This window comes from Capsicum annuum, chromosome 6, assembly GCF_002878395.1.
Source record: "Capsicum annuum cultivar UCD-10X-F1 chromosome 6, UCD10Xv1.1, whole genome shotgun sequence".
NCBI lineage: Eukaryota > Viridiplantae > Streptophyta > Magnoliopsida > Solanales > Solanaceae > Capsicum > Capsicum annuum.
This window is the reverse complement of record NC_061116.1, coordinates 37432019-37504107: the sequence shown is the minus strand read 5'-3', so window position 1 is coordinate 37504107 and position 72089 is coordinate 37432019.

Sequence of the window (72089 nt, the reverse complement as noted above, 5' to 3'; positions counted from 1 at the left end):
TCCTCACCATTTCTCCGCAAGCTCAGAGTCAGACCAAGGTAATAGTTTTCAATTGAATTTACTCAGCCTTAAGTTCTAATATAGCTACCAACTTGGTATCAATTAACATTGCATACTCAGCCATGCATTCACATATCAGTTCATTCATATACTCATGCATCAGACATTCATGTCTAGTATATAAGCCCAACTTATCATTAATCCCAGTCATGCATTAATGAATCATGTTCAGCTATGTACCCATGCATTAGATATGCATGTTCAGTATGATAATTCAGTATATCAATAATTTCAGTCATGAAATCATGCTTCAGTTGTGTATGTTCAATGTCTAAGTCTAGTCTATCAGTATTCTTAATTTAATCAGTCTCATTTGAGGATAAATGTTTCCAAAGGAGAGATATTGTAAGACCCCACAAAATCCTAAGCTCAACTCAGTCTTTTAAGCTTGCTAAGGGGTCCTAGACTTAGAAAATTCTAGCTAAGTATTCAGACTTAGTATTTTTTTGTCCTTCGTAAGTTGGCAACTCTATTTCATGACTCTTACAACCTTGAAGTATCAATCTTTAGATTAATTCATGATCAGGAATGTCAGTAGATGTTTTTGGACAAGTTTTGGATTTTTCAAACCTCATTTAGACCATGTTCGAGTGACCAAAATAGTGAGTCGACGCATCACGTCATCCCTCGCATTGATAGATAATTTTTCCCTTATCTCAGTGCAAATTCCAGTGAACCGATGTGGACTCGATACAGCGCATTGGCTATTGTATTGATGCCAATGATGCAATGCATTCGTTTGCACATCGACAATTCAGTTTTTAGTCATTAAAAAGACGCGTCCATAGGGGTATTTGAATATTTTTCCCCACCCCTATTCATCCCATAAATCATGAGATTCATCCCTCATTAAGCAACATACACTCACTTTCACTCAAATTTCTCAAGAACACGAATCCAAGGTGATTTAATTTCAAAACCAAGGCTCAAGATTTAACCCTTATTCTTCAAGAATTAAACAATCAAGGTATGTGAAATGTTCATCCAAGGGTTCCTTCCACCCTTGGAGTCCAAAAAACTCTTTTAAACTTCAAGTACCTTGATTTTATGTTTTCCATGATTTGAAATCAAAGTATATTCATGATTATTGCTATAATTGGGTTTCTATTTCATAATTTATTACAAGATTGAAGTATAATTAATTGACATGTGTGATTTATATTATGAATTCATGTTGAAACCCATGGAATTGTGATTTTGCAATTGAATCATAATGCTCATATGTTATTTTAGTGTGATGTCCAAAGATTATGCTATCCAATTGTTTGATGAATTGCTCAAGTAAATGTAATAATAAGATTATATTATGATAGTATGTATACTATTTCATGCCATGCAAGTGTTTGATAATATGCCTTTATAGATGCATTATTAACAAGTGTACATTTTTATGCTATGCTATGCAAGATCATGTGAAGATTTACTTTTCATGCTATCATGTCTTGGGGGAATTTATACTTGATAATTTAGCTATTTACCTTGAGCCAATGTCAGTTATAGAGTAATCTCAATCATGTCATGATCAGTAGTACTCTCAATGAGTTATAGGACTCAGGAGAAATCAGTAGATTCAGTATTAGTCCCATCTAGTTCAGTATTCAGTTCAGACCTCAGTAAACTCAGTCAGCTAATAGAATTCAGTAGTATTCCATCAGTTAGTGAAACTCAATAAATTAGTAATAGTTCAGTCAAGCCTAGTATGAACTAGGAAATCAGTTTAGTGTCTATTCAGTTGGGAGTAAGATTCAGCATCGAGCTAACCCAGGGATAGGGGAATTTCTGCTAGCAGAGGGTTTGACCTTAGTAGCAATCCCTGCATTACAAAACTATGTAGCCAGCGTAGGTTGAGATATCTTCCTTCCCGGCTAGGGTTGATACATTTTATATGAATTTTCTTGCCAACAAAGGTTGACAAAAGAGCTTTCTGTCAGAGAGGGTTAACTCATAGTTGTCTTTACCCGTGGCATGGTACTGACACCCTTCTAACTAGGGTTACAGGTTGGACCCCAATCTATTTAGAAAGGGGCATGTCGTTTAGATGATTACCCCCCAAAGTCTTAGTTTTAGTTCTAGTCTCAGAATAGAACTCCATTCAGTTCTACAAATTTAGGACTATTAGATACAATTACTCAATTTAGTACGGAACTCAATATAATTACACAGGATCAAGACTGTCAGATGCAATCACTCAGTTATCAGCTACACAGTATTAATAAACTCAGATATCAATAAATCAGTAATTTAGAACTTAGTATCCAGTGTTATCACAATCTCAGTTACAGTATACGTATTCATGCATGTACTCTCATTCAGTTATATTCATGTCATTCAGTAATTATTGTTCATGCATATGAAACCATGCATTTTAACCTACCTCACTTAGCATACCAGTACATTCAAAGTACTGACGCATACTTTTCTCTTATGCTATGATGTTTTATATTATAGGTTCAGATGTATGGGCTCCTGAGCACCCTTAGCAGTTCAGATTTTCAGCAGTTAGAGTTAGTGGTGAGTTATTATAGTTTGAGAACATGATTATTTTCTTTAGTATTTTAGTTTATCAGTATAGTTTTCAGTAGTTGGAGTTAGTTTGGGGCTTGTCCCATCAACTCCATGTTTCAGATAGTAGAGGCTTTTCAGAATAGAGTATTTTCAGAAAGATTTTTCAATTTTGGTATTGTTATAACATATTCAATTTTCTTTCAGTATTGAATCTTATGGCATGTTTTTGCCTAATTTCTATATATTTGAAGTATTACTATTCAGTTATTGTAGCAGGTACCAATCATGGGTTAGCTTGTGGTCCTTCAGGATTGTGATCACCGTGTAGAATCCAGGGTACAAACTCGAGGCATTACACAGTAACTCCTAAGGGTCATTTCATTTCTTATTTTAAATTAGAAAGCTAATGTCCGAAGGGTGTATCTATCATCTAGTCTGGGTTACAGATTCCAATTTTGAGACTCCATCCCTCCGATCAGTTCAATCAATGAGATTTTTGAAGTCTCTCCAGAGGATCTACCTGGGGTACCTCCCAATAGACAAATTGAATTAGAGATTGATCTTTTTTTCGATACGTGACCCATATTTATTTCTCCCTATAAGATGGCTCCGACTGAAATTGGGAGTTAAAGGAACATTTTAAGGACCTCATGGTTAAGGGATTCATTAGACCAAGTATTTCTCCATAAGGTGCTCAAGTCCTATTTGTGTGCAAAAAAATGGTACATTCAGAATATGTATAGATTACCAATAGCTAAACAAGGTCACCGTCAAGAAAAAGTACCCAATCCCCAAAACTGATAACTTGTTTGACAAACTTTTAGGTGCCTATTGGTTTTTAAATATTGATGTCGGGTCAGGATATCATTAGTGTAAGGTCAGAGAGTAGGACATTCCAAATATCACTTTTAGAACTCGGTATGGACACTTTGAGTTTATGGTTATGTCTTTTGGACTAACAAATGTTCCTATAGCTTTTATAGACTTAATGAATAAGGCTTTCAATCGGTATTTTGGACATATTCGTCATTGTCTTCATAGATGGCATACTTATCTATTCTTTGAGTGAGGAAAAGAATGCAAACCATTTGAGAATAGTGTTGAAACCCTCAAGGATCGCTAGTTGTTTGCAAAATTTAGTAAGTTTGACTTTTTTTAGAGTATGTCACCATTTTGGGATATGTGATTTTGGGTGAAGGTTTTCATGTAGACCCCTAGAAAACAAATGCAGTGAAGCAATAGCCTAGACCCATTACTACATTCAAAATTAGGATCTTTCTAGGTTTAACCGATTATTACATAAGATTCGTTGAGGTTTTTTTTATCAATAGTGGCACCATTGACCAAGTTCACACAAAAGAAGGTGAAGTTCTAATGGTCAGCACTGGTATTAGCTTTTCCTGATGGGTTAGATAGATTTGTTGAGTACTATGATGCCTCTAGAGTTGGGTTAGGTTGTGTTTTGATGTAAAATAAAAGAGTAATAGCTTATGCCTCCAGATAACTTAAAGATCATGAGAAGAATTATCCGACTTACAATTTGGAATTAGCAGTCATTATGCATTGAAAATTTGGAGACATTAGTTATATAGTATATGTGTGGATGTTTTTATCGAGCGTAAGAGTCTCTAATATGTGTTTATATAGAGGAAGTTAAATCTTCATCAAAGAAGGTGATTGAAGTTCCTATATGACATGAATGTGCTTTACCATCCAGGTAAGGAAAATATTGCAGCTGATGTTTTGAGTAGGTTGTCTATGGGTAGTGTAGCCCATGTGGAAAAGAAGAAGTTTTCCAAAGAGGTTCCTAGATTAGCTCAATAGGTAGTTCATTTCCATGATACATATGATGGTGTTTTAGTGGTTCTGAATGGTTTAGAGTCATCCCAAGTTGTTGAAGTAAAATAAAAACAACCTAATGATCTAACACTTAGCCAGTTAATAGATGTAGTTCATCAGCAAAAGGTTAAAGTTTTCTCCTAAGGGGAGATGGTGTCCTTCACTATCAGGGTCATTTATGTGTTCCAAATACCAATGGGTTGAGAGAAAGAATGTTAGAGAAAGCTTATAATTCTAAGTATTTGATTCACCATAGTGCCACAAAGATGTACCACGATCTGCGAAAAGTTTATTAGTAGAACAGTATGAAGAGAGGCATAGCAGAGTTTGTTGCTAAGTGTCCAAATTATCAATAACTGAAAGGTGAGCATGAAAGATCAAGAGGTACGCATTAGGTCATTGGCATCCCTACTTGGAAGTGGGAGGTCATTAATATGGATTTTACTATGAGACTTCCTCGTACCAGATGTTAGTATATTTAATTTAGGTCATAGTGGATCAAATGACCAAATTAGCCCCTTTTTTACTGGTCAAGAGTTCAGATATGAAAGATTATGAAAAGTTATATATCTATGAGTTAGTAAGAATCCACATGATTTATTTATCCATCATCTTAGATCAACGTACCCAATTCACTAATTAGTTTTGGTAGTCTTTCCAGAAAGTTATTGGTATGAAGGTGAAACATAGCACCGCTTTCCACTCATAGACATATGGTCAAGCCGAGCATACTATCTAAACTCGAAAGACACATTGAGAGCGTGTGTGATTAACTTCAAGAGGAATTGGTATGATCATCTACCCTTGATTGAGTTTGCTTATTATAATAGCTACCATGTTAGTATTCAAATGGCTCTATTCAAAGCCTTATATGGCCATAGGTGTAGATCACCCATAGGGTGGTTTGAAGTAATTGAGAAGTGTTTTGTAGTTTTTGGAAATGAGTTTCCGGAGCCAATGGAACTCCAAAATAGTAAGGATCTATATTTAGGTTGTGCTACAAAGTCAAGGCACACCCTGAATATGAAAACCTATGGCCTAGAGCGATAAGTAAATGCCAATCGTACTGATTGCCACATTAACGAAATGCCATACCACTAGCTTAGCATGATAAGGGCATGCCACACTAGTGGTTGTTGCCACTCTAAAATTTCATTTTTTCCTTCAGTTTTTCTAGGGTAATTTGGTCTTTTACATTGGAATTGATCCTAACACTAGTACTAAATGTATTTCCCCATCCCATAACTCAAATACATGTTTTCTCTCCTCCCAAACTCTCAAGAACATTCAAAATAAGGGTTCTTCTTTAAAATTTATACTTTCAAGGCTCCAATTCAAGTTTTTTTCAAGGGGATTCACTAAGTCCAAATATATGGGGTTTGAACAAGGATTATCTTCTATCCTTGTACCCAAAAGTTTAGTTTTTACATGAATTTTATGGACTGGATAATTAGGGTTCATATCCACTTTTCATGCTTTTGAAATTATGATATTTTATCATGATTTAAGCTTCGTTTAGTACAAGAATTCATATTTTCTCATGTTTTTAATCTTGTAATTGATGTTATGAATTGAGTTTTAGCCATGAAATTTCATGAGTTGGTAAATGTAGATGGTTTTTGCATGATTTACTCAGTTTACAAGAAGTTCAAACTTACTATCTTAGATTATAGAATATTACTTCTTGATTATGATTTTAGTTTTGTTCTTATGATCTCAGCTATCATATAAAATTCATATAGTTACTTATAAATATGATTTTGAAAAAGAAACATGATTTCTTTTTTAGACTTATAAACCTATGCTTACTTTAAGGTGAGTTTAATATACTATGAGCACTAGTATATTTTGGGAGTAGTATTTAGCACTGAGTGGATGTGGTTTCAGCCTACCTAAATTCCCAAAAGTTAAATGCCACCATAGGTTACAAGTGTCCTCACCAGAGAGTGTATCTCTTATCTAAATAGGCCCAGTTTAGTGATTACTCCAGTTTAGGTTCTATAAAAATGGTAAGGTATAGGGTAGCCTTTCTCAACATGAGTCAGACATTAGACTCCATCCTATCTCACATGGTTTATGTTGATTGTAATAATCTTCCAACATCAAAACCTATTCCCTAACATTCTCTACCTTTTTACGAAAGATTAAAGAAGAAAGCTGAAAGAGGAAAGTATTAGAAGTTTATTTCTATGTTGAAGGAGTTGGCTGTGAACTTCCCTCTTGTGGAAGCTCTGGAGCAGATTCCTAGTTATGAAAAGTTTATAAAAGAGTCGGTGACTAAGAAGAGGATGGTGAGTTTTAAGCTTATGGATAATTTACACCACTGTAGTGCCATTGCCTTTCGATCATTAGTTAGAAAGAAAAAAGATCCCAGAGAATTCACCATTAATTGTACTATTGGGTCTTTAAATTTTGCATGAGCTTTATGTGATTTGGGAGCTAGCATTAACTTGATGACGCTAGTTGTATACAACCAGTTGGGGTTGGGGTTGCTTAATCTGACCTCTATGAGACTTTTGATGGTGGATCGCAATATGAAGAAGTCAGTCGGTATCTTATGTGATGTATTGGTAAAGGTGGATTCTTTCATATTTCTAGATAATTTAGCAATTCTTGATTATGAGGTTGAAAGGCCTTTCTTAGCCACGGGTAGGGTAGTAGTTGACATAGAGACCAGACAGATAAAGTTTAGACTTAATGATCAAAGGTTACCTTTAATGTATGAGGATATGTGTGAGATTTCCATGATAGATACTATAGATCAAGATACATTTGTCTCACACATTAAGGAGAGGCTTGATGTGGAGGCACTTGCAACCGTGATGATGAATTTTGATAGTGATGGGATGGGTATGATGAGATAGTGAATGCACTTGTGGGTTAAGGTTCATACTCTTATGTGCAAAATAATTTGGACCTTGATCTGAAAAGTAGAGCAACGTTTCCAGCCAAACCATCTATGGTGGAGCCACCAATTTTGGAATTAAAGTCCCTTCCCTCTTATTTGCATTATAAATTCTTAGGGTACAATAATAACTTGTTGATTATTGTTATAACTGATCTATTAGAGTGGTATGTGGAGTCCTTGGTATTAGTTTTTCTAAGGTTTAAAAGAACTATTGGTTGGACTATTGCTGACATAGTTGGAATTCCTCCCAAAATTGGTACTGATAAAATTTTTGTTGAGTTTAAATGTGTACATAGCATTGAGCATCAATGTAGATTGAATCCACCTATACTAGAAGTTAGAAAAAAGAAATCATCAAGCAAATAGATGCTGCCATGGTTTATCCAACTACTGATAGAAAATGGGTGGCCTGGTTTAGTGTGTGCCAAAGAAGGGTGGAATCACTGTGGTTACCAATAAGAAGAATTTGTTAGTTCCAAAGAGATCATTCACTGGATCAAGAGTGTATACGGACTATAGGAGGCTGAACACATTGACCTAGAAATACGACTTTCCTATGTCATTCATGGATCAAATATTAGAATATTTTACAAGTAGAGAATGGTATTGTTTTATTGATGGTTATTCGGGGTACAATCAGATTCTTTTTCTCTCAAGGACTGAGAGAAAACAACTTCCACTTGTTCATATGGGTTGTTTGAATTTAAAATAATGCCCTTCGGTCTTTGTAATGCTCCTACAACTTTTCAGCATTACATGATACCTATTTTATTCTAACATAGTGGAGGACACCATTGAGTTCTTAAAGGATGATTTTTCAATTGTGGGTGATTGATTTGATGATTTTTTGGCTCAATTGTCCAATGCCTTATAAATATGCGAAGATTGAAATTTTTTTCTTAATTGAGAAAAGTGTCACTTCATGGTCAAGAAAGGGATAATTCTTGGATACCAAATTTCTAAAAAGGGGATAGAGGTTGATAAGGATAAGATTGAGGTGATTACAAAATTACCTCCACTAATTTTTGTGAAGGGCATTCAGAGTTTCTCAGGTTATATAGGTATCTATTGGCGGTTCATCAATGATTTCTCTAATATTGAAAATCCATTGGGAAAATTGTTAGAGAAAGAGGTGACTTCATATCCCATTATTGTGTCCCCTGATTGGACATTACCATTTGAAATGATGCGTAATGCTAGTTGTGTGGTGATAGGGGTAGTCCTAGGCCAAAGGAGAGAAAAGATACTTTATCCCATATATTATGTTGCAAAACACTAAATCCAGAAAAACTACACAGTGATGGAACAAGAGTTGCTTGCAGTAATGTTTGATTTTGAAAACTTTTGGTCTTACTTGATTGGACAAAGTCATTGTGCTTACTGATCATGATTCTCTTAGGTACTTTATGTCAAAGAAAGATGCAAAGCTGAGGTTGATTCGATGGGTACTTATGCTATATGAATTTGATTTTAAGGTTAAGTATCGAAAGGGCATTACAAACCACGTTGCAGACCATTTGTCATGCCTAGAAAAGGAAACAATGATAAAATTAGGGGATGAGCTTGAAATTGATGGTTCTTTTCCAGATAAGCAAGTTTTGGCAGAATCACAAGACTTAATCCCTTGGTTTGAAGAATTTTCCAATTATTTATAAAGTGATATCATCCTAGATTATATGTTGCATCAATAACATAAGCGATTCATGCATAAAGTAAGAAAGATCGTGTGGGATAAGTCCTTCTTGTTCTGGGTATATGTTAATGGTGTAATTCAGTTATGTATTCTCGAGGTTGAGATGGTAAATATTTTAGAGGCATGTCATTCTTCCCCAGTTAGGGTTTACCATGGAGGTACTTTATAATTCCTCGAGTCTGTACCCCAGATGCTACATGGTTCTAGCGACCCTGAAGGACCACCAGCTAACCCATGACTAGTATCTGTTGTGACCACTAAATAATAGTAACACTGTAATAATAATATAACAAAAATAAATACGGAAGTAAGGCTGTAATGCCATAAGGTTCATAACAGAAAAAAATAATTCTGAATATTAAAATCTAAATACTAAAACATCTGTTTGAAATACTCTAGTCTGAAAGCCTCTAACTATCTGAATATGGAGTTGATGAGACAGGCCCCCAACTAACTCCAACGACTGCATACTGAAATACTTAAATAATAAAAATAATGTAATAACTTTGTACTTGAACTATGAGGACTCACCACTAAGTTTGCTACTGATAGATTAGGCTGGTAAGTCAGGTCAGGAGCTTGTACATCTAAACCTATGATATAAAACATCATAGAAGAAAAGAAAGGTATGCATCAATACTTTGAATGTATTGGTATGCTAAGTAGGGTAGGATGATATGCTAGGGTTCATATGCATGAACAAATAACTGACTGAGTAGCATAAATATAATTGAACGAGAGTACATGCATTGATACACAGACTGTAACTGAGATCATGTCAATATTGGATACTGAGTTCTGAATACTGATTATCTGATAATTGAGTTTACTGATACTACAATACTGATAATTTAGTGACTGTTTCTTATAGTCCTGATTCTGTGGAACTGTGTGGAGTTTAATCCTGAGTTGAGTGACTGTGTCTAACATTCCTGATTCTATAGAACTAAAATAAGTTTTATACTGAGACTGAAACTGAAACTGTGGGAGATAATCATCTAACCGACATGACCCACTCTGAACTGATTGGGGTCCAACTAGTAACCCTAGCTGGAAGGGTGTCAGTACCGTGCCACAGGTAAAGATAAGCTGAAGAGTCACCTTCAATCTGACAGGTGCTCTGAAGGAGAATGGTGGTACCCTCAACTAGAAGGTAAGACACCTCATCAACCCTTAATTTGGCAGGTTGATGTGTCAACCTACGTTAGTTACGTAGTTTTGTAACACAAGGGCTGCTTCTAAGGATCAGACCCCCTACTAGCAGGTGACTCTCCATCCTAGGGTACACTCAGTGCTAAGTCCTATTCCTAACTGAATAGACACTAAATAGATTTCTAAACTGTACTAGGCTAGACTGAACTATTAATTATCATACTGTCTAACTGAACTGAACTGAGTTCACAGGGTTTTGCTAACTAATGGAGTACTACTAAGTCATGTTAACTGACTGAGTGTACTGAGTTCTGAACTAATTACGGAACTGATACCGTGATTGATTACTAAGAAATACAGTTTGTACTAAGACTATTCTATAACTATCATAGCTCTAGGTAAATAGCTAGATTTTTGGGCATTGAATTCACCCAGGACTTGATAGCATGAAGAGTAAAACACTGCATGACTTTAATAGCTTAATAGTACTTGCTTACCAATAAAGCATTCATCTAGACATTTTTTTCAAACACTTGATATACATGGGCTTTTACATGATTGAAATCTCATAGTAACATGTCATGCTTGCACTAGTCATTTCACATAAGCATTTTGACAAACACTTGGGGAATACAAGCTATACACATAATACTAAATAGCATCTAGGCATCATAATTTAAATCGTAAATTACCAAATCAAGGGTTTTGAAATGAATTCACATGATACTACACACATGTTAAGTAATTTCACATGAAATTGTAATAAACCATAGATTAGAAACTCAATTAACACCATAATCATGAACATACTCAGATCCAACATGAAATTCCTAAAATCTATTAACTTGAAGTTTTTTTAAAAGAGTTTCTTTGAACTCCAAGGGTGGAAGGAAACCCTTGGATAAACACTTCACATACCTTGGTACTTGAATTTGTGAAGAATGATGGGGTGTTCTTGAAGATTGAATTTTGCAATTAGAATCCCTAGGGTGTGTTCTCGAGTAATTTGTAAGAGAATGATGGATTTTCCCCTTTAGAATGATTAATCTCGTGTTTTGGGGATGAAATAATGTGGAAAAATGACCCAAATGACCCTATGGTTGCGGCTTTTAATTATTGAAAAATGGGTCTACTGACGCGCAGCCCGCCGTACTGCATCGATAGTATCGAGGCTATGGACGTCGCGCCATGTCGAGTCCATTTCAATACACTGGAATTTGACATTGGGTGCTGGAAAAAACATTTATCAACATGATAGGCAATACGGTGCATCGAGATCACATTGATATAGTGGTTTGGACTTCCAAACGTGCCTCAAACAATGGTCGAAAAATTCAAAACTCATCCAACAACATCTACCGACATTGTTGATCATGAATCAACCTAAATTTGACATTTAATAACCTTAAGGGTCGCAAAATGAGATCGCTAAATTATGAAGGATAAAATAATTCTAAGTACAAACACTTAGCTGAAATTTTCAAAGTCTAAGACCTCCTTTCATACTCTAAGGGGCTGATTTAAACTTAGAATTTTGTGGGGTCATACAATATCTCCCTCTTGGGAACATTCATACTTTAATGAGTATGACTAAGCTGAGAATACTGATAGATTGAGTCTACACACAGATCATGCACAACTGAGACAAGATTACACGTATGGAATTTCTGATATATTGAGTTTTTTATACTGAACATGTATAAATGAATCATGACTGGATTCTAAGGACATGACATGAGACTAAGCTTTTTCATGATGGTATGTATGTTATGAGAATGCAATGCACTGAACTGATATTAAACATATACAGGAAATCTAAAAATAGAACTGAGTGAATTCAAGGATAGCTGTTACCTTAAGCTAAATTTGAGTTTATGGAGAAGAGGTGAGGATACTTGGTCCACATATCTGCTTCTGCTTCCCAAGTATCTCCCTCAACGGATTGATTCCACCAAAGAACTTTGACCAGAGGGACTTCTTTGTTCCTCAGTCTGCAAATCTGAAAAATCTAGGATTTCAACCGGGATCTCTTTAAAAGAGAGACTGTTCTGAACATCTATACCCTCTATAGGGACTACAACTGCTGGGTCACCTATGCATTTATTTAGTAAGGAGACATGAAACACTAGATGTACTGAATCTAAGTCTAATGGCAACTCATGCTCGTAGGCTACCTTTTTGAAATGGCTGAGAATTCAGTAAGGATCGACATATCGGGGACTGAGCTTCCCCTTTTTGCCAAACCTTTTAACTCCTTTCATAGGAGAGATTTTAAAATACACAAAATCCCTAATCTCAAACTCGAGATCCTTCCTTCGTATATCTGCATACAATTTCTGTTGGATCTGAGCAGTCTTAATCTTTCCTTGATCAACTAAACTTTTTCTAAGGTATCAAATACCAAGTCAGGCCCTACTACTGCAGCCTCACCCACTTTAAACCAACCAATGGGAGATCTATATCTCCTTCCATAGAATGCCTCAAACGGATCCATCTGAATGTTGGAATGGTAACTATTTTTATACGCTAACTAAATCATTAGTAAATGGTCATCCCAACTGCCCTTAAAGTCAATGGCACACGCCGTTGACATATTTTCTAGAGTTTGGATGGTCCTTTCTGCTTGACTATCTTTCTGAGGGTGAAAGGTTGTAATGAGGTGAACTTAGGTACCAAGACCCTTTCAGAAGGCTTTCCAGAAATGAGAGGTTAACTTTGTACCTCTATCTTAAATGATGGATAATGGTACTCTATTCAATATTACCAACTCTCTAACATAGAGCTTGGAATAATCCTCGGCTGAGTAGGAGGTATGAAATGGTAGAAAATGAGCTGATTTTTTCATCCTATCTATAATGACCCAAATCAAATCATGCTGACGATGAGTATGAGGCAAACCCATCACAAAATCTATGTTCACCTCCTCCCACTTCAAAGTGGGAATACTAAACTCCTACATAGACCCACTAGGCTTCTGATGCTCGATCTTAACCTGCTGACACATCGAGCACTTAGCCATAAACTCTGCAATGTCTCTCTTCATCCCACTCTATAAATAGACTTTTCATAAGTCATGGTACATTTTGGTGGCACCTGGATGAATCGAGTGGCGTGCACCATCCATTTCTGCAAGAATTCGCTGCCTCAAGTCATCTAAACCTGGCACAGATAATCGACCCTGGCAATGGAACACATAATCTCCCCATTAGGATAAAACCTCTATCTTCTGATCTCTGATTGATTCTTTCAACGTTACTAGATTGGGGTATCTGTCCTACTTTTTCTTCACCTTGGAAATCAGAGATGATTTTGAACTACTCTACACCCATACACTACCTTCTGCTGAATCGACTAAGCGGACACCTAATCGGGAAAACTGATGAACTTCATGAACTAACTTCTTCTTATCATATTCCATGTGAGCAACACTACCCATAGACATCCTACTGAGAGCATCAACCACTACATTGTCCTTGCCCGAATAATACAGAACACTCATGTCATAATTCTTCAACAACTCAAACTACCTTCTCTGATGAAGGTTTTGGTCTTTCTGAGAAAATACATACTACAGGCTTTTATGGTCAGTGAACATATCAATGTTCACTCTATACAAATAGTGCCTCCAAATCTGTAAGGCAAATACTATAGCTGCTAACTCAAGATCATGAGTGGGATAGTTCTTTTCATGGGGCTTAAGTTGTCTAGAGACATAGGATATGACCTTACCTCTCTGCATTAAAACACACCCTAAACTAACTCTTGAAGAATAACAATATACCACAAATCCGTCTAAACCATCCGGTAAAATCAAAATTGGGGTTGTAGTGAGTTGAGTCTTGAACTCCTGAAACCTCTTCTCACAAGAATATGACCACTCGAACTTGACTTTCTTCTGAGTCAATCTAGAAATATGGGATGCAAAACATGAAAATCCCTTAAAAAACCATCGGTTATAGCCAGCAAAACCCAAGAAACTCCTAATATCTAATGGAGAGACAGGTCAGGGCCAGTTTCTCACTGTTTTGGGCTTTTAGGGATCAAATCTAATCCCATCACCAGAAATGATATGGCTTAGGAAAGCTACTAACCTTAGCCAAGATTTGCACTTATTGAATTTAGAGAACAACTGATGATTTCTAAGAGTCTGTAATATTATTTTGAGATGGTATACATATTCATGATCACTATAGGAATAGAAAAGGATTTCATCAATGAAGACTATGATGAACATGTCCAAGTACTGCTTGAACAGATGGTTCATCAAGTCCATGAAAGCTGCTGGGGCATAGGTAAGACCAAATGACATAACTAAGAATTTGAATTGACCATACCGAGTTCTGATGTTGTCTTTGGAATGTGATAATGCTCAACTTACACTTCAATTTGGTGCAAGGCGATCGTCGTCAATATATTTACCCAACGTTGGAGTCAGGGCCAAATCCACAGGGAACAATGTGAGTGGTGATTAAGATAATTTGAAACTATAGCTACAAGTTCAATTCAAACAAATGGGATAAAAATATAAAAGTGAGATAGGCGTTTTTATGAGTTAAACAAAAGTTAACATCTTAACTTGCTTCAAAACTCAAAACTAAGATTCCAATTGTTCAAATCAATGATATAGATAAACTAGGGTTGTGATCACTATGACTATTAATCTCCATTGAATAATAACTGTTTATGATTCTCATGATAGGTAGGAATAGCAGATTATCCCTGCCGATGATACTATCTGACTTATCTCTCGACCTCACCAGATAATTTATTATCTAATTCTCTCCAACTTAGATAACATATCTATTTCCAATTGGATGTTATCTCAGGTAGATTGATCCAGTTACGGCATCAATCATTAAATAGAAGGTTGGTAGCTTCTGAGTCCCTGTTGAAAATTCATGACCTTTAGTCTATTTCTCCGTTAGTAGCAAATAAAACCTAAGGCATAACCTAATGTTTGCAACCAATAGATTCAAGTTAAAACAACAAAATTTCAAGACATCCAACAATCACTCAACCCTAATCCGACGATTAAATCAATGAAATAATAATCATAGATCCCACAACCCTAGTTGTGGGTTTTAATTGCTCATAAGATAGAAAGAGATAACAAAGATTGAATTCATAACTTAAAGCAAGTGGACTTACAAAAGATGAAATTCAATGTTGTTTCTCCTTCAAGTACAATAAGAATTTCCCACAACTAAATCAAAGGATGGAAAATTTGTATTCTAAGTTAAGAGAGTAAAAAACAATTGAACTCCCCTTTACCATGTTACAAGATGTCAAAAGCTGCTTTCAAATTATAAATGAAACCCTAAAGGCTGCTATTTATAGCCGTAACTTAAGACAAATTCAAAAATAATTAGAAAACCCTAAAATATGCCTTAAATACTTCAACCTAATTATGGAAATAAAATAACAAAGTAAATAAATTCTCGGATTAGGTAATTCCCTGGCTGATGCCACATCAAAGGTCTGATGCATTATTAGGGATGGCGTTAAATTAGTTCCAGTTATCTTTAAGTTCTATCTAAAGCTGACGATGTTGCCAACGCCGCATCACAGATCTGACGGTGTTTCACTATCGTCGTCAGATGTCTTCTTCTTTTGCTAATTCTCTGCTTAAGGCTGACGCCCTTATTGACGCCTTATCACAACTTTGATGCCATATCACCAACGTCATCAGAACTGCTTCTCAAATTGCAACTCCCTGGTTAAGGATAACGCCAATGCTGATAGCTTATCAAAAGGCTGATGACTTATCATGGTTGTCGTTAGCCATGTTTTCACCTCTTTTTGCTCAGATTGCAGCTCTTTTTGATCAGATTTCAGCTCTTTTTCTCCATTGTTATTTATTTCCATGCATCTTGACTTTCCTACAAAATCTTAAGAAATAACATCAAAAACACCCATAATTACTTATGAACTTATAGTTATTTCAAGTTAAAAAGTCTTAAATGTTCTACAAAAATCTAGCACATCAACACCCTCAACTAAAAACAATTGCTTGTCCTCAAGCAACTACATAACACCATACTACGATGCTTAACCAAGAGACACATAAGATACCTATCACTGTTGATTATCAAGTTTAGCTCAAAACTCATGCCACTCTCCACGTTCAATTACTTATTATTCAAATTATGCATATCAATGAAGATTAACAATGTGACCCAAAGGAATCATGATATGGCATAAATTTAGCAACAATAACCATGTATATGTACAAGTTACACTACCTAAACAAGTAAACAACTAGCAATGCAACCGATGTACCCTTACAACAAAGAAGTCCCTCCTCACTCATATATGAACTCAAGCATGTCAATGCGGGGACGGTCAAGAGACACTCACTCTCAGAAAGAAATTTTAATAAATGCATGTCAAATACCATATGCTTGCCCTTATTTTCATTAACAAGGTGTCCAGACAGGTAAGTAAGGATCACTATAGGTCTTTTCTTCAGGTTGTAATGTAGGCTAAGGTCTGGTATGATATTCAATGGCATTTAGAGTGACTAAGCCTCCTTCTCACTACCTTATCTTTTGGGGTTCACTTATTAACCTTTTTCTTCTTTTTCTCCTTTTCTTGATCACACATTATTCAGGATGGATGTAGTTTTTATTTTTCATTTTTTTTTCTTTTCTTATTTTTCTTCCACACCACCCAGTTTTTTATTTTTTCACTTATTCTTTTTCTTTTATTCTACCTTTCTTCATACCCAGTTTACATCATGCACTCCTATGATAGCCACCCTCAACTTACACTTTAATTTGGTGCAAGGCGGTCGTCATTAATATATTTACCCGACATTGGAGTCGGGGTCGAATCCACAGGGAAAAATATGACTGGTGATTAAGCTAATTTGAAACTATAGCTACAAGTTCAATTCAAACAAATGGGATGAAAATATAAAAGTGAGATGTGGGTTTTTATGAGTTAAAAAAAAGGTAACATCTTAACTTGCTTCAGAACTCAAAACTAAGATTTCAATTGTTCAAATCAATGAGATAGAGAAACTAGGATTGTGATCACTCTTACTATTAATCTCCATTGAATAATAACTGTTCATGATTCTTGTGATAGGTGGGAACAACAGATTATCCCTGCCGATGATACTATCTGACTTATCTCTCGACCTCACTAGACAATTTATTATCTAATTCTCTCAAACTTAGATAACATATCTATTTCCAACCGAATGTTATCTCAGGTAGATTGATCTAATTACGACATTAATCATTAAACAGAAGGTTGGTAGCTTTCGAGTCCCTATTGATAATTCATGACCTCTAGTCTATTTCTCCATTAAAAATAAATAAAACCTATGGCATAACCTAATGTTTGCAACTAATAGATTTAAGTTAAAACAATAGAATTTCAAGACGTTCCCATAATCACTCACACCCTAATCCAACTATTAAATCAATGAAATAATAATCATAGATCCTACAACCCTAGTTGTGGGTTTTAGTTGCTCATAAGATAGAAAACGATAACAAAGATTGAATTCATAACTTAAAGCAAGTGAATTTACAAAAGATGAAATTCAATGTTGTTTCTCCTTCAAGTACAATAAGAATTTCCCACAACTAAATCAAAGGATGGAAAATTTAAATTCTAAAAGAAGAGAGTCAAAAACAAGTGAACTCCCCTTTACTATGTTACAAGATGTCAAAAGCTGCTTCCAAAGTTATGAATGAAACCCTAAAGGCCGCTATTTATAGTGGTAACTTAAGACAAATTCTAAAATAATTAGAAAACCCTAAACTATGTCTTAAATACTTAAACCTAATTATGGAAATAAAATAATAAAGTACATAAATTCTCGAATTAGGTGATGCTCTGACTCACGCCATGTCAAGGGTCTGACGCATTATCACGGATGGCATCAGATTAGCTCCAGTTGTCTTCAAGTTCTGTCAAAAGCTGATGATGTTGCTGATGCCACATCATAGATTTGATGATGTTTCACTATCATCATCAGATGTCTTCTCCTTATGCTAATTCTCTCCTTAAGGATGACGCCCTTATTGACGCCTTATCATAACTTTGATGCCACATCACCAACATCGTCAAAATTGCTTCTCAAACTACAACTCCCTGGTTAAGGCTTACGCTAATGATGATAGCCTATCACAATGCTAACGACATATCACGGTTGTCGTCAACCATCTTTTTAGCTTTTATGCTCAGATTTTAGCTCTTTTGCTCCATTATTATTTATTTCCATGCATCTTAACTTTCCTACAAAATATTAAGAAATAACATAAAAAACACCAATAATTACTTAAGAACTTATAGTTATTTCAAGTTAAAAAGTCTTAAATGTTCTATAAAAATCTAGCACATCAGAATGTCACATTCTCTGAGTCTGAGCTGATGATTGCCTGATATAAGGTCTATCTTAGAAAAGTAACTGGCACCCTTAAGTTGGTAAAAAAAGTCATTGATTTTGGGAAGTGTATACTTATTCTTGCCCGTGACCTTATTTAAGTGACGGTAGTCGATGCACATTCTAAGAGAGCCGTCTTTATTTTGCATGAATAGAACTGGTGCACCCCACGAGGATACACTAGGTTTGATGAATCCCTTATCTAGGAGATCTTTTAATTATTCTTTTAATTCCTTCAGTTCTACTGGATCCATTCTGTATGGTGGAATAGAGATCAACTCATGTTTTGGGGATGAAATAACATGGGAAAATAACCCAAATACCCTTATAGATATGGTTTTTAATTCCTAAAAAATGGGTCCAGTGACATGCAACCTGATGTGTCGCATCGATGGTATCAACGCTATGGCTGTCACGCCATGTCAAGTACGCATCAACTCGCTGGAATTTGACATTGGGAGCTGGTAAAAACATTTATCAATGTGATAGGCGATGCGGCGTGTCGAGATCGCATTGATCCACTGGTTTGGACTTCCAAACGTGCCTCAAACAATGCTAAAAAAATCCAAAACTCATCCGAGAACATCTACTGACATTCCTAATCATGAATCAACCTAAAGATTGATATTTAATGGTTGTAAGGGTTGCAAAATGAGATTTTCAAATTATGCAGGGTAAAATAATTCTAAGTACAAACACTAACTGAAATGTTCTAAGTCTAGGACCTCCTTTCATGCTCTAAGGGGCTGAGTTAGACTTAGAATTTTGCAGGGTCTTACATACTCACACTGCACATAAAATCTGGAAATGTGGTTACTATAAGCCTACTATCTATAATGATGCACATGATTATGATATCGCCTGTGACCAATGGTAAAGACAACATTTTGCAAACACATGAGCTTTCTATGACGCCCTTCTTTGAGCTTGAATTATTTGATATTTTGGATATCAATTTTATGGGCCCATTTATGAGTTCACATGGTATGAATTATATCTTGGTGGTTGTCGACTACATTTCTAAGTGGGTCAAGGAAATTGGTTTTCCATATAATAAAGGTAAGAAAGTCACATCATTCTTGAAGAAGAATATTTTCTCTAGATTTTGTACCCCTGAGAAATCATTAGTGATGGTGGGTCTCACTTTTTCGTTCATATTTTCAAACACTTACTTGAAAAATATGGTGTGAAGCATTATAACGCCCCAAAATCTGAATCCTGGGATGCCACATGGTGCTCCAAACTACAAGTAGTCCTGAGCTAACCCTGGCTATTTTCTACTAAATCTAAATCTCAAAATAGGAGAAATATGAATATGAAAACATAATAAATGCAAAAATCTTATCTAACGCATAGAAATCTCAAAAATCTTGGTAAGACAATACTGAGAATCGGAATACTGACCACAAGTCTAACACTGAATCTAGTATTCTGACAAGCGTTTAGCATCTGAATCTAGAGAGTCACTGGGATAGGCCCCAGTTGACTCAAACTTTCTGAAATGAATAAAGGAACATCTACTAATAAACTGAAAGTATGAATAACTAAGTCCCCAAACCATAAGGACTCACCAAATGAAGGGATGTAGAAGACATGCTCGGAGATCACTCGCGTTACTGAGATTGAGCACCTGAACCTACATTATGAGACAATGTAGCACATAGACATATATGCGGATTAGTACTTTGATGATGTACTGAGTATATGGAAGTGCATGCAATAAGTAAAGAATATCATCACAGTTTATAAAAATTCATACATGCTAAATGTAAATGACTCACATAGGCTCGAGTAATTAGAAATCTGAAGAACATAAATCATAAATAATAGATCATGTAGTATGAATCTTGTGAGGCATAACATTCAGTTCTAAAATCTGTTCTTTCTGGAAGCTGCTACATTATCTTATTAATTGGCAAGGAAAATACATCATTTAAAGACTTAAAGAATCTTAAAACCTTTGCTTTCAAAATATATGCTTTTATCGTAAGGCTTTACACAAATAGACTATTTTAAGAGTAGGGGACATCTTATTGGGAGGTTCTTCTAACCGACATACACCATGTAAGAATCCATGGAGTCCCACATCTGGCCTCCGTTAGGTAGGGCTGGTCTACCCTTGCTATCGGAATAGAACTTCTTATCTTAAGTGATCGCAATCTTAGTCATCTACGTAGAAGTGGGAATAATCTTAATCCTATGGTGGCACGTAGTTTTGGGGTATGAAACCTTAGTAACTTACCCATCTCGATGCTAAATACTACTCCCATTCTTATGCTTAAAATCTTAAGAAATCCACTTCAAAAATAGCACAAGGTTAAACCTCAAGTTATATGAACAAATGGATTCTTTATCTTAGCTTAGGACCAAAAGGTCAAATATTTAACAAAATCTGAGAATAATCTTATCTGAGGGTGCTCATAGCACAAATAATTTCAAAATAGCAATCTTAATTAGGGCATAGTGACTCATGCATCAATCTCATATTAAAACATCTTAAAATTCATGCTTGATAATATAAGCATTTATAATTCGTCATAAAATATGGAAATTCCAGGAATAGGCATGAAAATATGAACAAAATCATGGAATTCAACTTCTAAATAATTGGATATATCATAAACTTGTAAATAGCAATAATGGGCACAAACCTTAACTTTAATTTAATGGAAAATCTTATAAACTTCAGAAAAAGTTAAATTTAAAATAAATTTTGGGCACAAGGATGAAAGGATTATCCTTGTTCATACCCCACATACCTCAATTGATGATCTAGATGCTAAAACTTGAATCTCGGGTCTCTATTGATGCTTTGAAGATGACCTCTTAGAGTTATTGACTTGGGGATTCTTAATCTTGAATTGCCTTAGAGAATTAATGGAGAAATTTAAATTTCTTGGGGAGGAAGTTTGATGAACTAGGATTTTGCTTGAGAGAGATTTGATAAAAAGTAGATGTAAAGTGCTTTGGAGGGGTTTAATTCATTGTTTAGGACAGGTTGGGAGATTTACCAAAATTCCCCTCTTAAAATCATAAATGGAACTGAAAAATAACCAAAACCCCGACTTTTGGCCTCAGTGCGACGCGCCACTATCATGCCAAGCCACAGGAAAATGCCAACTGGGAATATGCATGGTGGCGCGGCATGGTGGTATCGTGTTGCCACCTTGGATGGGACCTAGAAATTTGGTGCGACGTGCCAATATCACAGACCCTCACTGAAATTAGATAATTGGGGATTTAGCCCTCCCCGTGACGTGCCAATATCGTGAAGGGCTACTAGAAATTGACAAACGTCATTTAAACCTTCTCCGTGATGTGCTAATAACCTAAATAACAATGTTTTACGATTGGAATTTAAAATAACCATAACTTCTTACTCGGTTATTGGATATGAGTGAATCTTATATTGTTGGAAAGCTTATTCAATTTCCCACACAATGGGAAGTCTAAATCTGGAAGATTCCATATGAAATAAATATTATTCATCTTGAAAGCTATCCCTTAACATTCTAGGAATGGATTCGACCTCAGAAAAGTGTGGGGTATTACAAGAATAAGGTGGAAACACCTTACAATCCTCAAACATGTGGACAAGTTGAGGTCTCCACTGCAAGATAAAGTCTATTTTAGCGAAAATTGTGAATGCCAATAAGATAGATTGGTCTAGAAAACTAGACGATGCATTATGGGCCTATTGGATAGAATACAAGACTTCTATTGGTACATCTCCTATCAGATTGTGAGTGGCAAGGTAGGCCACTTACAGGTTGAACTTTAGCACAAGTCACTATGGGCACTGAAAACTTTGAGTGGAGTGATACTACATACTTTCGAATGAACAAAATAAATGAGATGGATGAGTTTCACCTCCATGCCTATAAGAATTCAGCCTTGTAAAGCAAAAGATAAAATTGTACCATGATAAAAGAATTGATCAGAGGGAATTCTATCCCGATGATTTGGTTTTGTTGTATAATTTGAGACTTTGCTTGTTTCCTGGAAAGTTGTCTAGATAGTTTGTATAATTCACCGTAGTGAGAGTATTTCCACATAGTGCAATCGAGATACAACGAGATGGTGTTGTTCTATTCAAGGTGAACAGACAAAGTGTTAAGCATTATATAGGAAAGATGGAAGAAATTAAGTCATGTGGGGATGTGAGCCTTAATGAAATTTGAGTAGTCAAGGGAGTTGAGTCATGTCGCGGTGCGAAATAAGGCGCTTTATGGGAGACTATTTACACCTAATTTTGGCTCTCCGTGCTTAAAATTAATGCCTTCAGGATTTCGGACCGTTAACGGGCACAAAAGATAATATTTTATACCTTTTTTATAATGTTTAATAAATTATTGATAATCATCATTATTTTAAGATTTATTTACCAATTTATTGCCATATTTTAACTTTGAATAATGTATTAATAATTATTCTTGATTTTATAAATTTGAAATTTTAATTAATTTTTTATTATTTTAAATTATTTGGCACGTTCATCTGCATACGTACACAACAATAACACTACAATTCTTAACACATATTACAATTTTAAATATTTATAGCACACTATATATTTTAAAGATAATTATATTTCATTTGTTGTTTACATTTTTTCTGAAATTATATATCGCATTTATATTTTTCTATATTATTTAATACATTCAGCAAAATGATAAGTTGACTCAATTATTTGAATACACAAAGCAACAACGCAATCAAGTCAAGATCTCATCACCTTAAAAAGGTAACATTTGAGGTGATGAGTTGGTGTATTCATCCTTTGTATAAAGAGTCTTTATACATTGGTAAAAAGGATTTAAAAAACCCTCAGATAATATCTTGTGGTCTAAATCATATTTCGGGGGACAAGAGGGATTAATTTTTAATTTTTGGACAAAAAGAGAGATTCATTTTTAATTATAAATAAAAGAGGGGAGGGACGGGGGTAAAATTTTATACACATACAAATATACAACCAACGTATATACACACAAAAAATAATCTCAGATTTTTTAAATCTTTCTCATCTTCTCTTTCTCCCATTAGCTTTTGTTAATTATAAAGAAACATACTTCTCTTTCATAAAACACTAAAATACTTTATTTTATGAAACAGTCTTCATTTTTCATACATACTCTTATAGGCTTTTGTTTATATATCTTCGCATAATTTTCTATACATACTCATACGATGATATATATAATTTATACATTCTTTCAAAGAAATTATTTTACACTGTTCTAATACACATTTTATATTTGTATTTACAAACATTGATTTTTTTGTGCCTCTTTTGATAAATCTAAGTCTGGTCGGGAACCATATTTATGGATTCTGAAGGATGCCTAACCCCTTTTCCATAGAATAATTTGAACCCTTATCTAGAATTTAAACTGATTTCGTAGATTAAAACACAAGTCATACATATTAATAAATAAATAAATTTTCTTATTTTCCTTAAAATTAGGTGGCGACTCAGTACAATCAATATTTTTTACAGTCTATAAGTTGTTCTTATTTTAACCTAGGTTAAAATAGAGCATGACAGTTTGATGACTCTGCTCGGGATTATAGGTTCTAACCATTTCAGACTTAGGTTAATATTTATGTTTTTATATATTTTTATTTATTTTATACTAATTGTGTTGATTTATCTTGTTTGTGTGACATAAATTGTCTATTTGCTATTATTTTGTATAGATTGCTTATTTATTTATCACTTTATATAAATTGACATTCCCTTCATATTTTCTCAACTTCGAAAAACTGACACTCACGCACATTATACACGTGGATTGTACACTGTACTTCCCCAGATTTATTTCAAAACACCATACTTTATAGAATCAAAACATACTTGGGATGAGCGAGAGTTTTACTGCCGTGGAGCTATGTGCCTTCTCATATAGGAAATTCAAGTCCTTGTCTACCCACTCTTAGTCAACATAGGATAGAGCTGAAACAATACTTTTGTAGGTACATGCATCATTAGTTAAATTTATCCAAATGTCTGAAGGATTCACGACCCACGTGATACATTATCACAGTTTCTGTACAAAATTTAAGGATGATTGTGTCTATATATTAACTATTTTGGTTATACATTAGTGGGAAGGTGCGATCTAACCTTTGTTTTACTGGGCGAATCAGTTAAAGATGCACCTTAGCAACATCGCCAATAAATGCATATAGGTTTGAACTATGTTTCGACCTGAGTCTTGTATTGACAAGATACTTAGGCAATCCTGTATTAGGGTTTGGTCTCTTCACTATTTTAGAATAATTTCTCCGATATTCAAACTGGGGCAATTTTCTAGAACAGTTCAAAGACGCTCTCCAATGATCTTTAAGAACGCAAATCAATAACTCCTCAAAATTCGAATCTCAATGACATTAGTGCCTAGCCGGCCTACCTCCAGATACTCACCCGATTTTTTCTGAGAATACTTATCTTCTTTTTTTTGAATGTCATAAATCATAATTTATGACGTATCATTCCCCACATTCAAAAGAAATGGTTCAACACTCTTTGGGGTAATTTGGTGTGAGATGCTAAAGAAAATAATCTTGGAATAAAATAATAATTCCGGGATTAATTTTTTTAATGCATGTTTGATTGGCAATATTCGGAATAACTTATCCCGAGAATAATAAATAGTACCAAAATAAGTTATCCACATAATTGGTGGGGTTACAGTCCCACCATAATTTATCCTTGGGATAAAATTATAAAAGGACAAAATTATCCCTACCTATATTCATGCACGGGCCACTTTATGTACGTACATATGTGCATAATTAATTAATCAATCTAACTCAACCACTTTAGGTGATCCATAAATTATACTGATATAACAATATACGTAAACCAAATGTAATGTAGTAATTTTATGTTTATACAAATGAAAAACATTAAAATTTGGCTATCTGGATGGCTAAAAAAACATATAACATTCTTAGACATGTTAAATAAATATAAGAATATTTCATACATATTAATATTTTTCACATTTTATCCGAAACATTTGATGAATAATAAACTAAAAAATTTTCATAAATGCCTAAAATGTAGATGAATATTAAATTTTGTTTGTTTAAGATGAAATTTGTAATGAATTAATCCTCAATATTTTTATAAATATTAAAATTATAAGAGTTTTAATTAACCTATCTTTAATTGAGTAATATTTACCGAAAACCTAAATTATTCCCAAACCCACAAATCCATATTAGCCTCTTATAACTAATTTTTCAGCCAAAGACAAATTTAATTAACTAGCACATGCCTTGTCGCAGTTATAAGCCATTGTTAAGCATTTGAATTGAAATATTGATCACTATATGACCTGAGTGATCCCTGTTCACAATAAACTCCATTGTTCAATTACCTATTTAAATTAAATAGTTTTTTAATCACTTGAAAATTGATATTGTATATATCAATTAAAATAAATTTTAATATTCTATATTATATGAGTGATATGTATTTAAATGAAGTGACATGAATAATAAATCTTCTTTTACTTATACAAACTTAAGTTGGAAGTTTTTATTTCAAACTAAATAAGATATAGTAAGATTTTTTTTAAACACACACGAAATAATCATGGGAAGGTACATGCAAAAAAATTAAAGATAAATAAGATGAAAGTTTTATTTTTAAAATACATACGATATAATCATGAAAGTGCACACCCACAAAAAAATTAAGCTAAATAAGATGAAAGTTTTAGGGAAAATACTCAAAAAAATACCTGAACTTTGACCGGATTTTCAGTTGATCATACTGAACTTTGCGGGGGTACTATTACCCCTCTAGACTTTTTAAAGTAGATTTAATTCTCCCTCAAAACTCTATACCCAGTTTCAGCAGCTGGAGGTGTAATAGATGTGTCAATCTTATTTTTACACGTTTATTTTTGGCAGATGGCGATGTAATATACGCACCAACCTCTTATTTACATGTGTCCAAGTGGGCAGATATATGCCATTAAAATATGAAAAAAAGTCTAGGGTGGCAATAGTACCCCTGCAAAGTTCAGTATGCTCAACTGGAAATTTAGTCAAAGTTCAGATATTTTCGTGAGTATTATCCCAAAATTTTATTTTTAAGAATACATATTTAAAGCTTGAAAAGAAACATATATAAAAAAAGTTAAATAAGATGGAGGGTATTTTGGTAATCAATTAATTTATTCTTAGAAATTATACCATGTATATTACTTTGAATACAACAAATCAAACACTCAATAAAAAATAATCCCAGCATAACTAATCCTAGTATAACTTATTCCATCATAACTTATCCCAGAATAACTAATCTCAGCATAACTATATTCCCAACCAAATGACCCCTTTCAGTCATAAAACTCCCTTCAACTATGGTGAAAAATTAATAACTTCTTCAATGTATGACCTTCTAAATCTTGTCAATATACGGAAAGAGTAACTGTAACACCCAACATTTTTAGGCTAGAATTCAAACTGTCGTTATGAAGTATGCAGATCGGAACCCAATGATTTTATGACTATATATGTGTGATGATCCATTCTATAGTGTGAAAATGTCCTTATATATCAGTCGAGGTCATAAAAATCTCCAAACTGAAAGATAAGTTAAGAACACTTCTATCGATTAAGATTTAGTGAACATTTCAGCTTGGGTCAACTTTAGATGATCATTACTCTTTGTACATAATAAATTAGGTATCCAACTATATATCAAATGAAAGGTCTTTGAATCTTATTTCTAACTCATTTTGTTTCACCTTAATCTGATATCAGAGCGAAAAGTTATACTCATTTTACTTAAGCATGTTTGTCTGTCAACAAAGTGACGACCTGAGTTGATAGGCCATTACCTATGTGAAGACTTATAAGCCAAGTTGTCACCCAAACCAGTGAAACATTATTTTCAGCTTCCAAGTGATGACCTGAGTTGATAGGCTATCACCTAAGAGATGACCTATCAGCCTAAGTCGTCATACAAGGCCAGCAACTCATAAAATCAGTTTCCAAGTGATGACCTGAGTTGATAGGCCATCACCTAAGTGATGACCTATCAGCCTAAGTCGTCAGCCAAGACCAGCAACTGATAAAATCAGCTTCTGAGTGATGAATTATTGTGATAGGTCATCACTTGGTTGACGGCTTATCAACCAAGGTCATCACTCTTAAAATTCAGCAATTCCCATACAGTTTCGGAGGGGTATTTTGGTCTTTTTCCTCACCTCCCATGAGTTAAATTAGGCATTCAACCCTATTAAGTGATAAAATATTAGTTTCTCATCACTCATAATCCTCTCCACTCTTAAGACTAATAAAATCAGGGTTTCCTTTCAAGATCATCTCTCAAGTACAAGATTCAAGCCCTTCTTTAAGAAAACCAAGAAAATTATAATTCCCAATCCAAGAACATTCAAGAAAGGTCAATTTTATTTCAAGATTAAAGCTCTAAGGTATGTTAGGTGTTCATCCTTAGGTTTTTTTTCACCCTTGGACTTCAAGAACCTTTTTTTTTTTTTTTCAAAATACAACTTTTTAGATTCATGATTTACGCCATATTTCGTGTAAACCAATTAGCATGTATGTTGAATTACGTGAATTCTCATGTTAAAATCCTTGATATTTGCAAGTTGAATGTGGTAGTCATGATGTTTACATGTGATTATTATTATGTACAATAGTCATTCTCCCCAAGTGTTTGATAGAATGTCCATGTGAATTGAATAGTGAAATCATAACATATTAGCATGTGTTCCCACTCATGTACAGATTCATGCCTTGCAAGTGTATGATAAAATGCCTCAATGATTGAATTGTGACTAAGTGACTAGCTATTATGCTTTCAATATTGTGCTATGTTTTGATATTTACGCTATAGAGTCCTGGGGGTATCCAATACCCAAAATCTAGCTGTTTACTTAGAGCTACAGTAGTTACAGAATAGACTCAAGAGTGTCACAACCACAGTATTCAGTTAGCCTTTACGATCAGTGTGAGTTCAGTTAAGTCAGTCCAGTAATGATCTTTTCCAATGTCCTTTTAGTTGGGAGTAGGATTCAGCATTGAGCGAGCCTAGAGATGGGGGCCTACCCGTAAGTTAGGACTGGGTCCTTAGAAGCAATCCCTAAGTTTCAAAACTACGTAGTCAGTGTAGGTTATGAGATGTCACCCGTTAGTTAGGACTGATACTCTTAGGGATAACCCACTAGTTAGGATGATCTCAGGGGTCACCAGTTAGTTAGGAATGAATCCACAACCATTGTTAGTACCTATGGCATGGTATTAGCACCCTTCCAATTGGGGTCATTGGTTGGAACCCGATTAGCTCAGACTCTGGTATGTCGATTAGATGATAACTCCTAAAGTTACAGTTACAAATTCAGTACTTATATTCAACATTCAATATCATAATTTAGGAAAGAACTTAGATAGTTCTACAGAACGATGACTATCACTTATTAGTTACTTAGCCATCAAAATTTAGTACTTTAGTATCAGTCCGAACCTTCAGTTATCAGTATTTAGTTACTAGAATTTAGTACTCAATTTTAGTAAAATCTCAGATACACAATATATACCTATATGCTGAGTATTGCATGCTCAGTATATTCAACAGTTACAGTTTTGCATGTACTCTCATCCAGTTACTTTATGATGTTTACTCAGTTAGTTCTCATCTCATACATATAAACCCATGTATATCAGCCTTACCTCACTTAGCATACCAGTACATTCCACATACTGACGCATACTCTCTCTTTGCTCTATGATATCACATATCATAGGTTCGAACACTCAGGTTCCTGACCATACTTAGCAGCTCAGGCTATCAACAACAATTATAGTGGTAAGTCCTCATATTTCGAGGATAAAGTTTATTTATTTCAATATTTACAGCAGTTTAGTAGTTAATTCAGTCAGAGTTAGTTGGGGGTTTGTCCCATCAACTCCATACTCAGATAGTTAGAGGCTTTCAGACTAGCATAGTCAATTATTCAGTTTTCAGATGTTATTATCAGTACACTCAGATATTATTTTAGTATTTTGAGAAACTTATGGCATTAACAGTTATACTTCTATATATATTTTTTAGTACTATTATTCAGTGCTCACAGCAGGTACAAGTCATGGGTTAGCTTATGATTCTTTGGGGTCGTAAGCACCATGTGACACCCAAGGTGTACTCGTGGGGCATTACAATATCAAAGCTCTCCTAGTTCTTAAAATCCATCCTCTCAATCGTATAATCAAAATAATTTTGATGCTAAAAGAAGTTCTTTCTTAGTCGCCTTTTACATTATTTTCAAGGATGACCATTACTTATTGATAATCATATATGCCATATACAAATTCACAAATTTTCCCAAACTATGCAAATCTGATCTTATTTTCACAAGATATGTAGGCAACCCTCATTTGGGTTCGGTCATATTTAAAAAAATAAAATTTTTACTTGGTTGGTACCAATACAGTTAGGAGTGTACATTAGAAAGAACAAATTTGTGTGATGTAAAGGATCGGGTTCATGACAAAATAGATTCTTTTTGGTATCTTTTATCACATCTAAGTGACACTTGAAAAATTCTTTTGCATACTTCTAAGACCAGAACGAATCCAACCTCATCATTTCATGTGCATTGTGCGGTGAGTTTTAGATCAATTCATTACATTGTATTGTTGATCTAAAACTTGGCATAAATGTTTGTTGAGGTGAACTTCTGAGTTACACTTGATTTAGAAAAGGATTGTAGGCCTTCTTTGACCTGATTGTGCCTTCCATAACCCACCAAATGATATTAATCCATAACATTCTCTTTTTTAGCCTAAAATCTTTCTTTGGACAGCCACATCTGAGCCTATACCTTTTAGAGTGCTTACATGTACTATCCCTGTCTTTGCCCCACCTCCTTGAGCACACTAAATACGTGCAAATTCTAGACAAAGATTCAAGCTCAGAGATGTTAAAGGCAAATGATATATTATCCCAGAAGAAAAAAAATTAAAAGAAGACTTCAAAAGGAGCTATAAACCCTCCCTTAAAAAAAGAAGAACTCCAAAAAAATGAAAATATATTTTATTAAAAGTAAGGGGAAAAACTAGAACACAAGAATCAAAAGAAGTTGAAGAAAATACAAATCATGGGGCAATGATGCACAACAAAGAAGATCAAACATCAAAGAGAAACAAATGTCGAAAGTTGAAATAGAGTGTACAACTCATTGAGGATTTAGTCACTTTATCCCAAGTATCATTCTATCCGTACCCAAACCTACATTTCAAGTCGATAACAAGTCCTACAAGATTCTATTTCAAGTGCTCTAATGTTAGTAGATACTTACAACAAGGTCAAGCTTATGGTATCACAATTACATGCATTAAATTTCTTTTTAATGTGAGTGTATTTCACTAGATGTCCCCAAATTCAGAAGAAAATTACTCAAATATGTGTGAAATGGGATTTTCACTCAAGGAAAAGATGCTTGAACATAAGGATAGGTATAGTTCAAAATCTTTGTATGAAGAAAGATTAATAAATCTTGTTGATACTTAGGCATGTATGAGGTACCACTTGAAACTATAGGAGTTACCTTGAAGTCGACCTCAGTTCGCTTGTAAGGAGATGGGGGGGGGGGGAATTCTTAAACTCATAACTAATTATTGGTACCAACTGATGTCAAGGCACAATCGTGTCTTTTTCTTTCAGCACTTCTTACCAAGAAAATACTAAATTTTCCTTTCTTTTTTATCAAGACAACCATTTTCACATACGAGAATTTTACTTTTATTTAAGGCACCCAGTTTTCAAATTTGGACAGTTGACTTTCTCTTTCTAGAACGTACCTTTAAATACCGATATTTTTCTTTTTAGGTGACCATCTTCGAGTATTTTACATTTTTATAGCCGCCCACGTGGCTATTACACTTCCTCTTTTGTCGAGAGCCTTTTATATTTCAATAGACCCGCCAGTCGAGAGGCTACCAGATTTTAGCCACCTCACTAATTGAGAGTCTTAGTCTTCATAAACAATCAAAGAAGAAAATTAACATCAGTCTTTGTAGACAATAAAAGACAACAATCAGCATCAGTCTTCATAGCCAATTAGAGAATCATGTATTAAGTCCAAAAAAACAATTAGAGAACTTTATCATATTTGTCATCAGTATCCATAGACAATTGGAGACATCATGCATTAAGTCCCCGAAGACAACTGGTTGACTTTACCTCAATCAATATAGTCTTTATAGACAATCGAAAACATCATTCATCATATAGTATCCGTAGATAATCCGGAGGCACCATCTATCATCAAGTCTTAGTAGACAATCAAAGATCTAATTCATTAAGTCCTTGAAGATAATCGGAGGACTTCACCACAAACAATATCAGTTTTCATAGATAATCGAAGATATTATGCATTAAGTCCCCGAAGATAATTGGAGGACTTTACCATATTTATCATCAGTCTCCGTAGACAATTGGAGACATCTTTCATTCTTAAGTTTTAATAGACAATTAAAGATGATAATCAACATCAGTCTCCACAAATAATTGGAGACATCATGAATCAATTCCCCATAGACAATCAGAGATGGTATTCATCCTCAAGTCCTTTCAAATAATCGGCGACGTCATACACTTTTTCAGTCAGAAATACAATCCACAACAAGAAAATTTTACCTTTCAAAGAAGACAATATTAGCCATAAATTATACACTGGAACAGATTTTGAGAGCCACCTTAAAAAATTTTCTATTCTTATTTTGAACTACAATGAACTAATTCTCGTGACACTCGAGATATGTTCAAAGATATATGTAGAGTTTGGTCATCACAATCCCATAATCATTCTTTATCCTCAAAAAGTATACAATCTTGCATCCCTCAATATCTCACAGTTTGATACTGGGGCAATTTTGAAAGCTACATCGAGAATATGTGAACACTTCCATTCCTAAATCGTCCTTTTCTCAATAACCATGTCACATGAGTCTGTCCATCCAAAAATAGGACATATTGGGTAAGTCTATTATCCAATAAGATAGTTATGCATGTTTTCCTTTAATTAGATATTTATTCTTGTTTTCCTTTACTTGCACATCTTGTAATGCATTTATTTTATCATTCAAGCACTATATGCCATCTTTGCTTGCACATATCGATAATACATTTATTTTATCATTTAAGCATTTCACGCTACCTTTGCCATTACTATGCATATTAAATATATTTATTTTATCATTTAAGCACTGCATTTCATCTTTGCCTTTACGTACACATATCAAAATGCATTTATTTTATCATTTAAGCACTGCATGCTATATTTGTCTTCACTAGCATATATCATAATGCATTTATTTCTTATTGAAGCACTGCATGCTATCTTTGCCTTTACTCACACATTTTGCAAAGAATTTATCTTACTATTTGATACTGTATGTCATCTTTTCCTTTACTTGCACATATCACAATGCATTTATTTTATCATTTAATCACTGCATGCTATCTTTTTCATTACTTGCACATATCATAATGCATTTATTTTATCATTTAAACACTGCATGTTATCTTTGGCTTTACCTGCACATATCACAATATATTTATTTTATCATTTAAGAACTGCATGATATCTTTACCACTACCTATACATATTGCAATGCTTTTTTTTTTTATCATTTAAGAAATCATGCTATCTTTGCCTTTACTTGCACATATCACAATGCATTTATTTTATCATTTAAGCATTGTATTACATCTTTTACTTTAATTGCACTTATCGCAATGGATTTATTTTATCATTTAAACACTGCATGCTATCTTTGCCTTTACCTGTACATATCACAATGCATTTAGTTTATCGTTTAAGTACTGCATGCCATATTTGCCTTTACCTGCATGTTTCCTTTTAATTTTTTTGAGAGAAAAGTTTCAAGCTTAATTTTTCATTTGTGTTTTATTAAGCACATCTTCTTATTTTGATGAATTTTGTAGGCATATAAAGGATGAATTGGGTTCGTCCACCCTAAATAGGACATTTTGGATTTGTTCATCCTAAAATAGGACATATTGAGGCTGTCTGCCCAAAAATAGGACATATTAGGATAACTTTTGAACCATGCCCGACCTGATACTCATGCAAGTCATGGTATGTAGGTAACTCTAAATTAGAGTTTAATCAAATTTTTTTATCAAAAATAATTTTTTGTCTAGCAAAATTGGCTACATGACAATATTTTCATCTGAAGACTTCTACATCATCTTCAAATAAAAAGAAATGTTGACACCCAATTTTGGCTCTCCATGCTTATAATTAACGCCTTCAAGCTTACTGACCATTAAAGGGCACAAAAGAGAATTTTTTACATATTTTTTTTAGATAAAATGCTCTGTTTCCATCCTAAACTAATAAAAATGTATATTTTTACAACCTTAGTGCCTACGTGGCACATACGTGTGCCTACATAGATCATCAGTGTATTGATTCACTGATGTGTCACGTATGTGCCACGTAGGCATTAAGGTTGCCAAAAATGTGATTTTAATTAGTCTGGGGGGGGGGGGGTTATAGGACCCTCCTTAAAGTTATGGTGTGTCTAAGCAATTTCGTGTATAGTTCTGGGTGGAACCAGAACATTTACTCTTTTTTTAAAATAATTTTTAACAAATTATTGATAATAATTATTATTTTAAGATTTTTTTACCAATTGATTACCATATTTTAAATTTGAATAATTTTTAAATAATCATCCTTAATTTCATAAATTTAAAATTTTTATCAATTTATATTTATTTTAACCTTTTTGTATGGTCATCTGCGTACGTACACAACATAACGCTACAAATCTTTACCGCACACTATGATTTTAATTATTTATAGCTCAATATATTTTTCAAAGATAATTATATTTTATTTGTTGTTTACATTTGTTTTGTAATTATATATCAGCATTTATATTTTTGTATATTATCTAATACATTCCGCTAATGATAGGTCCTCTCAAATAATTTAATACACAGCAACAAATCAATCAAGTCAAGATTATATCACCTTTAAAAAAGGTGACATTTGAGGTGATGAATTAGTGTTTTCATCCTTTGGATAAAAAGTTTTTATGCATTGGTCAAAAAGATGAAAAAACCCTTTGGATGATATCACGTGGTCTAAATCATGCTTCAGGGAGCATAAGGAATTAACTCCTTATTTCTGGATAAAAAGAGAGATCATTTTTTTAATTATAAATAAAAGAGAGGAGGGGGTAAAACTTTTATACACACACAAATATACACACCAATGTATATACACACAAAAAATAATCTAAGATTTTTTAATCTTTCTCCTCTTTTCTTTCTCATGGCCTCATGCTCTCTCTATTTTGTCTCCGATGATGAGCTTGCCAAAACTCCTCACTAATGCCCTAAAACCAACACTGGCAGCCACTTCCATGCTGCCTTTCTCTTCTTTCCCTTTCCCTTCTTTGTTGCCCTCTCCCTATTTCATTTTCTTCGTTGGTCGCTGGAGTTGATGGTCGATGAGTTCCAACCAACACTCTTCCTTCCCCCTCTCTTTCCATCACTGCCTTCTTTTCTCTTTCCCCTTTTTACAACTTTTTTATCGGATTTAATGACCGAAGAAGCCTCCACTGCACTGCCACTACTACTGCTCGCCAAAAAATTGGGCAGATCTGGCCGAATTCACTCCTATAAGGTGTTTGATCTAGTGAAACCCATTAAAGCAACACCAAAGTTGTTCAATCTCTAATGAAACTCCATTTTTTGGTGAAACTCCACCATCGTTGTTACACTCGGGACTAAATTAACTACATTTTATTCATATATTTGAGTACATTATTTCTTACTTTTGTCGTTGCTGCTATGTTGCTATGTTCTTGATTATCATTACCATTAAATTTTTTACAACAGATTTTGTCCTTCCCATTTTACTTAATTCATAATGAATACGAATTACACAAATGTGGTCAATGAAAAAAAATTTCGTTGATTTTTGAGGCCTCCACAAATAAAAAAACGAGCATTACATAAACAAATACGTAACAAAATGAATAGTTTGGGTGATGACGAAATCTTTTTAATATCTAAAACTTAATCTAAGTCCACTTTTAACGAAAATTCTACTATATATATATATATATATATTTGTGTGTGTGTGTGTATGTGTGTGTACATATATGCAAACATAGTTCTCAATGTATTTTGATTTGTTACTAACATTTTTACCATGAGCGTTTTTGTAGGTTCTATGGATTACTTGTTGAAAATGACACTCAAAAGGAGAATTTAAATTTTATGTTTGTACATTTATATTTTTGCAATTGTACAAGTATTAATCATTGTGAAAACTTTATTTTTTGGATGTTGGGCCTGGATATTTTTTACTTATAAAATCTTCACCACAGGTTTAGACAAAATTAGGCCGTTAGTATTTATATTTAAACTAAATTTATTTAAATATTTAACCAATTAATTCATACTTTTACATTAAAAAATATTGCATAGTGTTTTCTTTAAAATAAATTTTTATTTATTCAATCTTTTCTCCCATTAGCTTTTGTTAATTATAAAGAAAAGTAATTCCCCTTCAAATAAAACTAAAATACTTTATTTTATGAATACTTTTCATTTTTTCAAACATATTTCTATAGATGTTTGTTTATATATCTTCACATAATTTTATATACACATTCATGAGACGATATATGTAATTTATACATTCTTAAATAAATTGTTTAGACTATTTTAATACATATTTTATATTTGTATTTACAAAAATCTATTTTTCTTGCCTATTTTGATAATTCTAAGTCTGACCGGGAACCACATTTGTGGATTCTGAAGGATGCCTAACCCCTTCCCTTCAGAATAATTTAAGCCCTTACCTAGAATCTAAACTGGTTTTCGCAGATTAAAACACAATTCATACATACTAATAAATAAATAGGTCATCTCATTTTTATTAAAATTAGGTGGTGATTCTGTACAAAAATCAATTTTTATTAGAATATATAGTTGTGCTTGTTTTAACCTGGGTAAAAATAGTGCATGAGAGAGGCAACCCATGAGCTTGTCAGTGAAGTCTGAGTACTCAACCTAAACACGTCAAACCATGATGTTAAATTAAGCACTACATGGGAGGCAACCCAAGCCTTTAGTGTAAACTTTGTTTGGTCTTTCATAGAGAAGGACGCATGCGAGAAGCACTAACTTAGGAAATAATGGTGGAGATGCAAAGTAAGTCTACTCATTAATGGAGTCTAAGATTCATGACTTAGATATTCAAATCATTGAATAGAATCATGAGAATCAGAGTGGATTTCCTATTCTATTAATTAAGGGTCTCAGGACTTAACTCACATGCCTGCCCATGAGTTGTGAGTTAGACCTACGTCCCATAGGTCACATCATGGGCCTAAGTGAGAAAAATAATTCAACTTTTCATTTAATTCAGGAGTCCCACGCGACCCGACCAGACTGGACCCTTTTTCATAAATGAAATCCTAAACCTGATAAAAACTCAAAACCAAACGAAATCCTACTTGAAATCAAACACTTCAACATATATTTACCTCTTTCCCACAACAATACAAAACCCTACTTCACTATTTATTGTGATCAACCGACCCACACACGTGAAAGGCCTCATGTGAAATCAACTTGTTTATTTCTTTAATTTTCATATGTGCAATGATATGCTCTCTATGTTTATGATTATGTGATGGTTTTGGGATTATTTTTCACCACCAAAGTAATCCTATATCCATTATTTCTTGCTTGTAGTTTATTGATGTACCCCTTATTCATAAGTACTTATTTCATCACACAAAGTAAGGCTAAAAGTGATGAATATTTGTTTCCCAAAGTGAGACCAATATAACCTAAAGGGTGGAACTTTGATGTTTGAGTGGATTTTAAATTATAAGGTGAAAATTTGTGTCAACTCGTATCCAAATTCTAAGTAATATTGATTGATTCTTAGGTTTGAACTCACAAGTCAAGCACATAACCCATGAATTAAATTCATAAGTCATGGATTTGACTCATGGGAATTAGACCTGAGATTTTGAATCTCAAAATATTGGTCTTACTTTTATGAGTCTGGGTCAAGACCCATGATCTCAGTCCATGAGTCATGTATTAAACTCATGAACTTAATCCTTAGTTCACAAGCACAGTCCACGAGTCATGAACCTAGTCCATGAGTCATGGACTGGACCTATGAATAGGACCTGATAGTTTTAAATTGATTTCAATGTTTCCTGCTGATGTAGTTTGAGTACTAATGCTTCTCTAAAATAGTACCATGTTGTTAAAAGGAACATAGAAGAAGGGTGACACCAACAAAAGTACTTGAGCCCAGAACCCATAATCCAAATTTTGAGATGAGTCATCTAAGTAGATTGGGTCCATAAAAAAGTGCTCGATTGATAATGACCCTTGAATCTTCACCAGACATAGCATCAGACACAGAGAGAAGCTATAACTAAGGTTATTATACAGCCTACACCTGTGCTGACACTTTAAATTATACCAAAGTAGAGGTTAAAACCTAGGCCATAGTACCCACCAGCTTCTATTACCCGGGTAAAGCCCTAAATGCAGAATGATAAGAGATCACCACCTTATTCTTCTTCCTTTCCCTAGTCTGATACGGGGAAGGAAGCATCCGAGTCTGGTGATAGTAAAAAAGATATAGTCACTTCACAGTCTGGAGAGGAAGCATATTCCTTAGATGTTGGTGAGAATACTACTGTATCAGCTTCAACTATAGAGGATATGGGTCCACATATATCTCTATTATGCTAGAAGCTCCAAATATTTAGAGAGGTGGTATGCATAGGACATGTAGGACTTCCATGATTATGATATTGATCCGACTAAGTGGAGGTAGGTTTAGATGGAACATAGCTGAGGAAACCCATATTAGGATAGTAGACTTGGTAGGGATCCCTGATATTAAGGCTTACTTTTATAGATACAGCCTTGGATGGATGGGTGAGCCTTCAGGATCTTATAGTGCAGAGTTAGTTCATGAGTTTTATGGTTTATATGCTGTATTAATAGATTTCATTACACCAACAAAGTAGCGAGCTTGGTACCAGACTTCACACACCCATACTTTGGTGAGAGGTACTTGAGTTAACATATTCAAGAGGTCAATTCAGTAATTTCTATTTAGGCCCAAGACATAAGAAGTCGATGACTACTATGGAGTTTGGTTAGAAGATAAAGATTGTGAAGAACCAAATAAAAATGAAAGATTTAGAGTAGATGTGAGGTTTTTTGAGTTAGGTTGCACGTTAGATTACTGAGCATGGTGTTAATGCCCCTTGGGTCGAGGGGAAGGATAATATCAAAAAGTATACTTCACAGAAAAGTTTTGGTGAACTATAATTTGGAATAGGTTGTGCCCCATGGAAGTAGATAATTCACTTACATTGGACTGAGTTGTGCTTATGTCCAACATCATAGCTGGATATAATATAAGCTTTGACCGATTACATTAGAGATGAGATCCATGAGAGAGCCTTCAGAGATATTACTAGTATATCATTCCCATATTTGTTTAGAGGTTATGTGATCTTGTGGAAGTTTTGGTATTAACAGGTATTGATCATCCTATTGAGGTAACCCAGATGGCTAACATGGGGACTGATTAAGGATGACACCAACCTAGTTGTACAAAAGAAGGAACAACCTTCTACCATATCTAGAGCGACCCTATTTTAGAGGCCTTTGGAGTCATCCTAGTAGGTAGGTAGAACTTCACTAGGTAGTGAGTCTAAGTTAGGTAGTAAGTAGGAAGAAGGTTCAATTCTTACAGGCAGTGAGGGGGTCACAAGAACTTCAGCCCCTACCTTCTACATATATAATGCCTCCTTACCCACCTACTTTAGGTATAGTTATGGTATGTTGTGATGTTATACAATGATTGGTGGATTGACAGATAGAGCTAGCTAAGTACTATATTAATATAGACATTGAGTTGGCCAAGTTGTTAACTCAAATTTAGGCATAGGTGCATACTACTATTGAGATATTTGAGGCATGAATTGAGTCTCAAATTATGACTATGATGAAAATATTTACTAGAGAGTTGTATAAAAGGATTGATATATTTGAGATTTGGATGGAAGAGAGACTCTATAAGGGTTAAGTTCCGAATTTGTTAAGTATGAGGGAGGATGTGTTCAAGTTGAGGTTTGAGGTTCGTGCACTAGCCGAGAGCTATAATCCTATCATCCCCTTAGTTATACCTCCCATATCACAGCCACTGCCTACAGCACCATCATTGGTATTTGATCTATTTACTAATGAGGATGAGCCCCCCAACAATAGAGATAAGAGAACATGATAGCCCTTTCAGTAGAGTAGTAGTTCTGATGAGTAAAAGCGGGACCTAAAGAGGGTAGCCAAGGAGTTCCTTACCCAGTTTCATGTTGACTAGAGTGAATGAAAATAATGAGTGTTGGGAGCCTCCTCTAGTTGGCTACCACCACCTACTCGTATTGAGCTTGACGAGTTACTAATGCCATTACTGGGGGTGAGACAATATTTAAGGCCTAGAGCATCACAAACATGTCTCTTCTCTTATGTTTTACTTCTTTTATTAATTATGTAATAAGGATAGAGCATAAACTTTTAGTAGGTAGTAGGGGTGTACCACCACTCAGAGTTTTTATTATCATGTCTCTTTTCCCTAGAGTGTGCTATAATACTAGAGTCAGTATGTCTAGGATATTATGTTTTGTTCGTTGTTCTTGTGTTATGTTTATTATGTTTGATTAGGAGAAAACTAAGGAGCCTTGGTGCAGTCAAATTTTTTATTTTTATGATGAATAAAATGATACCCCTCATATTTTTTTATTATGAACTGTGTGTTGTGTAATAAAAGATTGTGACCGTTGTTGGATCTTTTTATGACATTATTATTAGGGATAAAATAATTGTAGCTTAGCATTGCATAAAATGGAAAGGTAGTAGTTGATGATGTAACCCTATACTATATGAGTGTGAGGTATTTAGTTATTTCACTTTATGTGTGAGATATAGAACTTTTCTAGTTAGTATGGACTAGGTTATAGGATAGTTGGTATCATAGGCCATTCTTGAAAAAATTCACTTTTAGCCTAAACCACTGACCAAATAAAATAACTGTCCCTTGATCCCAAATTTTAGCCTAAAGTGGCCTATTTTTCTATTTTAAGTCATTCACCTTCTGTTTTAAATGCATAAACCTATTTTATACTTGGTATCTCCTTGGACATTATGTACCTCAACTCAGGCAAATCGCCTAAGTTGAGGGTAGCTATCATAGGGGTGCTGGTTGGATACTGGTATAAAGAAGAAGTTGAAAAAAGGTAGGATCAGGTGTGGTAGAAAAAAAGAAAAAGAATAATGATGAGAAAATAAATAAAGAGAAAGAATAAAGCATAACCACACCTAATCAGAAAATAAATAACAGAGAAAAAGGGAGAATAAAATGAGCATGGTTGAATAAGTAGAGCAAAACATTTAAGTGTAGTGTCAAGGAGGGTTGATTCACTATTTTCCATATGTATCATACCTGACCCAATCCTACGTGACAAGTTGAGAAAAAGTCTTATCATGATGCCAGTCAAATTTTCCAAAAAACTAAGGCATAAAAAATAAGGGCAAACCTATGGCAATTCATGCACATTATTTGAACATCTTTGTGAGTGCGAGTGTCTTGATGTAGTCCCTACATAGCTGTGAGGGTACATAGGTTGCATTGTTAGCTACTTATTTATTTGGATAATACTATTTGCATAACTTTTTAGTTGTTGGTGATGCCATCACATGATCCCTTTTGTGTCATGATACTGTGCTACATATATACAAATAGTGGTTTTAAAAGTTGCGCATAGGAGAGGATTGAAAGTTGGTGCTGAACGGAATGAATTAAACACCATAGTTACCTTATTTTTCTCTATGATAAACATGATGGGTTTTTATTATGTTTTATTTACCCGAGGACATGCGAGTGTTCTAAGTTAAGGGTGTTGATATACGATGGTTTCATAGCACTTTAAATGCTTAAAACAAGAAATAGGTATTTTTATTGGGTATGATGTGTTTTTGTGTTGATTGTGTAGGGAAATATATTTTGAATAAAAATATAAGAAAAAAGGATGGAAATCTACTGAGTTGGTAACCCATGACTCGTGGGTGGTACCTACGACTCATGAGTGGACTTGTAACTTGGGTTATGAAGCTGAAAATCAAAGACTGATTCCTACAAGATGAGACATGACTTGTGACTCCAACCCAAGACTTATGGTTTATAGTTGTGAGTTAAGTACTAAATACTAAACCTAAGCCTAATTTCCACGATTGAGAGCCATAATTCGTGGGTCTGATCCACAACTCAACCCATGGGTCGTAGGATACTGTCAACCTGCTTTTTCTACACAGTTTAGGATATGATTTGTTTTGTATCTATAATTACTCCCATGATGTTTTATGATTAGCTTACACACTTTTACATTATTTTGAGGTTCTTCAGTACATTATTGATCTTGGAATCATTGATAATGTTTTTAGGCTTTTTAATCAATTTGAGATTTTGGTTTTTTATTTTATTCTTGTTAGTGCACAATTAGGATTTTATCCATGATGCTTCTTGTATTCTTATGACCATGAGTAGATAAACCCCATAACTAGGTTTATGAGAACCATAATTAATTAACAAAATAGTGTAAAGTGCAACTTCATTCTAGAATGATGTTCTTGCATGTGTTGGTATTTCCATCAATTTAATTGCTTTCTTGACTGTTAAAAATGTTAGGAACTCACCTATATTCTAAACTTTCTTGAGAGAGAGATAGAGATTAGAAAAAAGGAAATAACAACATAAACTTAAAGATATCAATCTTCATATAATTAACTTGACCCTTAACTGGGATAGTTAATTTGAGATCACACAATAAGGGTTAGTAATGCAATTGTTTCAGTCCTAGAGGAGATGAGTGAAATTCAGTTAACCAAGGTTAAGAGACGGTTAGGTGATACATATCTTGTTAGATTTTGTATGCAACGCATGTAGGTAGTCTACTAGCGCGAATAACCTATGGAGTTATGAAGTCATGGGGAACACAATCCTAGTGCTCATCCCATATTAACCATAATCCAATCAACCAAAAACTATTATTATTACAAATTTACTTTCACAAAAAACCCTCTTTATTTACTTAATTCCCAATTATATCAGCAAACTCTTGATAAAATTTTAGCCTATTCCTTTTTGGATCGACCCCAACCTTGTTGGTTCTATATTTGATTCAGTAATTACTTTTTACTTTTTGAGAGGTGTAATTGGGCAACATCAGGATGTACCACTAGTTAAAGGTTTTTGTTAACGTGTTTCTTTTTCTCTGGTGTTCTATCATAGTAGAACTGACATATTTAGGTTTATATTTTTCTTTTTCAGGTATTATTTGTTGTTTTATATGTGATTAGGATAAAAAATGGGGAGCCTTAATGTAGTCAAGCATTGAATGATTTTATTTTTTGGTAAAACTAAGTAACCCCGGTGCATGTTGATGTTTTTGTTGTTTAAGGGATAACCCTCCTAAAAATTTATTTTAGATTTTGTGTTGATTCTATATCATGATCTCTATTGGATCTTGTTATGGTATTAGTATTGTAGATAGAATAATTATACCCTAACAATGCATGAACAAGATAGGTAGTAGTTGGTAGTGTAATATTGTGTTGTGAGTATGTGAGACTACTTACTTAGTTCACTTTGTGTGTGTGTGATCCAAAACTTAATCAATTAGTCTTGCTTAGGTTATACGATAGTTGGTTAGGAAATGATCATAGCATGTTTTTGGAATGTGCACTTTTATCCTAAATATCCAACCAAATGAAATAAGTATTCCTTGATCCCAAATTTGAGACTGAATTGACCATTTTCATTCATTTGCCTATTTACCTTCTTAATTTGAATTGCAATGAACCTAGTTTGGCCTTGGTCCTTTCTTGAACATTGTGTACCTCAACTTAAGAAAATTGTTGAAGTTGAGGATGACTATTATAACCGTGCGTTGCATGAAATGGGTGTGAAGAAAATGTTAGTAAAAGAAAATAAAAAAGGATTTGAGTATGGTAAGAAAATAAAAAAAGTGCTTAACTAAAGTATACAAGAAAACAGAGAAGAAAAAGAGTTAGAAATTTTGAAAAGGAAGCCACATCCAAAATTCAAAGAAAATTGAAGAAGAATAACAGAATGAAAAATAAATGAGGTTGAAAAAGTGGATCTAAAAATAGTATATTGTCAAAGATGGTGAGTCACTATATCTATATATACCATACCTATCCCCAATCCCACATTACAAGTTGATTAAAATTTTAAGGTTCCTAGTCCGACCACCCAAAAACTAGGGCATAGAAAATAAAAGCAATTCTATGGTATGTCATGCACATTGTTAGAACTACTTTGAGTTAGTGGGTGTCTTAATTTAGTCCCTATTTAGAGTTATATATGAAAACTATGAGTGTACGAGACTTCTTTGTTGTGAGGGCACACCAGTTGCACTACTGATTTTTATTTGTTCAGTAATGTCATTTGTATATATGGTAGCTTTTTTGTTCATAATATGATTCCATCTCTTGATCCATTTATGTCATGGTAATGGGATGTATTTGTACAGACAATGGTTGTAAATTTTTGTAAAGGAGAGGATTGAAAATTTTGTATTAAAATGAATTGCATTAACTGTTGTGGTTCTTACATTCTTTTAGTTAAGTTGCAATAGACCAATTTATTTTAATGAAGGGTTAATTGGTATTTTAAACAATTATAATTATTAATTAAGAGAATTTAAAAGGGGAGGTCTATACCCATTCTTAAAAAGAGAGGGCCACACCCATTCCCTTGTCAAATTTTTTACGACATTGTAACAGAAGAAGTAGAATACTAAGGATTATCTTTGAAAGAGATAAATAAATTAATTGAGAATTTTGAGGAGTTCAAAGAAAAACAGGAATTTCTTAGGCCACAATTTTGGTTGATAATAACCTTTAGGTTTGTCGTTTGAATTTACTCGCAGTGGCATATATTTCCTTGGTATTGAATTTATAGAAGTGAGATAGTCCAAAAAGAACACACACACATGATTGGAGCAATGACGGGAATTCAATGATGTAATGATGACTAGGAAATAGAATAATTTAGAAAAGGTTAGTTGAGCATCTTAGTTAATTGTAAGGTTTAGTCACTATTTTGTATTCTCTTCGTAGCCACTGGTTAGTGGGCAATTTATACCAATTTTTCTATTTCACCATATTTGTCCAGACACAATTAGAGTATTATTGTAATACCTTGTATCTTTTCTAGTTTCTCGACTACATACGACTTAGGCCCTGAGTAGTAAGCCAGCATACGAGTCATAAGTTAGACTCATACCCAAATCAGTGTAGCATGGAGAATATTCTATTACAAGTATGACTTTAACCCTATGAGTCATTAAGAGGGGTATGACTCGTACAAATCCAGTGTAAGACATTAGTGTTGACCCCTTGAGGTTCTGTCCAAGATATGATTTTCGTAAGATGTGACCCATACCCTAACCAGTAGGCAATCCAAGAATCAAGCCTCGCATTTTGATAGCTTTATAAGTTACTTGGATATATATTAAGTCCTCAAATAGCTCCTAGCTCACGAACAAGTCAAAACCTCTCTTAGTGATTGAATTCTAGGGATGTACCTAACTATAGTTATCTTCAAATGATCATAAATTTTGTTTTACAAAGAATTTTTGATTTCAAGATCCACCAATAGATAGTTAATTGAATTATCTTTCCAATAATACCAATTTTGACTTAATCCAACATTGGGGGTGAAAAGTTATGGCCAAAATATCAAAACATTGTCAAGTTGTGTCAAACACTATCTAGCATATAGGTTACCGAGTCTAACTCATACCCAAACCATACGAGTTGTATGGTAGACCCATAAGGACTGCCGAGAATTTTCTATTAAGTTTAGTTTAAGAGTTTTTTTGTCTTTTATAACTCTAAAGACACTATATTTAACCCCTAAGAGCCATTACTTGGCCTCTATTTCCATCGTTAGACAACATAAACTTCTCATTCCTCTCTCAAGAACAAGATTAGAGTTTCTTCTCAAGATCATCTCCCATGTTTCAAGATTCAAATTTATGAATATGAAGAACATCAAGATTAGGGTTTCTCACCCTAAAGAATTCAAGCCTCCCTTCTCAAGAAAAAGAAATTCAAGATATCTTCTTAAATAACTCATGAATTCAAGTTCCAATTTCAATCTTTCTTCAAGAAATCAAGAAAATCAATAAACTTGGGTATGCGGGGTATTCATCCATAGGTCCCTTTCACCCATGGAGCCCAAAAATCCTTTTATTTCAATTAAAGAATGGACTTTCTATCATTATGATATTTTATATGTTCAAGAAAGATTGAATTTCATGTTTTCATGGTGATTTGAATTAAATTCAGCCCACGTATGATCCCATGGAAGATTTGATTTCTCATTTAAGTAAATTTCATGTTGTTGAATTCTCATGTTTAGCATATTCTCATGTACAAATCCATGCTTTCTACATGTTTGATAAAAAGTTTATGCCTTGGGAATTTGAACCATGATTCCTATATTATAGTTTTAAGTATTGATATTGGGATTTATAGTCATTCAGTGTTGGGGGGTTATGAACACCTGATACCTATGTGTTTATTTGTATTTTAGATTTTTCAAGTAATTGATTTCAATTAAACCATGATTATTTCTATTTATTTAGTATATAAGATCATGATGAACACTATCAAAAATAATGTTTACTTAACCTTAGTTCAGTTTAGTACTAGCATCAGTTCAATTGGGAGTAGGATTTAGCACCGAGTGAACCCAGGGATGGAGGCTCACCTGCCATTTGAAGGTGTGACTCTTAGTAGTAATCCATAAGCTATAGAACTACGTAGCCAACATAGGTTTGAGATATCTAGCTACTAGTGGAGGGTTGACACATATCTCATGAGAGCACTTGCCATCAGAAGGTAACTCCTTAGTCCACTGGGACAACAGTTTAATCTATCCATACAACCAGTGTTAGTACCCGTGGCACAGTACTGATCCCTTCCAACTGGGGTTATAAGTTGGACCCCAATTAACTCAAAGTAGGGAATGTCAGTTAGATGATACCTCCCACAGTCTCAGTATAGTATCTAGTATATCTTTAGTTCAGGTTTGCTTGACTAAGTCTACAAACTTTCTAATATTTAGTTTTACAGATTTCAGTCTTTCAGATTTTAAATTATCTCAGTAACATAATAGATATACACTTAGTCTTGAATTCTTAGATATTACAGTTTTCATGCATTCACGCTTAGTTATCTCATATTGCTTAGTTAGTCCTTATATCATATGCACAGTACCTCACAATTTTAATCCAGTTATTTATAGTAAGTACAGTTTAGATTTTACATGATCAATATTTATATATGTGCTACTCAACATACCGATGTTAGTTATCTCTTTTCTTAGATTTCAGTTGTTCGGTCATAGACATCAGCTATTCTGTTAATCAGATCTACTTAATACATATTATGTTGGTTTTGTAAGTTTATTCATTCAAGTTTAGTATGTTTGTATCTTCAAATCCATGAGTTAAGTCAGTTCATACCACATAGTTTAAAACCCAATACTCATAATCCCGAAGGATCATAAGCTAAACTTTTTCTGGTACCTGCTGTAATAACTGAATAATATACTATAAAAATACAGAAAACTGGTGGAAAACTTTCCATAAGGTTCAAACTAAAATACAACTATATAAAATATATCAATATCAAAACTAAAACAACTGTTTGAACTTCTAGTCAGAAAGCCTCTAAACTGTCTGAACTTAGAGTTGATGGGATAATCCACCAACTAACTCAATCTACTAAAATACTGAATCTAATGCAATACTAAAATAAGGAACATCCTCGAATAATGAGGATTCACTGCTAAGTCTACTGCTGCTGGATGAGTCTGAACTGCTAAGGATGCTCTTGAGCTCATGCTTATGAACCTATGGTATAAGACACCATAGTGTAAGAGAAAAGTATGCACCAGTTTGTAAGGATGTATTGGTACGCTAGATCAGGTAAGGCAAAGTCCAAGGGTTTGTATGCATGAACAAATCTGACTGAATACATGATTATGCTGAATGAGGATACATACATCAATGCATAAACTATAACTGAAATCATAGTAACACTGATTACTGAGTTTACTAATACTGAGATACTGAATAACTGGGTTTACTGATAACTGATATTTGAGGTTACTGATACTGCTTGATTATAGCTGAGATCAGGCCAATCTAGCGGGTGATCTCTAAATCTATTGGTATTGATACTAATTGAATTTATCTAAAATTAGGCCTATCTAACGGGTGATCTCTGAATCTGCTGATAGTAAATATGATTGAATTAATATGAGATCAAGCCTATCTAACGAGTCATCTCTGAATCTTTAGAACTATCTAAGTTCTTTACTGAGCTGAGTGACTGTATCTAATAATCCTGATTTTTGTAATATTGATCTGAGTTCTATTACTGAGACTAAATATAAAACTAAGATTGTGGGAGGTATTTATCTAATCGACATGCCCAGAATCTGAACTAGTGGGGTCCAACCTGTAACCCAAGATGGAAGGGTGTCAGTACTGTGCCACGGGTAAAGACACTTCTATGGTCAAGCCTATCTAACAGGTGACCCTAAAAAGGAAGTCAAGCCTAATCTAATGGGTGACTCCTGGGAGGTATCCAAGCCTTAGTCTAGAAGGCAACTCCTCATCTTGTGCTTTCTACATAGTTCTGGAGTACAAGGACTGCTACTAATAACTCTGCCTAACTAATGGGGAAGCCATCATTCCTGACCTAGCTCGATGCTGAATCCTTCTTCTAATTGAATAGACTCTGAACTGATTCTTAAACTGTACTGGACTGTACTGAATTGGTTACTGATCATACTGATTAACTGAACTATACTAAGTTTGTTGAGTTTCATTGACTGACGAAATACTGCTGAATTCTTTTAACCGACCAAATGCTATTGCATTCTGAACTGAATATTTAAATATTATTGAGGTATGAACTGAATACTGAACTAGAATTGGAATGATACTAAGCTTACTGAATTTTCCTAAGTCATGTAATTGACAGATTTCTACTGATCATGACATGACTGTGAGTACTATATCTGACACTGGTTCTAGGCACACAACTAAATTGTTGTGTATTAAATACCCCCAGAACTCGATAGCATACATAATACAAGACATGTCAACGCTTGAATAATAAGACAGTGGACTATCATTCATAATACAATTAACAAAGCATCTCTTAAAGCACTTGGAAGTCTTAATCTTGCACATGTATAGGTATGAATACAACATCTCATAATTCATTCACTAAGGCCTTTCAATAAACACTTGGCATGCATTAACTTATACACAATTAGGGATTTCTTGTCAACATTCTATAATGTCTCTATTTCTTTCACATAAGCATTTTATCAAAAATATGGGGAGCATGCTTTAGTTATACAACAATTTCTACACCTAATTATCATGGATACATCAATCAATCCTGCATCTTGAAGGGTTTATCATGAACGTCACATAAGTCATCACATATTAGGATCAAACCTTAGCACTTGTTTCCTAGAACATGAATAATAACCCAACAACACCTAAAGTTCAATTTTTAATTCACATAAATCATGAAAACTCATAAATATCAAATCATTGAATTTAGAAAAGGATTTTTAAACTTCTTGGGTAGAAGGGACCCAAGAATAAACATTTAACATACCTTAACTGGAAGCTTCTTGAAGATTAATGGTGGAATTCCCTTGAATTTGGATCCTAAATTGAAAACCCTAAGCTTGTTCTTGAGGGATTTTGAGAGAAAACAATGTATTTTGGTGAATTAGGGGTTGAATCTCGTGTTATAGGCTTATATAAGGGTATGAAAAAAAGACTGAAATAATCCTTGGGTCGCGACTGGTTTAATGACTAAAACTAGGTGCCGACGTACTAGTCAACATGGTACTTCGATGGTATCAACGTGATACCCGATGCATCATTCCATGATCGCGCCAAGCCTTAGTACTTTAAACTGACAGTCCTGGAACAATATTGACCAACGCGATAGGTGATGCAGTGCACTAAGATCACGTTGGTCCACTATTTTGGGATTCCAAACATGGTCTAAACGAGGTTCAAAAAATTCAAAACTCATCCGGGAACCCTTATTGACCTTTTTGGTCATGTATTTACTTAAATATCAAAAGTTTATAGAAGTAAAGGTCATGAAATAAGAACGCAAACCTTCGAATGCTAAAATAGCACTAAGTTTGAATACTTAGCTAGGAGATTCTAAGTTTGGGACCTATTTTCAAGCTTGAACGGGCCGAATTAAGCCTAGAATTTTGTGGGTCTTAAAATATCTCTCCCTTGGGAACATTCGTCCTCGAATGAGACTGTCTAAGCTGTGATTTCTGATAGACTGAACTTACTTACATGACATGAACATCTGAAATATGTCTATATGACTGGAACTACTGATATACTGAAATTTTATGCTGAACATGCATATCTGATGCATGAATACTTGACTAGGTAATTATACTAAGCATGCATATCTAATGCAAAAAATACATGACTGAACTGACTCATGAATACATTACTAAATGTACAATGATAATTGATACTAACTTATTAAGGAACATCTAAATAGGCAACTGAATTGGTTTAAGGACATCAAAGCATTGAGGAAATATGGGGTATCTCTCCCTTGGGACACTATGTCTCTCAATGAACACCTACTTTACTGAGATACTGGGTAAAACTGAGGTGATGCATAAGGCTCCTATGAACTGGATTGTGACTGAACATCTGGGATCTGAAACTAATGCATGATTGATGAACTGAGCTAAACACGCAACTACTAGGATGTTCTATTTGGGAATAGTTACATTCCTGAGATTTTTAATAATATGACTAGATAGAAAGATAGGGAAAGCTCTCTACTTCTCAGAAGGTAGTGGTATAGACTGCATACATTTACCCTCTCCAGACCCTACTAGGTGGGAATATACTGGGTTTGCTGTTGTTGTTGGAAAGATGGGGAAAACAAACCATATGAATTTGACTACTTGACTGCTAAACTAAATTATTGGCTTTACTAATCGACTCATACTGAAAAACTTAAGCTCAAATGGGAGTAAAGGATCTAACAATGCATATCATGAAGATGAAAGAACTTATAACTTACCCAAATCTATTTTAGGGGAACTTTCCTGATCATGACGGGTATGAAGTGTATAGAAGTGGCACTGGAAGTGGCAGCCTGCTGACCTTAAACAGGAAGTCAAGCCTAATCTAATGGGTGACTCCTGGGAGGTATCCAAGCCTTAGTCTAGAAGGAAACTCCTCATCTTGTGCTTTCTACATAGTTCTGGAGTACAAGGACTGCTACTAACGACTCTGCCTAACTAGTAGGGAAGCCATCATCCCTGACCTCGCTCGATGCTGAATCTTACTTCCAATTGAATTGATTATGAACTGATTCTTAGACTGTACTGGACTGAACTAAAATGGTTAGTGATCATACTGATTAACTGAACTAGACTGAGTTTTTTGAGATCCGTTGACTGATAAAATACTACTGAATTCTTTTAACTGTCTGAATACTATTACATTCTGAACTAAATATTTGAATATTACTGAGGTCTGAACTAAATACTGAACTGGAATTGGAATGATACTGAGCTTACTGAATTTTCCTAAGTCATGTAACTAACTGAGTTCTACTAATCGTGACATGACTAAGAGTACTATAACTGACACTGGCTCAGGATACACAACTAAAATTATTAGGTATCAAATACCCTCAAGACTCGGTAGGATACATAATACAAGACATGGAAACTTTTGAATAATAAGACAATGGACTATCATTCATAATACAATCAACGAAGCATCTCTTCAACCAATTGGAAGTCTTAATCTTGCATATGTATAGGGATGCATAAAACATCACATAATTCATTCACTAAGGCCTTTCAACAAACACTTGGCATGCATTAAATTATACATAATTAGGGATTTCCTGTCAATATGCTATAATGTCTCTATTTCTTTCACAGAAGCATTTTATCAAACATACGGGGAGCATGCTTTTGTTATACAACAATTTCTACACCTAGTAATCATGGATACATCAATCAATCTTGTATCTTGAAGGGTTTATCATTAACGTCACATAATTCATCACATATTAGGATCAAACCTTAGAACTTGTAGCGTAGAACATGAATTAATAACTCAACAACACATGAACTTCAATTTTCAATTCACATAAATGATGAAAACTCATAAATATAAAATCTTTGAATTTAGAAAAGGATTATTGAACTTCTTGGGTGGAAGGGACCCAAGAATCAACATTTAACATACCTTAACTGGAAGTTTCTTGAAGATTAATGGTGGAATTCCCTTGAATTTGGATCCTAAATTGAAAACCCTAAGCTTGTTCTTGAGGGATTTTGAGAGAAAATAATATATTTTGGTAAATTAAGGGATGAATCTCATGTTACAGTCTTATATAAGGGTGAAAAAAAAGACTGAAATAACCCTGGGGTCACGACTATTTTAATGACTAAAACTGGGTGGTAATGTACTGGTCGACACGAGCATCGATGCGATACCCGACGCTTTGCGCCATGATGGCGCCAATTCTTAGTACTTTTGACTAATAGTCCTAGAACAATATTAACCAACACAATAGTCAACGTGGCGCGCTAATATCACATTGGTCCATTATTTTGGAATTCCAAACATGGTCTAAACGAGGTTCAAAAAATTCAAAACTCGTTTGGAAACCCCTATTGACCTTTCTGTCATGGATTTACTTAAATATCAAAAGTTTATGTACATAAAGTTCATGAAATAAGAACGCAAACTTTTGAAGGATAAAATAGCACTAAGTTTGAATACTTAGGTAGGAGATTCTAAGTTTGGGACCTCTTTGCAAGCTTTAACGGACTGAGTTAAGCTTAGAATTTTACAGGATCTTTTACATACATCATTCTCAGTGCAGCTTCTACAACATTTGTGTTTCTATCATGTCCTAGATTACAGAATTATTTTCTTCTCATGATTTATTAATTCTTTATGATTTATAGTTTTCACGTATAGTCACATTTCAAATGTATATTTCAAAAAATAACTTATATCTTCAATTTTACAATATGTTTGATATATTTTCATGATTTGGTGCAAGTCTCCATATAATCAGTACATTGAAACATACTAACCACATATATGCATTTGTGGCTATATCCTTCATAATGTAAGTACCATATATAGCTCTTACACTAGGGTCAGATGGTTTGCAGCTTTCATTCTTTAGGTGATGTTTCCTTATATTTCGAGAACTGTAGATAGTTGTAGATCATGTACTTTATCTTTGATTTTCTATATGTGTTGATTAGTGGTATTTTTAGGATTCCTAACTATCTATACTTAGTATAGTAGAGGCTTCATAGATGTCAATCAGAGTCAATCATGTAATTTAAGTTTCTTTCTTCAATTTTATCATGATGTAAACTGTATTAGTATTACCTTTAATCAAAATTTTCATGATATATTTTTTGCTCAACAAATTAAGTTTTACTTTTACATATTAAATGAGTTGCTCAAAAGTATGCCAGTTCATGGGTTCGTTTGGGATCACTTGTGGTTCAAAGCAACATGTTATCAATAGGGGGTAGTCTTGGGTCGTGAAAAAACTTGGTATTAGAGGATAAAGTTCAAGTCTCATAGGGTGTGTATAAAGTCGTGTCTAGTAGAGTCTTGCGAAATAGTATGGAGACATCTGTACTTTTCTTTGAGAGGCTACTGAGCATTTAGGAAATGTTTCCCTTCTTTCATGTCTCAGATTGTGCAGTAAAAACGTTCTCTAAGAAATTTATGTAGATCATCACATTAATCTATTCATGTAAATTATGACTTATTCTTGAGGCAATAGAAAATAGTGATGCTTAAATCCCTGTAGATAGAATTTTCTCAGACAATCCCCATAGACAGTTATGGGATTGGACGCAGGCTCAATAGTATCCCATTAGTTCTTTTAAGTTTCAAAGTTTGAAGGACTTAATTTATGTTCATGAAAATCATGCACTAAGCCAAAGTTAGTATGGTTCATTGAAGTTTTGGGGATATACATGTTAAGTGTTAGAATCTAAGGTTGAATCTTGGATGATACTCCTGAAAATTCTATGTTAGTCAGTGTTTAAGTTGTTATATAATGATTGTTGGGGCTATAGAAAGATAATAATTGTATATTAGAAGAAAGTCCTAGTAGTAGGCCATACATTCTCAAGTGTAGTCTTTTAGGGTGAGTTTATCATTTATGTGTATTACCACAGACTGTAGAGTAAAGTGGTGGGAGTTCAGTTTAGAGTTATTTAAAAAGGGTCCCACATATTTAGAATGATGGATTTAAGCTAGGGGCAGATGATACAACAAGTAACCAAGTCAGGGTCTTAGATTCTAGTAGTGATGCTAGTGTGTTATATAACATTTGTAAGGGAGGAAGATGCATGATCCACTCTTATCTCAGTGCAAAGTATTGTATTTCAGTCATCACAACATCTACTAATGCCTTACATGTCAACTCCATAATCATAGTTCATGTTCATGCACATCATAAAGAATCATGTGCACTTCCATTTCCTAGTATAATGAGTTTCAGTTCACTTAGAAGTATGAATCATATTCCATGAATTTAAGAACTTCGAATCAGGTCATGAAACTCATGACTTATGTACCCATGCTTTAGAGTATGTTCAGTTCTAGGTACTCATGCTACACTCCTAATGATCATTGAAATTTAGATTATTCCATGTATATCCTCAGTTTTGATGTATCTAATAAATTCATGCTTTTGATACTCTATTCCTCAGGCCTCAGTTAAGTGTTCAAGTTATGCATAGTATTCTTTCAGGCTTCAGGTCCTCATGTTCTAACTTTTCAATGACCTCTCCTTATGAAATGATAGTAGTGATGAGGAATCATTTATATGAGAGAGTAAATGTTCCTTGTTAAAGAAAAAATTATAGTATGCTTGTTCTATATAAGGTTATAATATTGAAGAAAGATTGAGGCAAATCTTTTTGTATATGACTTGGTTAGTCGAGAATTCTATATGTATTTTCTTGGGGTAGTGCATGCAAATTGTTAATGATAGAGGTTCGAAGAATATGAGAAAGTTTTTTTATGGGAGATTATGTAGAAGTTCGTATGTGGTTATGAAGATAGGCTTGAATTTCATGTTGGTGTATAAGTAGAGGAATGCATTATCCGTTAGTGAATTCCTAGAAGAGGTTGATGTAGTTGTTGAAGTGGTAATAAGAATTATTCATGAGATGAGAAGTTGTGAAAATACAGGGGGTATTGAATTCATGATTCATACTAGTATTGCAATGTTATGTGTGCGCTATGTAGATTCGTGTAGGCTTGAATATAGTGACAGAATTCAGTTCGGCTCATACTTTTGTTGATCGAGTTATCAGTGCCCATGTGAATATTTTAAGTAGCGTCAAGTGAAGTGAAGTATTCAAGTGGAATGTAACGACCCGAAATCGCTTCTCGGGACATCACACGGTGCTTGAGGCTATAAGTATCCCCAAGCTAACCCTTTGAGCTTGTTTCTACTAATAACACTCATTTTAAGATGAAATAATTCAAACACTAGCATAGTCATATCATATGAAAGAAAATACGAAGAAAATGCTCGGTCCAAATGACCAAGCAATACCAGAAACCTCAACACAACCATAATTTGATAACTAGTTTGACAGTGCCTCTACTAATCCATGAACGAGAGAGCCATTGGGATAGTCCCCAACTGACTCGAAATGAATTGAAAGTAAAAACATAGTCTCTCAAATGCACAAATTTCTGAATATAGGTCCTCGAACCATGAGGACTCATCACTGTAGAAATATAGACAGAGGTACTCGAAATTCACTTATGAGGCTGGGACTTAGCACCTAAACCTACATTATAAGACAATGTAGAACATAGATGTATATGTGGATCAGCACTTGGGAATGTACTGAGTATGTGGGGGTGCATGCATTTATATAAAACGACATCAATACTCTTCAATAAAATCATGCATGTAATAAGTAATGACTCACATGGCTTGAATAAGTATAAAAGGCGAAGCTTATGAATCATGTAAAATGGAACATGTAACACAATCTTGTAAGTCATTATACTTTCAGCTTTGAAATTTGTACTCTTCTCTTATTCTCATTACTCAAGGCTAAAGGAAACTTTAAGCAATACTTTCAACTCATGCATATGTCTCATGGAGAGTAAAACTTCTTCAATGGTCAAGAACTCATAACTCTTTTGAACTTAAATACTTGGAATTCAAAATCATATAACTTTGGAACATACTTGAAGTCATTTCATTCACGTTAAGAAATTATCTCATTTCAAGATTTAGGGAAAAATACTCATATCAAGGGAAAGTATTTTAGTTTTAAAGGAAAATATCTTATCTCAATGGAAAATACTTTAGTTTAGGGAGGTAACTGATCTCGAAGTTTAAATGTCAAGGGAGGTTCTCTAAATCGATATAAACCATGTGAGCTATATGGAGTCCAATGTTTTGTACTCCTAAGGAAGAGACCTCACATTAGGGAGAGGCGTCATACTCTTGCCAGGGAGTATAACCTAGGTCCAGTGATCACTAAACAAAATCGGCCTTGGGCCCAATATCAACTCGGCCTCAGGCCCAATAACAATCATAAACTCGGCCTCAGGCCCAACCTATGATGGCATGTAGTTTTGGGGTAAGAAATCGTAGTAACTTACCTGGTCGGTGCTAAATACTACTCTCTTTAGATTATCTATGCTCATCTTGTAAAAAAAATCCACTTTTAGAAATAATCTCGCGGTTCACCACGAACCCAATAATCAAATCTGTAATTTCATGTAGTAGAGTGGATTTCAAAGATCAATGACCATTAGGTTAAAACATTTCTCAATAATCTCAGAATACTCAAATCATGGATGCTTATAGAATAATAGTTCATAAAATCTCAAGTCTCAAGTAGGGCTTAATAACCCATGGTTCAATCTCCAGTTTAAACTCATCAAAAGCATAATAGATAGCATATAGATTCATAACTCAGGTAGAAATCTGGAAATTTCAGCAATTTATCTCAAAATATCAACATACTCACATACTTCAATGTTTCAAACATTTCAACTATTAACTTCTCAAGGATTAGAATCATGGGGTATAGACCCAGATGCAATTTTTCAAGAAAACATTTAAAAATCATGCTATTAGAATCTCAATTCAAGGGAAACATCAAAAGCTTGAAACCAATAACAATGGGTGAAAAAAAACCCCTAATTCAATTTCATGTAAAATCTCATAAATTATAGAGAATTGTAGTTTAAATAAGCCTTTGGGTAAAAGGGTGAAAGGATTACCCTTGTTCAAAATCCCACATACCTTGAATTAGAAGCTTTGGATGAACTCTCACTTTTCGAACTCTATTCGTACTCTTGAATGAGGATTCTTGAAGCCCTTGACTTGGGAACCTTGAATCTTGACTCAATTTAGAAAATCTATGGTGGATTCTTGAGATTCTTGGAAGTGGTTTTGGATACTTAGGGTTTTTGTTAAGAGAAAACTTGAGAGAGACTTCATAGAATGCTTGTAAATGACCTTGATTTGGTGTTTACAGGGTTTAAGAGGCTTGGAAAAAGTCAAAAATGCCCTTTTTAACTTCTATACTAAGCTGGAAAAATTAAACTGGGAACCCAATTTCATGGGCCACCATGACACGCCACTATCACGGTGGCTCACTGAAAATTGAGAAATGCGAAATTGGCAGTCACCGAGACACGGATCCATCCCGCTGTCCCACTAGTTGGAACCTAGAACTTCAGCGCGACGCATCATAATCACGCCAGGCCACTGGAAATTTACTATTGGGAAATTGAGGTACTCCGCGACGCACCACTATCGCAGAGTTCCACTGGAAATTGATAAATGTCAAATAAACCCTCTCTGCAATGCGCCAAGCACCAAAATAACATTGTTTTATGACTAGGACTTAAATTACCCATAACTTCTTACCCGGGTATCGGATTTGGGCGAATCTTATATCGACGAAAAGCTTATCAAATTTCTCATGTGATAAAAAGTTGAAATTGGGAAAATTATATATGGTTAACATGATACTCACTTAGGAAATCACTTCTCAATTATTTAGGGATGGAATCATGCCTCACTTGACATGCCCTAAGTTTCATTTTATAATAGAATTTCGCGGGATCTTACAATATCTCCCCCATGGAAGAATTCATCCTCGAATATCGCTGGTTGGACTAGGAACATAGGAAAAATAGAGTACACATTGCTAAATCTCTCTAAACTCTTGATTACCTCAGAAATTGCAAGAACTCATGCAAGAATAGATACATAGCTGCACTATAGATTCGAAGGGCTAAGTTAAGGAAGAATAATACCTTCAGTTTAATCTGAACTCGTGGAGAAGAGGTACGGGTACTTGGCTTGCATGTTTGCTTCTGCCTCTCAAGTAGCACCCTCAACAGACTGGTTCCGCCATAAAACTTTAACCAAGGGAACTTCTTTGCTCCTTAGTCTACAGATCTGAAAGTCTAAGATCACAATAGGAATCTCATCGAAGGAAAGACTGTGCTGAATATAACCACTCCCTGAGGGATCCACTACAATGGAATCACCAATATGCTTCTTAAGCATGGAGACATGAAAAATAGGATGAACAGCTGACAACTCTTCGGGAAACTCAACCTCATAGGACACCTTACCAACACAGCTAAAGACTCTATACGGGACAACATAATGGGGACTAAGCTTTCCCTTTTTACCAAACCTTTTCACCTCTTTCAAGGGTGAAATCTTCAAGTACACCAACCAATCTCAAACTCAAGATCTCTTCTCCTTACATCGGCATATGACTTTTGGCGACTTTGAGCGGTCTTCAACCTTTCTCTAATCAACTTAACTTTCTACATAGCTTCAAATACTGCATCAGGCCCAATTGAAGAAGATTCACCCACTTCAAACCACCATATAGGTGTCCTACATCTCCTACCATACAAAGCCTCAAATGGTACCATCTCGATGCTATCATGGTAACTATTGTTAAAGGCAAACTCTATCAATGGCAAATGCTTATCCCAACTACCTTTAATATCAAAAGCACATGCCCTCAACATTTATTCCAGAGTGTGAATGGTCCTCTCATCCTAACCATCTATCTGCAGATGAAAACCTAAACTCAAAAGAACTTGAGTACCAAGACCCTACTGAAACACCCTCCAAAACTGAGAAGTAAATTGAGTGCCCCAATCTAAAATGATAAACGGAGGAACTTCGTTCAGCTTGACTAACTCCCGGATATACAATCTAGCATAATCCTCAGCTGTATAAGATGTATGCATGGGAAAAAAGTGTGCGGACTTAGTCATCCTGTCTACAATAACCCAAATAGAATCATAATGATGACGTGAGATGGATAAACCAGTCACGAAGTCCATATTCACCACCTCCCACTTCCAGGTAGGTTGACCAAACTCTTGCATCACACCACCAGGTCCTTAGTGCTCTACCTTAACCTGTTGGCATATTGCATACTTTTCTACAAACTCAGCTATATCCTTATTCATACCATTCGACCAATAGATTTCCCACAAGTTGTGGTACATCTTGGTGGTGCTGGGATGAATAGAATACCGGGCACCATGTGCTTCATCCATAATCCTCTGCCTCAAATCATCAACACACAGAACACACAATCTATCTTGCACTCTCAATATGACATCTCCATCTTTGGAGAAAACCTCTACCTTTTTACCCTGAACTGACTCCTTTAGTCAAACCATACTAGGATCCTTGTTTTACTTCTCCTTTACTTCCAAAACTAAAGAGGATTCAAGAACTAATTTGCACCAACGTACTCCCCTTGGCTGAATCAAGTAACCTTACACCCAATCTAGCCAGACAATGCACATCACGAGCTAACTCTTTCTTCCCTTCCCCTACATGAGAAACACTACCCATAGACATTCTGCTAAGGGAATCTGTTACTATATTGGCCTTGCTCGGGTGATACTACATACTCATATCATAGACTTTTAATAACTCTAACCACCTCATCAGCCTAAGATTCAACTCCCTCTGAGTAAACACATACTGCAGGCTCTTATGATCAGTAAACACATCAATATGAACACCATAGAGATGGTGTCTCCAGATTTTCAAAGCAAAGACCATAACAGCTAACTCAAGATCATAGATTGGGTAATTTTTCTCATGCGGCTGCAACTGCCTATAGGCATAGGCTATAACCTTACCTCTTTGCATCAACACATAACCCAAACTAATTCTAGAGGCATCATAATACACTACAAAACCATCTGTACCATCAGGCAAAGTCAACATAAGGGCTGAAGTAAGTCGATTCTTCAACTCCTGAAAACTCTTCTCATAGGAATCTGACCACTAGAATTTAACTTTCTTTTAGATCAACTGGGTCATGGGAGACGTAATAGAAGATAAACCTTCAACAAAACGACGGTAGTAGCCCACTAGACCTAATAAACTTCTAATGTCAAATGGAGAGATAGGTTTAGGCCAATTTCTTACAACTTCTATCTTTTGGGGGGTTAACTCTAATACCTTCGATTGAAATAATATGACCCAGAAAGGCTACAGACCTTAATCAAAATTACACTTACTGAATTTGGCGAACAACTGGTGATCTTTAAGAGTTTGCAAGAAAACTCTAAGGTGATTCGTATGGTCCTTCTCATTATGAGAGTATACGAGGATGTCATCTATGATGATAATGACAAACATGTCAAGATATGGCTTGAACACTCAATTCATGAGGTCCATGAATAGGGCTGGAGCATTGGTTAGACCGAAGAACATTACTAGAAACTCAAAGTGACCATAGCAGGTTTGAAAGACTGTCTTTGGAATATCATATTTCCTCACTTTAAGTTGATCATAGCCAGATCTAAGGTCTATCTTGGAGAAATAACTTTCACTTTGCAACTGATCAAATTGGTCATTAATTCTTGAAAGAGGATACTTATTTTAGACTGTGACCTTGTTAAACTGAAGAAGAAATACTGGGCCTTATGAAACCTTTGTCAAAAATATCTTTGAGTTTTTCTTTCAACTCCTTAAGCTCAGCAGGTGCCATACAATATGGCAGAATAGAAATAGGCTAAGTATCACGAAGAAGGTCAATCCCAAATTCTATCTCTCGATCGGGAGGTACCTCTTGGAGATCTTCTGGAAAAATATCTAGAAAATCATTAAGAATATTGACTGACTAAATAGTTAGAGCCTCGGACTTAATGTCTTTGACTCTAACTAAGTGATAGATACAACCTTTGGATATTAGCTTTCTGGCTTTGAAATTGGAGATAAAATGACTCATGGGTGATACTAAACTCTTAAACCCCTCAAAGTTGATTCATCAGGAAACTAAAACTTAACCATATGAGTACGATAGTCTATAGATGCATAACAAGAATGAAGCCAATCCATACCCAGAATAAGGTCAAAATCCACCATGTCTAACTCTATCAAATCAGCAAGTATGGCTCTATGTAGAACAGTAACAGAAAAATCTCTATACACTTGTTTAGCAACAACTGACTCCCCGACGGGTGTAGAAACTAGGGAAGGCTCAGGAATCTTTTGAGATCCATTTTTAAATTCATAGCTACATGTGGGTTCACATAAGAGATACTTGACCCGGGGTCTAACAACATGTAGACATCAAAGAAAAAGACATGGAGCAAACCGATAACAACATTGGGAGAATCCTCCTGCACCTGACTGGATGGTAAGGCATAGAATCTATTCTGGCGCTGACCGCAAGCAGTGCTAGATGAAGCACCCTAAGTAAGGGCGGGATGGGGTACAAGAGCTGGTGCACTAGTAGCCTGTACCTGAGGTCGGGCATCTCTATTCCCCTGTCTAGCATAAGGACAATCTCTAAGTCTGTGGCCCTACTTGCCACAAATAAAACAACCCCTCAGATCTACAAAACACTCCTCGAGATAACTCCTACCACAGTTAACATAGGGAGGATAGTGGGGCTTATTATCAACACTATTCTACGACCTAGACATAAAAGATCTGGCCCTTGCTCCTACCTTCTTCTAGGCATAGGAGCACTAGCTGATGAAGGCACTGGCATAGACAAACGTCTCTTAAACTGAGGGCAGTTCCCTCAATGGAACCTAGGCTGGCTAAACTCATGATGCTCAGGTCTAGCCCTCTTGTTACCCCTCACTCTGTAAGACCCCACAAATTTCCCTCATCGTTAGAGCTTTCAAAACGATTCACATGGAGCCTAACAGTTAGAACTTTAGCTAAGTGTTCAACACTTAGTTTATTTGAACCTTCAAACTTTAGGGAATTAATTCATGACCTTTCCGACATCCATTTTTCATTTTTCAAGTTGTGTTATGATCGAGCAAGCTCATAGTACATATCAGATGAGTTTCGAAATTTTTTAGAATGCATAAGGCCGCATTTGGATTTCAAACCAGTAGCAAAAATGCTACTTTTTCTCATTTTTCAGCATTTCAGGGTCAAAATCCTAAGATCATAACTTCCTTTATTTAACGAACTGGGTGAGCTACTATATATCAAATGAAAGATCTTTGAATCTTTTGTCCAATGAAATTGGTTTCATCCAATTATCGCAGTAAAAAGTTATGATCAATTTACTTCAGCATATCAAATCAGTGACTGAGGGATAAATGTGACTTTATTTGTTTCCTTAGGGCCATTATGGTCATTTAACATCCCCCAATCATGGTTTAAAATAGGATTCAGCTTACATTGGACCAAAATTTGGTCGTTTATCTGAAAATTCTCAAGAAACAAACACATGAGCTTTTACCAAGAATTCAAGATCTCTAGAAATTCAACCGCAGGAATTCAAAAATAATTTAGGAATCATAATTTTCAAGTTGAGATCTTTAATATTATTTTACGAATAGAGTTCCAGAATCGCAAGTTTATCCAAAGTCATAAATTTGAGGTATGTGCGGTTTGAACAAGAATAATCCTTCCGGTCTTGTGCACAAAACTTGATTTTTATAAAGATTACATATATTTTTATGTTGAAGTTTATACGAATTTATCTTATTTTGAGTTTATGTAATTATCCATGAATTGAGTATTTGAAGGCATCATATTTTATCATGATATGATTTGAGTTGAGATGTACATATTTTTGATGTATATTTTCCTATTAATAATTCATGTTGTTGAATTTATTTGAAATGAGTATTGAGGATGAATTTACGAAATTTGTGATATGAATTTTGAGTTGTTGAAATTATGATATTTATGTCATAAATTTATTTCCAATACATTAATTGAGATAAGTGAAGATTTTTGAGATAATTGTTGAGTATGAAATTTAGATATGATTTTGATGTATTAAATCTTTATATTTTGGGTTTTAAATAAATGCGATGAAATTATAAGGAGATTTTGATCTCGAGTCGTGGACATGATTTTATAATTATTTTTTAAGAGAAAAGATTGTTGTTTTGATATTAAACAAGTATGGAATTTAAGATGATATTTTGGAAGATGGAATCATTATATTTAGGTTGGTTGAAATTGGATTTTTATGATATTATGATTTGGAGTTTTCCTTTATAAAATTATTTACTGAGATTTGAATTGAAATTTATATCATGATTTTTGAGTTGAAAATAGGAATCCACAATTTATTATGATTCAATTATTAGAAATATGATTTGGCCTTCATTATAGGCCCTTGAGATTATTTTGAGGTGAATTTCATAAATGAGACTGATCTTGAGTACGGGAGTAGTATTTAGCACCGAGTGGGAGGTGTGGTGAGTGTACCCTACTTACCTAGAACTACGTGCGACCATAGGATTGAGATTTGTGGGCCTAAGGCCAAGTTTGTGATCACTGAGTTGAGGTTATACTCCCTGGCAAGAGTATGGCGCTCCTTCCCAACATGGGATTTCTTCCTTAGGAGGACAAAATATTGACTCCACAATAAGATCACATGGTTTATGTCGGTTATAAGAAACTCCCATGGTGTGTGTGTCTCTCTGCTCTATCTAAGATAAGTGTGTATGGTTTGAAAACTATGATTTATGAGAAAGTTCCTTGTTTTTGAAAGATTGAAATGTTATGTTCTAAAGAGAGTTGTTTCAAGTCTTGATTACTTTACAAGTTGAAATCGAGTAGAAAGTAAATTTGGAACTTATTGTAGTGACTCACATGATTTATTTTACATGTATTATTCATCCTTGATTTTGATGATTTAATTTGAGCTAAGTGAGTTATTTATATTAGTATGCATAATTTTATAAATTGTGATGATATTAAGATATTATTTTATATGTACATTGCACCCTCATATGCTCGGTACATTTCCATGGTACTGGCCCACATATTCGTATGTGGGCTACATTTTCTTGAAATGTAGGTACAAGGTATAGTATGCACCTTTAGATCGATTCAGTTCATGGTATCCAATCAGTAGGTGATGAGTCTTTTTGATTCAAGGGCTTGAGTCAGTTGTGCAGAACTAATAATTTTGTATTTTCTTTATTTGGTCGTATTGAGTTGGGATAGTCGGGAGTCATGACCCAGATACCTACAGTCAATACTAGTAGTGGCTTCATAGAAAGTCAGTAGAAGTTGATGTATTCCATTTCAATTTTGGTTGTAAAGGCAAAATTGTAATCTTGTAAATTCAGTTTTGTATTGATCAGATTCAAAGAAGAGTTATTTTCTACAGATTTATATAGATTTATACTTTTTGTTCAATTATTTTTGAGTTATGCCAGTAGAAGGGTTAGCTTGGGGTCATTTATGACCCTAAGCACCGTGTGACGTCTTGGGACCCAATTTTGGGGTGTTACAAACTTGGTATCAGAGCGTAGAGTTCAAGTGTCCTAGGATGTTTATGAAGCTGTGTCTAGTAGAGTCTTGCGGAACGGTACAGAGACATCTGTACTTTTCTTCGAGAGGCTACGAGGCATTTAGGAAATGTTACCATTGTTTCAAGTCTCAGATTATGCTACAAAAAAAAAGGTTCTCTAAGAAACCTATACAGATTCTCATCTTACTCTATTCAGGCCATCTCCGCCTTATTTTTAAGAGATCAAAAATATTCAAGCTCGAATCTTTATTGATAATGCTTTTTCGGATACTCTCCATAGTTAGTCATGGGATTATAAGCGAGGTAGAAATTCCCCCCTCAGTGCCTTTGAGTTTCAAAGATTGAAGTGCTTTATTCGTGATTTATAAAATTCGCGCACTAAGCCCATGTCAGATGTTCTTTCATATTCCTCCTTATAGTCCATAATGATAATCTATACTTCCCTATCTATGTATTATTCTTGAGATAGCATGATTAACAAGTTCTAGTTCCTCTCTTGATAATGCTTTCAAATTTACTAGCGAGAAGTTTCATAAAGCGGCTTGAGAGGAGCCTTCTAGTGTGTCATAAGTCCCTCAAATTTAAAGTTATACCCTCATTTTTATGAGTTTCTCAGTTAAGAAAGAATAATACATGTATCCTTAGATCATTGAATATTGTGTGTTAAGTTTCTATATCTTGTAACCTTGTTATTATTGTTTTGCTGAAAATCAAAGTCTAGTGAAGCCGTGTGAGGCCTACTTAGATTCACTAGCATAGTTGCTTCGTGATTCATCATATTTTCATTTTTTTTTTCAAAACTCAAAATCAAAGTCTAGTGAAGCCATGTGAGCCCTATTTTGATTCACTAGCAACTTGTTGTTCATCTTGTTATGCTTGTGTTGGTTGAAAGTATGAGTTTAGAGGTGTAGTGACAAAAAAAATAGTAAGGGCGATTTATTGAATATAAGTATAGCTGAATCTTTTGAAATGAGAATGAGTCAGTAATGCAGTGATATGTCCTGGTGTGTTAGTTTAGTATAAGGTAGAGAAAAAGTTATTATTTAAGGTAAATTATTGAATGCTTAAAATATGAAGAGAGTTGTTGACAGGGTTGTTATGCAAGAGAAGTATAGGTTATTGATGAAGGTACTTGGTGGATGAGTGTTGTTAATTTAGGCATCCCTGAGATTGGAAAAAAGGGAGTTAGTTGAAACTTATAGAGATATGAAAGAAGTTAGGTGTATAGATGAGTAAATAGTAATAATTTGTAGAAGGAGGATATGTTGATGGATTGTAAATATGATAGACCATAGGATTACAACTGATTATTATTATTATGAGGTCTTAGCAGACTAGTGTTTTTTTAATGATTGACATGTAAGAATAATTGTGAAGATTGTGGTTAATCATAGATAGAACAAGATACTAAGTTTGAATAGTAGATGGTGATCAAAGTGAGTATAATGATTGATGTGTTGTGAATGTTAGTTGTACAAAAGGTGAACTAGTAGGCTTGAGCAGTGTATACACGAATTTAAGTTTGTTGTTTTGGGATTTTGTGAGATGATAATTATAGAAGCGAAAGAAAGTTTAGTATATTCTATGGGAGTTCAGTGGTCATGTGTATTATTATATCCAATACCCTAAAGTGATTGAAGTTCATTTCAGAGTTTATTAAGTGGTTCATGGACTTAATGATGATTGCTTAAAGCTAAGGGGAAGATGATAGAACAAGTAACCAAGTCAGGATCTCAGATTCTTGTAGTAGTGCCAGTTTGTGTAGGAATGATGTAAGGGGAGAGGATTCCCAACCCATTCTCTTGTCAGTGCATGTATTCAAGAAATCAATTCATTTTATATTATTTAATTCAAGTATCCATGCTTTCCACGTGGTTGATAAAATGTCTTCAAGAATTATCTTTGAACAAAGGATTACATATCATGTTAAACTAGATTCAAGATAAATCCCCAAGTTATGAATTTTGCTATGTCCAATTTCAATAGAATTTCATGTAAATCACCAATTCGTGATTTGCTCTATGTATTATACTTTATGCCCCAAAAATTTGAATTTTATAAAGGATTACATGACTTACAAGTTGGGTTTATGCCAAAATTATCATGTTTTGAGTTTATAAAGTTATAAGTGATTTAAGCCTTGAATTACATGACTATTTTCATATATCTTTGCATATAAAGTGATTTTCCAGATTTTCTCAATTAAGTTTAAGCATGATATTGAGATTATTGATCTTATTATTTTGATGGTATTGAAGTATTTTCAAGAAGCATGTTGAGCATGTTATTTTTCTACGGATTTAAATGTTTATACATGAAGTGTAAATTGGGATTCATACCTATTATCACTATTTACAAGATTATGAATTTTGAGAGACTTTGAATATAAATTTCATGATTATATTCATATTTTCATGCACATTTTTGAGATTTTCAGATTTTAAGATGAACTACTGATGATAGGCGAAATTACGCGCCTATATCAATATATTTTGCCCATATTTTAGCCTAGTTTCGAGAACTAATTATCTATTTCGTACACTTTTAGTCCTTTTTCCTGTAAATGAGCTAACAAATGTGATTAGGAAAGTTTCAGGTATAAATGATGCAAAATACAGCAATTTATGGCTTACTTGACGCAAAAGAAAGCTCACAAACGAGATGGAAAGGAGCTGGACGCATAAAGGACTAAATCTGCTGCATGGAAAATCTGTCCCGGGCTAAAACAGCATTTCTGAAGACTTTGGGACTTACAGACACAAAGCTGGATTTTTGCCATAATACATTAACCTAGTGCAATTAGGTTATGTGTTTCATTATTCTATTTGGATTATAATTTTGTAACCTTGCCCTAGTACATTTGGGTCAAGGATTTCATTAGTATATTAGGATTTGGTTATTTATTTCATTAGCTTAGTAGGAGTAGGATAGGAGTATTATAAATACCCTATCATGTTAGAGATTTTAAAAGAACTTCTTCACTTCTTCAATAATCAACTCAACAATATAATTTTCGTCCATCTTTCTCATCTTCCACTACAAACACTTCTAATCTATTCTTCTATTCTTAAATTCCGCAACAAGAGAATCGTTACTTGCTACGATATCACCAAAACCACACGCCAAACACCTACTATTCACGCCATCCACCATGCAAAACGTGGTATCCTTCGCATTCATGGGTAACTAAATCTCTTAGTTGGGGTTATGGAAGCCGAATGAGTTACTATCTATAGCTATGAGTTTGTGAGTTCAAGACAAGTATATTGCTTATATCATTATTCTCTTCATCTTAAATCTACATTCTTTGCGGTTCAAACACAAGAACACGCCATTCTAACATCTAACCTGTTCGAGAGAAAGGTTATGTGTCTAGAAAAGAAGACGCATAGACCAACGCCAGTCTAACATCTGACTTGTTCGAGAGAAAAGTTATTTGTCTGGAAAAGAGATAATGTCAAGGTAGTAGGACACCCTTTCCTATTAAAAAGCTAGTGCCGTACCTGGACTAACTTCTTGGAGAATTCGTACCGTTAGTCACGCTTTAAGCTCGAGAGAGTTAAAGTGAAATAGTCCTTGTTTAGGTCGAGAGACGCTTGGATTTACCATCGACTACAATTCTCTATAAGCAATTACATGTCAAGACTCTACACACTCATAGCCAATAGAGACGTATACCTCAGAAGGTGGACATAACCCCAACGCCTCAATTCTCATTGTTTCACAACCTACGAAATACTCTCTTTTTACTTTATTATTTTCAGCTTTTATTTCATTACTTTGGTTACTTATTACAATCCCCCTTTCTTACGAGACTTGCACCAAAAGTCTAATAATTTCACTTACTTGTTGACCAAGCTATTCTCTGTGGGATCGATACCCAACCCAGTTGGGTTCTATATTTGCTAACGACCGCTTTACACTCCCACGAGAGCTGTAGATTGAGCGTTATCAACTACGAATGTTTATGTTATCAAGCATAAATTTTGAGATGTTTTGGCACAAGTTTGAAGCATGGGCATTAAGCCCTAAGATTGAGTTTTGATATTTCAAGAAGCTTGTATTTTTTTTACATACTTTGATACCCTATTCCTAAGGCCTCGATAAAGAGAGTCAAGTTATTTACAGTATCCCTTCATGTTTTTAGGTCTCCATATTCTAATCTTTCATTGACCTTTTTCATTTAGTCGAGATGGTGATGATGAGCAGTTGTCTAGAGGGGAGAGAGTAATTATTTCTTATTGATGAAAGATGGTCGTGTGCTTATTTTAGCTAAGTTGGTAAATATGAAGTAAGATCGAGGCTAATTCTTCGATACATGTCATGGTTAGTTGGATTTTTATGCGTTATGTAAGTCCATAAGTTTGAATGAATTTTGAGGTGACATTTTGAGTATGGCTGGGTTATTCGAGAATATTTTATGTGTATCATCTTAAGAATTGAATAATACATAGAAGTTGTTATGAGTAAGGTGTTAGGGAATATGAGAAAAATGCTTTATGAGTGTCGGTTTAGAGGTGCGTATGTGCATATGAAGTTAGGCTTGAATGTTATATTTGTATATATGTGGAAGGGTGCACTGCACATTAGTAAATGTCTAATATGAGGTTGAGTGTGATTGTTGGAGTGGTAATGAGAATTTTTCAAGAGATGAGAAGTAGTGAAATGCAGGGTGTGTTAAATTCATGATTCAAACTAGTAATATAGCGTTATATGGTGTATCTTGTGACTTCGAGGTTAGGCTTGAACATGGTGATAAGATTTCATTCCGACTAGACATGAGTAGATGGAAATATCAACGACCATGTGGGAATTAGATAAACCAATGAGTATGGTTTTAAGGGAAGGGAATGGTTGAGAGATTATTTTAGAAGTGTGTAGTTTTTAAGTAAGGTGTTGTGACGCCTAAAGTTCAGAAATTCTATCCCAGTGTATGATTCAGTTTTAGCATCCAGTAATCTAGTTTAATAATCAAATCGATAGATTCCTTTAGTTTTTTATTTTCTGAACTAGTCTGGTCTTACAACCTGAAGTTTTATAAGTACGGTCATTCCAGAAAATAGTTGTTGACACCCATGAAAATTGTGAATTCAGCTCAATATATGTATCAGGTATCAATTTCAGAATTCGGGCATCTAGTCATGATTCGGTTCATAAGTATTCACAGAATGATCTTTATTTTCCAAATAGTCCAGCTTAGGCGATGTGATACTCAGTGTGTAATCTTAGTCTAATTTTTTCTCATGATTTAAGTCTTCATAAACTATCGCTTCATCATCTATAAGTATAATCGCACCTTGAGCACATCAAGCGAATTCTGAACTCTCAGCATGAGTCAGCTCTTTATAATAAGTAAAGGCAAGTCAGCTCACACTTAATCGAAGATAACAACCTTCCCTTATTCAGATCCTATCTAATCAAAGATTCAGCTATATAGCTATTCTTATCATGAGTAAATATATTCATCATAGTGTAAAAAAGTTAAGAAGGATATAGGTCCAATTGAGCAAGTTATTTCAACTTTGCATCCTTAGTTTCTCGATATCCTTAGCCTGTCTAGCGTCATTAGAAGATGAATGTTCCCAAGGGGGATATATTGTAAAACCCCGTAAACTTCCCTCGTCGTTAGAGCTTTCAAAACGAGTCACATGGAGCCTAACACTTAGAACTCTAGCTAAGTGTTCAACACTTAGTTTATTTTGAACCTTCATACTTCGGGGAATTAATTCATGACCTTTCTGACATCCGTTTTTTGATTTTCAAGTTTTGTTATGATTGAGCAAGCTCATAGTACATATCGGATGAGTTTCAAAATTTTTTAGAATGCATAAGGCCGCGTTTGGATTTCAAACCAGTAGCAAAAACGCTACTTTTGTCCATTTTTCAGCATTTTAGGTTCAACTTCCAATGATCATAACTTCTTGTATTTAATGAACTGGGTGAGCTAATGAAAGCTCTTGAGTCTTCTTTCCAATGAAATTGGTTTCATCCAATTTTATCATCGCAGTAAAGAGTTATGATCAATTTACTTCAGCATATCAAATCAGTGACTGAGGGACAACTGCGACTTTATTTGTTTCCTTAGGGGCATTATGGTCATTTACCATCCCCCAATCATGTTTTAAAATGGGATTCAGCTTACATTGGACCAAAATTTGGTCATTTATCTGAAAATTTTCAAGAACCAAACACATGAGCTTCAACTAAGAATTCAATATCTCTAAAAATTAAACCGCAGGAATTCAAAAATAATTTAGGAATCATAATTTCCCAGTTGAGATCTTCAAGAAGGACCTATTATTTTACGAGTAGAGTTCCGGAATCGAAAGTTCATCCAAAGTCACAAATTTGAGGTATGTGAGGTTTGAAAAATAATAATCCTTCCGGTCTTGTGCTCAAAACTTGATTTTTATAAAGATTACGTAAATTTTTATGTTGAAGTTTATACCAATTTATCTTATTTTGAGTTTATGTAATTATCCATGAATTGAGTATTTGAAGGCATTATATTTTATCTTGATATGATTTGAGTTGAGATATACATATTTTGATTTATATTTTCCTATTAAGAATTGATGTTGTTGAATTTATTTGAAATGAGTATTGAGGATGAATTTACGGAATTTGTGATATGAATTTTGAGTTGTTGAAATTATGATATTTATGTCATGAATTAATTTCCAATATTTTAATTGAGATAAGTGAAGATTTACGAGATGATTGTTGAGTATGAAATTTAGATATCATTTTGACGTATTAAATCTTTATATTTGGGGTTTTAAATATATATGATGAAATAATAAGGAGATTTTGATCTCGAGTCATGGACATGATTTTATAAGTATTTTCCAAAAGCAAAGATTGTTGTTTTGATATTAAACAAGTATGGAATTTGAGATGATATTTTGGAAGATGGAATCGTTATATTTATGTCGGTTGCAATTAGATTTTTATGATATTACGATTTGGAGTTTTCCTTTATCAAATTATTTACTGAGATTTGAATTGAAATTCATATCATGATTTTGAGTTGAAAATAGGAATCCACAATTTATTATGATTCAATTATGAGAAATATGATTTGGCCTTTATTATAGGCCCTTGAGATTATTTTAAGGTGGATTTCCTAAATGAGACTGAGCTTGAGTACGGGAGTAGCATTTAGCACCGAGCGGGAGGTGTGGGTGAGTGTACCCTACTTCCCTAGAACTACGTCCCACCGTAGGATTGAGATTTGTGTACCTAAGGCCAAGTTTGTGATCACTGAGTTGAGGTTATACTCCCTGGCAAGAGTATGAAGCTCCTTCCCAATGTGGGGTTTCTTCCTTAGGAGGACAAAACGTTGACTCCAGGATAAGATCACATGGTTTATGTCGGTTATAAGTAACTCCCATGGTGTGTGTGTGTGTCTGCTCTAAGATA